This window comes from Peromyscus maniculatus, chromosome 15, assembly GCF_049852395.1.
Source record: "Peromyscus maniculatus bairdii isolate BWxNUB_F1_BW_parent chromosome 15, HU_Pman_BW_mat_3.1, whole genome shotgun sequence".
Taxonomy (NCBI): Eukaryota; Metazoa; Chordata; class Mammalia; order Rodentia; family Cricetidae; genus Peromyscus; species Peromyscus maniculatus.
Window position 1 is genome coordinate 6813522 of NC_134866.1, and position 72089 is coordinate 6885610.

The 72089-nt window shown below is 40.5% G+C and overlaps 1 protein-coding gene, 2 long non-coding RNA genes and 1 pseudogene across 5 annotated transcripts; 2 read left to right on the top strand and 2 right to left on the bottom strand.

Moving 5' to 3' along the window:
- Positions 1–1089: 1089 nt before the first annotated feature.
- LOC102912888 (uncharacterized) lies at positions 1090–9376 on the bottom strand (annotated as a pseudogene). The gene is made up of 4 exons (XR_013044851.1): positions 9257–9376; positions 8283–8409; positions 6971–7066; positions 1090–3983 (listed from the first exon to the last, which is right to left on the bottom strand). The product of XR_013044851.1 is annotated as an uncharacterized LOC102912888 (transcript).
- A 123-nt stretch (positions 9377–9499) lies between these two features.
- LOC143268736 (uncharacterized) lies at positions 9500–32529 on the top strand. The gene is made up of 2 exons (XR_013044855.1): positions 9500–9590; positions 30533–32529. It is a non-coding gene; the product is annotated as an uncharacterized LOC143268736 (long non-coding RNA).
- On the bottom strand, positions 17492–54584 carry LOC102913197 (uncharacterized). Of its 2 annotated transcripts, XM_015998578.3 has the most exons (5): positions 54399–54583; positions 44717–44984; positions 33103–33229; positions 32319–32414; positions 17492–21153 (listed from the first exon to the last, which is right to left on the bottom strand). In XM_015998578.3, the coding sequence occupies exons 2-5, from the start codon at positions 44720–44722 to the stop codon at positions 18863–18865; spliced, it is 2520 nt and encodes an 839-aa protein (XP_015854064.1). In that variant the 5' UTR covers positions 44723–44984; positions 54399–54583; the 3' UTR covers positions 17492–18862. The 2 variants fall into 2 exon arrangements, with proteins under 2 accessions (XP_015854064.1, XP_076408326.1); XM_076552211.1 differs by lacking the exon at positions 44717–44984 and having other exon boundaries at positions 54399–54584.
- On the top strand, positions 44914–55270 carry LOC143268737 (uncharacterized). Its single transcript, XR_013044856.1, has 2 exons — positions 44914–45052; positions 46752–55270. It is a non-coding gene; the product is annotated as an uncharacterized LOC143268737 (long non-coding RNA).
- The last annotated feature ends 16819 nt before the right edge of the window (positions 55271–72089 follow it).

Below are 72089 nucleotides of genomic sequence, written 5' to 3' on the forward strand. Positions count from 1 at the left end.
AAGTTTGCATGAAGATCAGAGTGGGTAGCCAGCCACTGGTAACCATAGAGGCCAGCAGTGGTGGCACACACCTTTAATCCCAGCACTTGGGAAGAAGCAGGAAGACCAGGAGTTCCAGTCTCAAAGAGAAACAGAGCCAGGTGGTAAAAGCTCAGGCCTTCAATCCCAGCACTAGGAAGGTGGAGACAGGAATATAAGGTTGGAGGAGACAGAAGCTCAGCCCCAGTTTTGGTCTGAGGATTTGGTAGAGATAAGAAATCTCTCTAGTGGCTGGCTCTTTTACTTCTTTGATCTTTCAGCATTTACCCTTAGATCTGATTGTAGCAGGAATCTTAAAAGTTCTTATTAATAAAATCAAACCCGAGGCCAGTTATTGGGATGAATACTGGAAGGTCAGAGAGACAGAACAAGCTACAGCTATCTCACCTCACCAGTTCCTCAGCCTGAAAGCTTAACCAGGCCAAATGCTTAACCAGCCAAATGCTTCTAGTTTCTGGTCTTCACGCCTTATATACCTTTCTGCTTTCTACCATCACTCCCTAGGATTAAAGGCTCGCTTTCTGGGATTAAAGGAGTCACCATGCCTGGCTGTTTCCAATGTGGCCTTGAACTCAGAGATCCCAGATGGATTGCTGCCTCTAGAATGCTAGGATTAAAGGTGTGTGCTATCACTGCCTAACTAGTCGCTTTTCTGTTCTCTGACCCCAGATAAGTTTATTAAGGTACACAATATTTTGGGGAACACAATACCACCACATCTGATGCCAGGGTTTTTTAAATTTATTTATTTATTTGGATTCACATTACAAGTGGGGCTGAGGAGCAGGTCACCATCATCTCCAGCACGTGATTGAGAGAGGCTGGTCTGGCTGGACATTCACAGTTCAGGTTTCATTCTCCTCAGGTAGTGCTCTTTTCTTGGCTGTGCATGGTGGATCCTGAAGCTTGATGTTTAAATGAGTGCTCACACGTGATCCTGCTGTACTGACTGGCCTCTTGGCCGACTCTGTCTTATGTTACGTAAAACTTCTTGGGACTCATTACAGAATCATGCATTGACCTGTCATCCTGGAACTGGCTTTGCTAGGAGGAGAAAAACAGAATGTCAGGGTAGGAGCATGGCCAATTCAACTATGATGTAAATTGAATACCATTTGGGTGGCAGGTTAGATACAAAGATTCCCTATTGACAGCATCCTCATTGGTTACAAAGGGAGACAAGGAAGGCAGAATAATTGGTATTTGCCCCTCTGTGGCTTGAGAAATTTAGGATGTGGGTATAAACTCTCTACTTGGCAAGGGAATCCATCTGACTGCCATGTGAGACATGAAGAATAATTCATCTTTTCTAGGAAGTTCTCCTAATCTGGACACATGCCAGAGGGAGACAGGAGCAGCAGACTTCCATCATATCTTCTTTCCTTGTGCATCCTTATCCTGTAATGTGGCTAGCACACAATTTACTCTGATAGGGTCTGTGTCCCATCCAAATGACGCTACTTGGGCCTGGCAGTGAACTGCCATGCATTGGTACTATAAATTTAACACCTTTAGTTTTAGCCCTCTATTTCCCAAAATAGGTTTAAAAAACATAATTACAGTTGATTTTTAATTTCATGATATACTAAATGAAGTTTAAACTAGTTTTGAGGTACATGCTTTGGGATATACTTCAACAGCACATACAGAAGATTATAAAAGGAGAGGTATAAATTGGCCCTCCTTCCCATCTCATCTTGGTAAATAAATTTCACTTGTACTTAGCATGACTAGAAACACAATTTTGGGCACAGTAAAGACTTAATCATTTATAAGTCAGTGATTGTTAATGTTTAGGTGTTAATTACCCTGTATTAACAGTTTACCATAAATTAGTAAACATGAGATTGAGAAGGCATTTTCAGATGTGAATTAACAGTAAAGATCTGCCCCTACAATGTTTTATACTTGATGATCACATATCCACTAATCAAATACATTCTTTCTGCTGAGTGAGTGGAAATGACTCAGGTCCTTATTTCAATATGGTTCCAAGTTTCTGTGACATGACATATGAGAAAAGCTGTTCTGAACTTTAAAAAAAAAGAGAGAGAGAGAAAGAGATTCTTTATTCTGGAATCAACTATGACTGATAATGTGTTCTATGAGCATTTCCTTGGGGAGAAAAACACAAATGCCCATTCACCCCAAATTGGTCCCAATGCAGACCATTCCACCAAAATCCAACATTGTGAGAAATATGAGTCTATGGAGCTTCTTACACACCCAGGGGAGAAGCTATTACAGGAGCTTGGGTGACCGCATAAGAAAAAAAAATAATAGTAACTATGCCACAGCTGAGATATCAGATTCTGGGCATGCAACAAAGTTATGATATGGTAACAGTTTCATGGAACATTTATAGTTCCAGGAGAAAGTGACTCATCAATCAAGGCACGTTTCAAACACATTGAACAAACTGGTGGGGAGGTGACAGCAAAAAGAAGTCTCTACTGTGTTCTGATGACATTCTTACCTTTGTGCTGGTGGAAGTTAGATGATGTTCCTGTTGATATTCTAAGATAATTATGTTAGTATTCTCCACTATGGATTCATTTGATTTGAACAAGGTCTGAATGATTAGCAAAGATTTTACCATAGTCAACAAACTCATGGAATTTGTATTCAGAATAAATTATTTGATGTCTTTTAAGGGCTGAAGAAGTGTAAACTTTTTACAATTGTAGGACTTCTCTCCAATATGAACTGTCTTTTATTCAGTAAAGCTACAATGATTAACAAAGGCCTTTCACATTCCTGAGACTTGTAGGAGTTTTTTTCAGAGTGATTTTTTTTTATGCCTTCGAAGAGATGAAGATGAGGAAAAACATGTGCTACACTCTTCACATTTATAAGGATTGTCTCCAGAGTGAGCTGTTTGAAGTTTTCTAAAGGCTGAAGAAACAGAAAAACATCTGCTACACTCTTCACACTGGTAGGGTTTCTCTTGAATTGTCTTGTTCTTCTAAGGGCTGAGTGATAACGAAAGGCTTTGTGACATTCTTCATACTTGTATGGTTTCTCTCCAGTATGAATTATTTGATGTTCCTGAAGGCTCGGAGCATGGGAAAACATTTTTCCACATTCTTCACACTTGTAGGGATTATCTTCAGAATGAACTGCTAGATGTCTTCTAAGGGCAGAAGAAGAAGAAAAACATTTGATACACTCTTCATGTGTAGGGTTTCTCTCCAGTATGAGCTATCTTGTGTCTCCTAAGGGTTGCATAATTATGAAAGGCTTTATGACATTCTTACACTTGTATGGTTTCTCTCCAGTTTGAATTGTTTGATGTTCCTGAAGGTGTTGAAAACAGTAAAATTGTTTGCTACATTCCTCACACTTGTAGAGATTCTCTCCAGAATGACTTCTGTGTTGCTTTAGGAATGAAGGATAGCAAAAAGATTTGCCACATTCTTCACACTTGTACTTTTTCTGTCCAGAATGAATTGCTTTATGTTGGTTAAGGATTAAAGCAGAGGAAAATGTTTTCCCACATTCTTCACATTTGTACAGTTTCTTTCCACAATGAACTATTTGATGTTGCTTCAGGAATGAACGATCATAGAAAGCTTTGCCACATTCTTCACACTTGTAGGGCTTCTCTCCAGAATGAATTCTTTGATGTTGCTTCAGCATTGAAGGATAGTAAAATAATTTGCCACATTCTTCACACTTGTAGGTTTTCTCATCAGTATGATTTTTCTGGTGTATAAAAAGTGATGAGCGAGTACTGAAGGTCTTATGGCATTCTGTACACATGTAGGGTTTGTCTCCAGTATGAAGTCTCTGGTGTATAGATAGGGCTTTTTGAGAACTAAGGCCCTTACCACATTCTCCACACTTGTAGGGTTTCTCCCCTGTATGAATTCTCTGGCATTGAATATGTAGTGAATTACAATCAGTGGCCTTGCTGTAATTATTACAATCATTGGGTATTGTTCCTGTTGAGCAAAATTCAGATATGAACAAAAGCTAAGCAGTATCTTTTATACTTATAATGCTTACTTTTTAAATGGAGACATTAGCTGATACATATCTAACCATAAATAAACTGCAGTCTATTTCAATACCTCTGTGCACTGAGTATAATTAATAAAATAAAAAGAGTACAACCAAGTAGAACACAGAAATAATGGCGTATTATTCCAAGCTAAATTGCTAAATAAGTTGTAAGGGGATTTTACTAACAGACATAAGCCCATTAAGCAATAAAGATATTCTATGGCTGGACTTCCATCCATGAGATTATAAAGTAGCCAGGCCTGGAACAAAGGAAGCTAACTGTGATTGTGTGAGTTTGGACCAAAATAGAAAAACATAACTTTGATACTAAGTATAGACTTTTAGTTTCAAAGGTACAAAAGATAAGTTGCATCACAAGTACACTGTGTACAAAAAGACTGAATAATATAGTTCAAGGATTCAGGACAGTATTTTATGTTTTCTTTTAATGACAAGAAAATATTTATCTGAAAGTTATCATCATGATAAAATACTTCAGGCTCACGTGTGGATAACAGAAATTATGCAGAGGCAACCTATATGTCAATGCATAGATGACAAACTTACTTATTTCTTTATTTTTTTATTTTTATTTTTTGAGATAGGCTTTCATGGTGTAACCCTGGTTATCTTGGAACTCACTTTGTAGAACAGGCTGGCCTCAAACTCAGAGATTCTCCTGCCTCTACCTCCCAAGTGCTTGGATTAAGGGTGTGTATTACCACTGCCTGGCAAGGTTGAAATGTTTAACAGGAATAAATTATTTTCATTTATTAAATCATACTTTGATGAGAGGTACTAATTTATTAAAACCTGTTACAACAAATATAACAAAGATATAATAGTTAAGGGTAAGTCATCTAATGAGTGATTAAATATATCTGATGTGCCCAAAATTGTGTTTATATTCATGCTAAATACAAATATAATTGATTTACAAAGATAATATTAGAGGGAGAAACACATTCATACCTTCCATAATAGAGTCTTCCGTATATGTTATCAAAGTTGAGCTTAGGAAGGTATCTCAAACAAATTCAAGTTCAACTTAAAGCCTGCTTAATATGTAATAATATTCAAAATAAGATGTACTTTACAAAAACTGGTTATTGAAATCGAATGCTTGAGTAAAAAGTAAAAATCTACACTACACTTGCATGGCAGGACACACCCAGGATCAAACAGCACACTTACCCTCAAGGGGACACAGGCCTATCAGAATAAATGGCATTCTAGTCTCAACACAAGATAAGGATGCATGAGGAATAGGACTTGTCAGTGTCTGCTGCTCCTGTCTCCCTCTGGCCTGTAAGCCAGACCAGAAAATTCTACCCAGTATCTGTAGGGAAGACAAACCACTCCTCATGTGCCACAAGACAGGGGGTGGATTCTCTCATGCTGAGGAGGTCTTAGACTCTGCATGCAAATGTCTCAAGCAATGGACACACTCATTGCAATCACTCTGTACTCAATGTCCTATGAACTGATGCTGAGTATCCTATGTACAGGGGAACCTTGTACCTACACCTGGCACAGCTAATCCCAGAGCTGAGCTGTCAATGTCTGATTGTGTAAGGAGTCCTCAGCAAAGTGGTAGATAATATATGACAGAGGCTCTGCCACGGGTCCACTCAGCACAGCAGGATGAACTATGGCACTCATTTAAACTAAGCTGCTTGTTCCATGTGTGGACCCACACATCAGGAAAAGAAAGCAATATGGCCTGAGGAGGAGGTGAGGTGGACTGTGACAGTTCACCCAGATCACTAATTCTGAGTCACCGTCCAGAGACATCTAGGACCAGCTCCCCTGTCTTGCTCCCATGACAAACCCCAAAGCCAATGGACCTGTACACACAGAAGAAGTTTGTAGAACTCAACAGGAGATTTTTAGATATAGGGACCACAATATCTTCTTCCTCCCACGAGACTCATGGTACTATTAGTCAAAATGCTTCTTATAGAAATGAACCTAATAGCTACCAGTGACCAAACTCTGAAAAAAGACATTTTACTAGCTCCGATATATCTGAGAATATCAGGTGTATAAATGAAAATTTCTGATATCTTTAAAAAATTATGACTGAGTATATATCCAAATAAAAGTTGGTCTTTGTATATGATATAAATATATTTCCTAAAAAAAAAAATGGAGACTTACAACTTAATAAAGGGCCCCAATCCACTAACTGCCATGAAAGAGAGGTGCAAAATCATTGGTTGCAAAACTGGTGTGATGAGGACCCATAGATCAACACCTGAAGGCCCAGCAGGCTCTCTCATCCCTCTCTTCCTACAACTGATCTGGCCCTGGTAATTAACTGTTTGTACAACTTCATGGAAAAAACAAAGGACCCTCTGTTGAATTAGTGTACCTTATGGCCCAATACATCCTCATATAAAATAAGTTAATGCTTTGACTCTTCCCTAAGATCAGTGGGGAATGAACTGTACAGGATGACTTGAATTCATCTGAGTTTTATCCAACCACTTCCCAACCCCAAATTGTCCTAATAAACAGAACTGAACCTCTTGGGCTTTCTGTTCTTGTCTAACTCTCTGTGACGAAACTGTGGGTTTGGCTTCATAAACCAAACCATACTCATTTCAGTATAGAGATCTTTCTGGCATGAGCCTGATTTCAAGCCCAGCAAATGAATGACTCATGTTCACAGAGTGGCATTTCCCTGAGTCTTAGGAGTCATGGTGAATACAAGGACAGCTCACCATTAGGGAAATAGGAAGCTTAGGAGACTTAAACCATCATAAACTTCTGAGACATATCCCTCTTTGAAATCAAAGATAAGAAGAAGAGACCTGAAGAATTGTTTCCATGACAATATCTTACTTCAATACATGAGGGAAAACCTGCCTATCTGTTGAATCTTTAGACTTCAACCCTGTCCCTGACCCCCTTTCCTATCCACCTGGATGCACAGGGGCTGCTGCTTGTATCTTCAGATCCCAAGGCCCTTGTCTTTGTTCCAGAAATGTCACCAGGTATGGCTTAGAGACAGCAAGACCTGTTTGTAGGAAAAGGGAACAAGGTTATTGAAGTGTTCTTCTGCTGGGAATTGACATGTCCCTCCCAGTACACTGTTTATAAGGAAAGATGATGGAATAATTGACTGCAGACCATCAGTTCCTTAAATGTTGTCTCACATGAAATGAAATACAGTATATGAAGGAATGTACAATGTTCAGATTCTGAGTCTCGTTCAAAGGGAAAAGCATTGAAACTGAACTGTGAGCCATCAGGAAAGAGGGTCCTGCACTTCACCTGGACAAGACCGGGGGGGGGGGGGGGGGGGGGGAGGGTGGCTGGTGGGGTGAGTGTGGGGGAGCTGACCCAAGGACCTGAGAGCGGGAGAATTGGTCCTGCTCCTTGCTGCAGGCTGCATTGCGTGGGCTGGCCCAGGCAGTGCTGGAGAGCTCACCTGGGTGCTGACAAAGCAGGCGAGCTGCCCAGCTGACCGGCCCAGAACCAGGGCTATGAGCTGGCCCACTCCAACAGCCACTTCGTCCATGAGCTGAGGGAGCATGTGAAAGGGACAAACTTCAAGAACCCAAACTGCAACTCCATGACAGTGGACAAAAATAGAATACCCAAGAGGAGTCCCAGTGAGAGCCCATTTTAGACGGGACAGCAGAGGCCAGAGGCCTGGACCCAGACCAAAGACTCGTGGTAAGGAATGCCTGCAAGTGAAGATGGATGGACTGAGGGGTGAACTGTGCGACTCACAGGGCCACACCACAGCGTCTACAAGATTCTTCTCCTTTTTAAAAAATTTGGCTTGTTTGTTTTGTTTTTCGTTCTAAATTTTATTTTGTTGTGTGGCGGGGGGGGGGGGGTTTGCAAGGGCAGAGGGTGGAAGCAGGGGGGTAGGAAGATGGGTGGGGAGGGATGCATAATGTGAAATACACAAAGAATCTATAAAAGTTAAAAGAAAAGATAAAAAACTGAACTGTGAAATACTTTAACAAGTGTGCTCCATGTCTCATGCCATTGAATTTCTAAAAGTCGCACTAGAGTGATGAGCACATACTTCTAATTTGGAGAGTTCAAACACATGGAAAGAAAAACAGTGAAATGTTTCTTAGCTATACACCAACCTCCCTAACTTTTCCAAAACGAAGGCTATGAAAACTCAGTTGAAATGCTCCCATGAGATACCATGCAAATCGAGGAAGCTACATGTTGATGTTGAAATAAGAATTCACTATGGATGAGAGCCTCACCCAGGAAATCAAGGTTGCTGTAATTCTCCAACATCACATCCCTGTACAAATTCCAAAGAGCAGGTTCCAGGCATTCCCACTCTTCTGGAGAGAAATCAATGGCCACATCCCAGAAGGACAGCATTTCCTGAAACAAAGATCAATGGAAGAATTGGCCTTGCAACCACACACCTTTCAACTCAAAATATGTTGCTGCATTTGATAATGACTATGGAGGACACTATGGCAGGCACAAATAATAACCAAAAATGACAATGTGATGAAAATCTGGGCTGCTCAGGTTTATTCCTTCCATGTGTTTGACCCTGTTCAAATCTTACAATGTGTCTCCATGGCCTCTGGCATAGTCATATATATAGATCGATGGACGAGCCAGCATGTGGTTGTTGGGAATTGAACTCAGATCCTCTGGAAGAGCAGCCAGTGCTCTGAACCGCTGAGCCATCTCTCCTGCCCCCCTCTTAATTCTATAACTGGTGGAGAAAATGAACACAATCAAGACCTCAAGACCATTACACTAGGCCGGCTACAGAGTTCAGGAAGGACCAGACCCCGTTTGCTCTACAGATTCTGAGAAATCTGACAGCGTCCATGTGAGAACGGCGCAGCTAGAGAAGCATGCTTCCCCACCAAAGCTGCTCACTGAGCTCCCAGCTCCACCTCAGGAGCAGGCAGTCAGCTGAGCATCATTTGTTTGCAATCCTGGACTTTGCACTATCATCTACTCCGTGGTACTCCAGGCAGCTCTCCTGTCCCGGAAGCCCGAGGCGGACTCTGCTGTCAAGTGGCTTCCTAAGGAAACCATCACTCAAGGCACAGCCCCTATTGCCCTCACCCTAGCCCTGACCTGCAACCTAACGTGACCCTGCCAGTTCAGCACAGCGCCTCCAAGGCAGCTTCTTCCGCTCTCTCTCCAAACCCAGGTCCGCTCCCTTCAAGACGGATCCGGGGACCCCGCTGCACCCTGGACCAACCTCCATGTCAGAGACGCAACAGGAATGTACAGCAGGCAGGACTCTCGCCCAACTTTGGGGAAGATTCATGTGTGGAAACCAAAAGCCAAAAGAGAATTTCCTGGAAGTCTCCCTGTGACGTCACAGTCCCATAGACTACATTTCCCAGAAGTCTGTGCACCGAATTCCGGGAACCCAGGTATGTTGGTTTTTTGTTTTTGTTTTGTTTTTCAGTTTCTGGAGTTTCCCTGGCAACCCACTGTAGAGTTTGGTCAGCAGAAACAGAGCCTGTGGAACAGCCCGGCGGAGTGAGGCTGGTGTTCGCCTTGAGATCCAAAACAGGAGATGGGTGAATGTGAGTTGGAGCCTTTGACAGAAGTATTAAGTTTATAGGTCATTTATGGTTCACATGTTCTGATTTTAATCTTCCTACATCCTGAAAATAATCACATTGACTCAGTTTTACTTTAGAATACGAAGCCAGACTCCAATGTGGGAATGAAAAACATCTTAATATAATGTTTGAAACCAGCCTCACTATGTCTGATCTGCTCTTAGCTGCTCAGAGGCTTTTGCCTGACAGATTGGAGAGCTAAGACTGGGCTGGACTGGGCAATTTTTAGAGACCATCTTTGTAAATAAAAAGTAGAAAACAAAGAACAAATAAAATACTAAGGCAAAACAAAACAAAATCAGATATGTATCTAGCCTATGGTGAAGTACTACACTATAATGTAAGCGTTGTCTTAATACTCACAAATGAATAAATAATTCTTGTTTTTATCTATTAACACTTCATGTGAGCCATACTCTTCTTACACATCTACAAGGATTCTGCTGTTCATAAACCATGCCTTAAGGCTTATGGGACAATAATTTTCCATATGAGCCTGCTGTCTGTCCCTTGACATCTTGTCTGAGTCTTAATTCCTCTATGCATTTTATACATTGTTTATCCTGTTACTTATGAATACACCGTTTAGTAGCCTCACTGTTGTCCCCCCTTCCTACAATATCAGTCTGTGTGAAACACTCCTCAGTGTGGTTATTTGTGTATATATCATAGTTATACATAAGGCTGCATCTTGACCGATAGCCCTATAATATCATGTCAGTGTCTGACTCAGCTAAGGACAAAACAATCATTTCCTTATTCATACATAAGAGGCCAGTCTATCAAAAACATAGGGGCACAAATGCATCAATGACAGTCATCCTTCTTCTATTTGTAATGTAACTCAGTAGGTGTGGGGATGCTCAATGTATTCATTAACTTCTTTTAATGCCCAGGGTATTCACAGTGGCACTTGATGCCACTTTACATTTTCATCCTCACTCAGAATGTGCTGCCTCTTCTCTTTCTATAATCTCTCATCTTGAGATGGCACCAAAACTCTGACAAACTTGCAAAATATTTGTCCAGCCCAATACCTAATTGTAACACGAATTCTAATTGGTCTTAATAATAAAAACCCAGAGCAAATATCAGAGTGAAAGCTTAAAAGATCAGAGAAGCAGAGCATCCAGCCACTGGAAGGACTTCTTACCTCTACCAAATCCTCAGACCTAAAGGGGCTGAGCCCTTGTCTCCACCCCGCCTTATCACTTCCTCTCTGTACCCAGCCATATCACTTTCTGTTTCCTCCTCCCAAGTGCTGGGATTAAAGGCTTGTGCCTTCCAAGTCAAAGGTCAAAGGTATGAGATACCAAGTGCTGGGATAAAAAGGTGTGTGCCACCACTGCCTGGCCTCTAGTGTCTAACTCCACACTCTGATCTATTGAGCACAAATAAAATATCACACCCCCCTTTTTATCTAAAATTTAAAAAAGGTTATAACTAATATATGAAAAACTATATACAATAAGTGCAATAACTCTATACAATATATACAAGCAATAATTACATCAACAATGTCTAGTCCATTAACAATTGACAAATTCAGAGAAAATACACCATATCTATCCTGTCCAAATGTTGTCCCTAATTCACTTTCTATTCTAACTTGCATTACCAAAATTATCTTTTAATGCCCCCCAATCTTATACATTTTACACCTCCTTAGTAAATTTCTTTTATGAATCTGGTAACAAGGAAAACTGTAACTACAATTATCTAATCTTCAACTCCCTCAGAGACCTGAGAAAGAAATATTACCTGAGTAGGCAGGAAGGGCAAGTGACTTCCGAAAAATGTGAAAAATGACAGAAACAGCTGGTTGCCTGGACAGTCACCCAAGGTTCCTTTGCAATGCTGGGGCATCCATCTTTGGCCTACAGGCCTAGAATATATGACAGACTTATCTGTGAAGCAGAATTTTCTGAAGGGCTGTCCTACCTTGTCTTGGCAAAGTTCAGCAGTCACTTCCTTTTGTGTCCTGCTTGTCCCATTTTGACAGCATACTGTCAACAGTCGAGGCAAGGGCACTTTCTTGCTCAGTGACTATTGCCACAAAGAAGGTGAACTCCACATGAAGTTTCTTTGATGTATATTATCTTCTCTGAAGTAGATTGGTGCTGCCAGGAGTAGACGTGTCTCATTGTCATAAAAAAGAACCTATGTTATTAAAATGTCTTAAATGCATATTCTGTAGATCTATGGAGTATTTGAAGATGACCTATCTAAAAAATATGTCTGTTTGACCTTGAAAACATACCTTAATGACTACAAATTTTATTGTAATGATCAACTACTAACTTGCATTTCTTTCCTACCCTAAATAGTTTGTGATAATAACTATCAAGGACTAGAAGCTTTCATTATACTGTTAAATGAGATGTATAGGTATACTATTTTGAACAAGATTAGAAATGTATGTACAGTATGTTCTAACAAAAATAATCTCAATTTTGTATCAATATACAATGATCCATATATTAACGTAAAATATTTAAGACTATTATTTTCTTTTTTGGTTTAAAAGTATATTCAATAATCCACTGCTATTCTATCATATCTATACCCCTCCTTTTTTTTCCAGAATAGATTCAATAATCTACCCTTTTATCCTATCATTCCCTTTTTTTTTTGTTGTTTGTTTGTTTTTGAGACAGGTTTCTCTGTGTTGTTTGGTGCCTGTCCTGGATCATGCTCTATAGACCAGGCTGTCAGAGATCTACCTGTCTCTGCCTACCAAGTACTGGGATTAAAGGCATGAGCCACCACTGCCTGGCTTATTCTGTCATTTCTATATTCCCCTGTATTCTTTTTAAAACAAGAACCCTGAATCTAAACTCTTTTGTTCAGCTTTTTTCCTGACCATTACCAATAACAACTTGTAACCAACCCCCTAAACAATGACAAATATCAATAATCCATTGAATGACCAAAAATTACCTACCTCACCTCTTGGGAATGTGGGTGTTGTGTTCTTAAATTTATTTCCTGCTGTCTGTGGATGACAGCATCTTTAGGTGACTTCTGTGGTTTTTTAGGCCACGGCCATATGCCTACACAGTGTTTCCCGATGAGGGATGGCATTTGGGAGTAGAGTCTTGGTTCCACCTCATGCATGGGAGTTGGGGGTCAGTCCTTATGTGGAGGTGACAGGTGAACCGAAAAAGAAAAAAATTGGGCCTAATGGGATGGGCAGACAAATATGACAGACAACACAAAAGAAGGAAAGAAATGGCCATCCTAATGCTTACCTGCTGAAGGGACTGAAAAAGACCGTCCTGGGAGTGCTGTCCAGCACCGAGAGTGAACGGAGGGAGATGGTCAGAATGGGCACAGGAAAGTGGCAGGAACAGAAGCCCCACATTCAGGGGACAGATGCTGCTGGGCCCTAACAGGTCCCTCGGGGGAGGGGGTGAGAAGGCGTGGCATCAGTGACACAGACACTGGAAGTCAGATGAACGGCAAACAGCAGACTCATTTATTCAATAATGGGGGAAGCCTTATATACCCTCCTCCCAGCACCCAGGCTGTGCCCCAATCTGGTGATATTGCATGGTCATCCCTCATTGGCTGGGCACGATCAGCAACTGACAGCAATCTGGTGACATTGTGTTGCCACCCCTCATCAGTTAGGCATGATCAGGACCTCTGACAGCACCTATTGCTAGGCCCTCAAGCAGACTCCCCACAATCAGGAACTCAGTGCCTATTTGTAGGTCCTCAGACAGTCTCCCTATGATCAGGAACTCTGACAGCGCCTGTTGCTAGGCCCTCAGGCAGACTCCCCACAATCAGGAACTCAGTGCCTATTTGTAGGTCCTCAGACAGACTCCCTATGATCAGGAACTCTGACAGCGCCTGTTGCTAGGCCCTCAGGCACACTCCAGGTTGGCTCATAAGGAAGTACATTATGTGCATGCCTTGGCAAATGATCCAATTTCCTCAACCCTATGGACCTGTCCTACTACAACTATGGGTACTGCAATGACCACTGGAACCTCCCAGCACCCCACACCCAAAGTGATCTCATACCACTGGGACCAGGACTCAAGTAACTGCACTGTCCACACAATTTGAGCCCTGGGCTTATGCTCCGGGTTCCTCATGTCTTCGTATAGATTGCCTCATGATGATTGCTTCTTTACTCACGAGAGTAAGGGACTTGAGTCAATATAGGTGTCCATATATATAGTAATGGAAATTAAGTTAAATATAAATTATGCTTATTACACACATACCGAGGGGATGCTACTTAGCTCTAAAAAAGTGTAATCACAAAACTTACAGACATATGGATGGACATCTAATGTATATCAGTTGAGGTACTCAAGAAATAAACTGCATGTTTTCTCTCATATATTTAATATACACAGTAATATATGTACACATGTGAAGAAATATCTATTTGAGTACACTAGGTAAAGTAGAAGAGAGAATAAAGGTTTAAGTATTAGTGGATGAGTAAGGATTTAAAGCAAGTAATGAACATAGGTTGTGAAAGAGGACATAACTGATTTTCAGGTTCCAACCCTGGTGTGGGGCGTTTACCCACCAACCCCACAGCTTCCCAGAGTTTTCTTGAGTGCGGGCAGCAGGAAATATTAGATAGAAGGATTTATAGCGGAGAATCTTGCAGAGATAAACAGATAGAAAATAAAGAATAGCCTCGAGAGGGCCTGGAACCTATTCCAACAGGCCCTGACTGTCTCTGCCCCAGGTTTTTTATAGAGACACCAAGGGGTGGAGCAAAAGACCTCCTCCCCCAGCACAGCCAAGAGCAGACCATCTCAGACACCTGCACTCAGGCCCGTGGTCCTGATCATCCTCTATTCGGACCTGCTGGGTAAAGCCACGAGGAACCAACCCCAGAATGGGCTCCAACACCCTGGCATGGATTTTAGTTTTCATGGTGTATAAGTGCATAAAGTATATTCAGTGTAGACAATGCCAAGTCCAGTGTAAATGCCTGATTCCGTTCTGGATGTGTGTTCTAACTGTACAGAAGTTCATGACCAGTGTAGTGCAATAGGCTTTCTCTTGGGCCACCAAACAGCTCCCAAATCAAGACACAGACATTTAATAGTTATGAATGCTCGGCCTTAACTCAGTCTCATTTTCTCGCTAGCTCTTCATCTATGTTCTGCCTCAAGGCTCTTTACTTTTTTTCTTTTTGTCTGTCTTACTTTTCTGCTGTCTCTAGGACTGTCTGGAGCCTGCCTGGCTTCTGGCCCTGGTGTGTGTCTCTCTCCCTCATCCTGGTCTCCTTTTCCTCCATCCTAGGTTTCTGTTCCCATCTATTCTCTCTGCCTGGGAGCTCCACCTATTCCTCTCCTGCCTAGCTATTGGCCATTCTACTTTTTATGAGACCAATCAGGTGCCTTAGGCAGGCAAGGTGAAACAAATGCAACACATGTTTACACTGTTAACAAAGGCAGCAGAAACTAATGTAACACCTTTCAGTTTAAGTAATGTTCCACAGCATAAACAAATGTAATGCATCTTTGCCTAGTTAAAATAATATTCCACAACACTGCAGTTTTCAAGTCCTGTTAATTTTCACATGCGATTTTTTTTCACTTTCAAAATAATGGGGTTTAAAATTAAAGAGAGAAATGAGAAACACCAGTTGAGATTATGAGTCTCTGCTATATTTAGTCCTGAGAGTATGTTTCTGCTATAGTATTTGCTCCTGAGGGTGTGGGTCTCTGCTATTCTATTTACTCCTGAGTGTATCTGTCCCTGCTATACTATATCCTCTTGATAGTGTGAGCCTTTGCTATATTATTTACTCCTGAGCTTGGGAGTCTCTGGTAAACTGTTTACTCCTGAGTGTGTGTCTGTCATAGTTTTCACATAAGCTGGGCCCTTGAGAAGCTTTCCCCACAAACTGTAGCTTTAAAAATTCATTCTCTTGAGGGAGAAATTTATATTCATTAAGGTCATTTCCATTCATAAGGAAATAGCCCTCTTGTGTTCTGAGGAAATTAATAACTAGGTCTACAGAGACTCTAAGAAGAAAACATGGAGTCACATACACATAGCAAACCTGACCTTTGTTCAAGTTATATTGCTGACCACATCTTAGACATTTAAAAAAACAATGCTTTCCTATACAGCAACCTTTCTTTATTGTTAACTGTGATGGAAATTAAAGCCAGAGGCATAGACTCTCTTTGCCAAGTAATCTAGAGGTTTATTCATTTGTTTTCTCTAATGTGCATATGACATTTACATGCTAACAAACTTTTTAATAAAACTCAATGATAGAAGGGATGTTGTGTTTTAACTTTTCATCCAAGGTAATTTAAATGCTACACTCCTTTCCTAACTTTAGTAATTGGATAACCAGAAACAAAACCATGATCACTATGATCACTATGGATGTAGGAGGGAGGTAAGGGAGGGTGGGGAGACCACTATTCATTGTTCCTCTATTATACTCATGGCAAAGTCAAATAGAACATACAAGGTGAGTCTGATCTCATCTCTGCAAAGCCATCCGTCTCTTATCTGAGGTTAAACTGATGCAGGGCTCCTCATTCCTCAGCATCTGAGCCCTTCTGGGAGTCCACTCACTTGATCCCTCATGATGCCTTCCCAGTAGGATGCAGACCCTCTGTAAACATTATAACACCCGGATTCATGTGCACTAATCATTGCTAAAACCGGTCAAGTTTAGACATATCCAAAACCAACAAGGTTTAAAATTATTTATTTTGGTAGAATTTAATGTATGTATATTGAATGTTTTATTTAAATCTCCACATTCCTTTACCTATTACTTATCCTTAAAAGCACTTTACTCTCTCAACTTGGTGGGCGTTTTGTTATTTCTTCATCCCACTTTTTGTAGGGGTGTAGGACATTTGGCTGGAACCTGGAAGACTCTCAGATTAACTGTCTCCCTTCAGGAGCCATCAATTGCCAAGAGCTCCTCCACTCTGTGAGACATAGTGAGGCCCTACAATATAAATGCTTATTGTATGGGGGGGAGGGAGTTAGCCTGTGTTAAGTGTTCTCCACATAGTAATAGCCATAGTATGTTCAAGCATGAAATGCTACTGACATTTCTCGCAATGTTTCACTCTTGTAGAGATGTTTCAACATCCCTATTGTTTCATCGAAGATATCTACTATATCTGGGTCTGGCAATGCTTATACCTCTTATCCCTAACCTTGGCTTTACATGTGTGTAGGGGACCTCCCTTACAACGTGTGATTTACATGTCACTATTTGATTAGGCCCTCCACAGGCTAATATACTCTACATGCCAACCAATTTGTATTTGTGTATTATTCTCCATCTACCACAAAATTAATACTTTCTGGTGTGTTGAGGTGCCTGACTCTGTGGGTATAAAAATGAGGACTTGGGCCGGGTGGTGGGCGGTGCACACCTTTAATCCCAGCACCTGGGAGGCAGAGCCAGGTGGATCTCTGTGAGTTCAAGGCCAGCCTGGGCTACAGAGTGAGTTCCAGGAAAGGTGCAAAGCTACACAGAGAAACCTTGTCTCGGAAAAACAAAAAACAAACAAAAAAAGGACTTGGGTTCATTTAATTACTATCTACTTGTTAGAATAACAGCATTAAACTCTCCCTAGGGCTTATCACCTAGCCAGGCACAAGTATATCACCAACTGAATATCACATCAGTTATAATTTGTGGAATGGGCTTTAAATCCAATCAGGAAGTGACTGGTTGCTCTCATAACTTCCCTGCCATTATTGCTCTACGTGCACTGTGGTTTACCTGAGGCACAGCAGCTGCATCTGAAACTACTGCTGCCTCAGCTGATGACTGCGCCTCTGCAGCCACTGCTCTAACCTTGCTGCTGAGGCCTTAGAATGCAAGAGCCTTTATGTTGTTTTAAGTAGGTCTTTATTTTACCCATAAGGACACAACTTAGATGCACCGTAACCAAAGAAAGGATAAAGGTTGTACATTTATACAATGGAGTATCACTCAACAGTAAAAAAAACAAAACAAAAAAAAAAAAAACGACCTCATAAAATTTGCAGGCATATGGATGTAATTAGAAAAAAAAAAAATCACCCTGAGTGAGGTAACCCAGGTTATTAGTGAGTACAAACACAAACACTGTATGCACTCACTAATAAGTGAATAGTCGATGTAAAGCAAAGGACATTCAGCTACAATCCACAGCCCTAAAGAAACTAGGTAACAAGAACTGTAAGACGGATGCAAGGACCACTCTGGGAAGAGTAAATAGATGAGATCTCCTGGGTATACTGGGGGTGGGAAGATAGAGGGAAGGGGATGGTGGAGGGGAACATGGGTATTCAGGATGGTTGAGTTGGAGGAGGGACAGAGAGGGAGAGAAACAAGATCTTGATACAGGGGGCCATTATGGGGCTAGGGGAAAAACCTGATGGGGAAAATCCTTAAGGATGATCCCAGCTAAGACTCCTAGCAATAGTGGAGAGGGTGCCCAATCTGGTCTTCTCCTGTAATCAGATGGGTGACTACCCTAATTGTCATCAGAAAACCTTCAGCCAGTAACTGATGGAAACAAATGCAGAGATCCACAGCTAAGCACTGGGCTGAGCTCCTGGAGTCCAGTTGAAGAGAAGGAAGAGGGATTATAACAACCAAGAGGGAGGTCAAGATTAGGAAGGGGAAACCCACAGAAACAGATGATCAGAGCTAGTAGGAGCTCATGGACTCTGGACGCAGAGCTAGGGAGCCTGGATGGGACCGACGTAGGCCCGCTGCAAATGGCTGACAGTTGTGTAGCTTGGTCTGTCTGTGGGGCCCCTAGCTGTGGGACCAGGATCTGTCCCTGGCACGTGAGCTGGCTTTTTGGAACCTACTCCCTACAATGAGCTACCTCTCTCGGTCTTGATGCAGAAGGGGGGGGGGAGGCTTAGTCCTGCCTCAACTTGATATGCCATACTTTGTTGATTCCTAAGGGAGGCCTTTCCCTTTCTGAGGAGTGGATGCGGGGTAGAAAGGAGGTGGGGGAGGGAATGGGAGAAGAGGAAGCATAACTGTGGTGTGAATGTAAAAAAAAATTAATAATAAAAAATATCTGTATTGGTACAAAAGATTTTATCACATTTCACATTCATAGAATGAATCATATGATGTGTTTTAAGGATTGAACAAGTAAACTATTTAAGACATTTGTAGGATTTCTCTCCCATATGAACAATATGATGTGTTGAATAAGGATATAAAGATTAGCAAAGTCTCTGCCACAATCTCCACACTTTTAGGGATTGTCTTCAGAAGGAATTTTCTTTTTTTTATGTCGATTAAGTGCTGAAGATGAGGAAAAACATCTGTCACACTCTTCACATTGGTACGGTTTCTCTCCAGTATGGACTTTCTTGTGTTCCCCAAGGGATGAGTGATAATGAAAAGCTTTGTGACATTCTTCACACTTGTAGGGTTTCTCTCCAGTGTGAATTCCCTTGTGTTTCCAAAGGGATGAGTCATAACAAAAGGTTTTGTGACATTCTTCACACTGGTAGGGTTTCTCTCCAGTATGAATTCCCTTGTGTTTCCAAAGGGATGAGTCATAACAAAAGGTTTTGTGACATTCTTCACACTGGTAGGGTTTCACTCCAGTATGAACTCTCTTGTGTTTCCTAAGGGATGAGTGATAATGAAAGGCTTTGCCACATTCTTCACACTTATATGGTTTCTCTCCAGTATGAATTGTTTGATGTTCCTGTAGACTCCTAGAACAGGAATATCGTTTGCCACATTGTACACATGTATAAGGATTATGTTCAGAATGGATTGTTTGATGTCCTCTAAGGGATAAAGATGAAGAAAAACATCTGCCACACTCTTCACACTTGTAAGGATTGTCTTTACAGTGAATTAATTGATGTCGCCGAAGAGATGAAGAAAAGTAAAAACATTTGTCACACTCTCCACACTTGAATGCTTTCTCCCCAGTATGAGTTTTCTGATGTTCTTGAAGGTATGATAAACAGGAAAACCCTTTGTCACATTCTGTACACATGTAGGGATTATCTTTAGAATGAATTGCTTGATGTCGTCGAAGGGATGAAGATAAGTAAAAACATTTGCCACACTCTTCACACCTGCATGATTTCTCCCCAGTATGAATTGTCTGATGTTCTTGAAGGTTTGTAACAGAGGAAAACCTTTTGCCACACACTTCACACTTGTTGGGATTGTTGTCAGCATGGATTTCTTGATGTCGTCTAAGATATGAAGTTGAGCCAAAACACTTGCCACACTCCTCACACTTGTATGGTTTCTCTCCAGTATGAACCATCTGATGTTGTTGAAGGCGTGCAGAGCAGAAAAACCTTTTGCCACACTCTGCACACGTGTGGGGATTGTTTTCAGAATGAATTGTTTGATGTCGTCTAAGGGCTAAAGGTGAGGAAAAACACTTTTCACACTCTTCACACTTGTAGGCTTTCTCTGCAATATGAGCTGCCTTGTCCTCAATGAGGAAAGCAGTCTTAGTTAATTCTTTTCCACTCAGTTCACTCGTGTGGAGTTTCTCTTGAATATGAACTGCCTTGTGGTTCTCAAGGCCTGATTGATAACGAAAGGCTTTGTGACATTCTTCACACTTGTATGATCTCTCTGCACTATGAGTTGTACGATGTTTCTGAAGCTTTGCAGAATGGGAAAAACTTTTGCCACCCTCTTCACCCTTGCAGGGATTGTCTTTGGAGTGAATTGCTTTATGTTGTCTAAGGTATGAAAATGAGGAAAAACATTTGCCACACTCTTCACACTGGAAGGAGTTCTTCTCTCCAGTATGAACTCTCTTGTGTCTCCTAAGGGATGAGTGATAATGAAACGCTTTGTGACATTCTTCACACTTGTGTGGTTTCTCTCCAGTGTGAACTGTTTGATGTTCCTGAAGGCTTGCAGAACAGGAAAACCTTTTGCCACATTCTACACACTTATAGGGATAGTCTTCAGAATGGAATGTTTGATGTTGTCTAAGGGACGAAGATGAGCAAAAACATCTGCCACACTCTTCACACTTGTAGAGAGAGTCTTCAGAGTGAATTGTTTGATGTCGTCTAAGGCATGAAGATGAAGAAAAACATTTGCCACACTCTTCACATTTGTAGGGTTTCTCTCCACTATGAATTCGTTGATGTTCCCGAAGGACTGAAGGAACATGAAAAGCTTTGCCACACTCTTCACACTTGTAGGGTTTCTCTCCAGAATGAATTCTTTGATGTTGCTTCAGAATTGAAGGATAGTGAAATGATTTGCCACATTCTCCACACTTGTAGGGTTTCTCTCCAGAATGAATTCTTTGATGTTGCTTCATCTTTGAAGGATAGTGAAATGATTTGCCACACTCTTCACACTTGTAGGGTTTCTCTCCAGAATGAATTCTTTGATGTTGCTTCAGCTTTGAAGGATAGTGAAATGATTTGCCACATTCTTCACACTTGTAGGATTTTTCCCTTGTATGAATTCTCTGGTGCTGATTATATAGGGAGTTACAATCAATGGCCTTGCTGTAAACGTTATCATCATTGGGTGTTGTTCCTGTTGAGCAAACATTGAGATATAAACAAGAGATAGGAAATATTCTTCATAATTAGAATGTTCATCTTATTAAAAGGAAGCATTTACTTATACATATTGAAGCATGAGAAACTACAGTATATTTTAAAAAGTATAGGCATTGAGCATAAATGACAAAGAATTGGAGGCAGAAATACTCTATACTTATACTAGAATAGGGCACAACCAAATACAACAGACATAATGGCATATTATTCAAAATGTAATAGCTAAGTAAGTAGTAAGAACATTTTACTAACAGAAATAAGCATATTAAACAATAGAGATATTATATGTAGGGCACTCATGAAATTATAAAGTAGGCAAGCCTGGAAAAGAAAAAGTTAATTGTGATTGTGTAAATTTGAGCCACCATTAAAATACAAAATTTTTATCCTCTACCTAGAGTTTTATGTTGGAAGGCACAAAACATATGCTGCCCAAGAAGATGGCCCATAATAAGAGTAAATAATATAGCTAGAAAATTCAGGACAGTATTTTAGGTTTTATTTTGATGGCAAAATATTTATACCTGAAACATACCAAGTCATGATAAAAGAAAAAAAGCCAACAACTTTAGGTTCACCTGTTCATTAAAGATATTTTGCTAAGACAACATATTTATCAGTGAATAGATGACAAATGTACTGATTTCCCTTTTTGTTTGCTTTTGCTTTTTAAAGACAGGCATTCTCTATGAAGCTCTTGATGTCCTGGAAAACATTATCTGCATCAGGCTGGCTTCAAAGTCAGAGATCCATCTACCTCTGCCTCCCAATTGCTGGGATTAATAGAGTAGGCCACCATGCCTGGGCAATTGTTATTTCTAAGATTTATTTACTGACCAGACTAAGCAGCTATTGAGCACTAAATAGAGAGACAATGAACAACGAATGAAAACAGGAGACTTCTGTTTACTCATGAAGTAGAAATTCAAAGAGCAGAGCTCCTATTTAGTAATTGTACACTGTCCTTATTTACTTTATCAATGTGTTGTATCCATCAACTGAAATATATAGGAATGTATAAGAAATGGTTGTAGTTTATATTCACCTCCAAAATAATACCAAAGAATATCAAATGGCAAAGAAAGTAAACACGTTTTGAATCCACAAAATTTTGAAAGCTCAGTTGCTGCAGGCCACAGGATTATAGCTGTTATATAAAAGGTCATCTCACCAGAAATATAAATATTCTGACGGAGGATAAACAAACATGCAAGGCATTTGGAAATACTGCATTTTGAATAAATTGGTTGTCTCTTGCTGTAGATTTCTTGTGTGAAGCTATAGCTCTTTCTCTCCTATTACAGCTTTGGAATTTATACCAAAATGTTAGCAGTGTACTAATCATTTGTTGGGCATAATTATTTCTTGCTGGTATACTGGATGCCCCGCCACATTGTGTGGGAAGTCACACAGTCAAAACCTTTGTTCTTACAACCAGATCTTTGTTCCCTCCCCCAGTATAAACTTAGAAGTCTGTCTTCCTGCAAATATCTTTATTGGCAGGACAGTTGGACTGAAAAAGTGTCTATGCAAATAGATCATAATTGAAGCCTTCACAAGACAGACTCAAGGACAGCATGTCTGAGCTTGTTGATCCATAGCCTTCAAGATAAGAGGAGCAGCAGAGTGCCCTCATCTCAACTTGCCCCACCAATAACAGGAAGTGCTCGGCTAACCTTGCACTAACGATAAACATGTCTTTAACTCTTTGTATTTACTTTCACCTTGGTTTACCGATGCAAGATTTTAGCTTAGGAGATTTACTGCTTGTGTTTTTTCCAGAGAGATAAGAGGAAAAAGTAATTAACCATTTGCTCATTCCCAGAGAAAGATAATTTTCCCACAGGCACCACTGGGATTTATGCAGCAAATGACCAGAGGGGCTAGGAGGTGTCAGGGTCTGGATTTTGTACAAAATAAGCAAAGCTCCTCTCCTTGCTCTAACCACTTGGGTCAAAAGGTGTAATCTTTAGAACTGAAAGGTTCTTTAAAGCCAGCTAACAATTGGCAAATATTCTAACAAGGACCAAATGTCTCAGGCTTCCCCCTGCTGTTTACACAGGTTGCTATGGGTTACCTACTTCCTCCAAAGCTGAGGAGGAAGTGGTGCTAGAAGAGGAACAGCTCCTGACATGTCTTACAGATTATAGAACTTTTAGCTTACTATCTAGCCACACTTAGGAAAATAGTATAGCACACAAGTCCCTCTCTTCCCTTCTTAGATTTCCCTATGTGATTTAAGGTCTCCCTCCCTCTTATTTGACCCCACTAACAGTTCACCAAGGCTTCCACTAGCCACTCCCCACTGGAGTCATAAGCCTGACAGTTACTGCCTTGTGCAGCTCTTATCTGTTTTTATGTCCCTGAAAAATTCTAGCCTTGTTCCCTGCTAGAGCCAAAGAATTGCTGATTGTAAAGGTAGATAAGCTGGACACTTTGCAGAATGGCAGAACAATAAAGAGATATATTAAGAGGAAAATGTGTGTGAGCTGATCCGTTCACCCCCAGATATCTTAGGCTTCCTTCGCTTCCTGTAGCATCCTGATCTGAACCGTGAAGATAGTCTTCAGAGCTGGACTTTGAAGCTATCAATACTTAGTGGTGAGCTATTAAATGCATACTCCTAGTTATAGACAGTTTTAATCTTTGAGTATATATGCACAAAGGGCATGCATTTTAAATCCTTATTTGTGAGTGTCTGATAAAGAAATTCTTTAGAAGATATCTTCATCAAATACAAAGAACTCAGAAGGGGTCACTTTCCTACACAGGACTGTAAGTAACATGAAATAAATTCATGTGTGAAGTTAGTTTCTTACATTGGGTTCACACTTAGGTATTCAGAAATGTGTGCAATTTTACAGATGTGTACAGTCTATTATTGAACTGTCACAGTGACAGTTTTCCTGAGTTTTACCCAACTGCTGCCCCAACTAAACAACCCTTCTGGGAAAATGTTCTCAGGCAGCCTCATGGGCAGGTTTGGAAGAGACACTGTTTTACAACAAGAAACAAATTGCATCAGTAGAACTAAAAGTTTTGGATTTTTAAGCCCTTGGCCTGCATCTGGTTTGATGAAATTGTGGGTTTGGCTTTATAAACCCAATCAAACAAGGGTTAGAAAGTGCTGGAATGCTCAATGTATTTCCTGACACAAAACCCAACTTTGTCCTTCAATGGGGCAGGTTTGGGTATTTTTAGATGGTCCATATTCTGGTAAAACAGCTGACAGGGCTCCTTCCCTGGGTCTCCTTCTAAGAGCAAAGATGTTGACTGAAGAAGTAAGGGATAAAATTCAGTTAAATCCACACCGTATGTCATTTCTGTGGATGCCGAAGGAGTGACTGTATCGTCCACTCCATCTGTGTTCTCTCTGCTGTTGTTCTGGACCTTACACTTTGTCACCTTTCCTGACCCTCCTTGTGGAACAGAGAGTCAGCCACTCTCTGAGCTCACTGTGGATTCAAGGCTACTGGACACTGTGGGGTTCCTCTGTCCTCCTGCCTGTCCTCCATGGGCAGTGCCAACGTCCTTTCTGAGGCTGTGTTAGTGGGTCTGGAAACTCCATGTCTATTCCTCTTCAACCTGCTCATGCCTGGCACTGAGCTCTCCATTATGGTATTCTCTACGATGATACAAGCTATTGAATGCACGAGTGCAGGACTGATTTAGATTTTATAAAGTACACTATAAAGAGATCAGGAGACTGAAGTTCTCAATTCCTCCATGGACTGTATTTATATTTAAATTTTGTTTGGTTATAAAAGGTTTTAAGTTCAACAATTGTAATTTTAGAGTGTAAAAATTTTAACAGATAAAGTACTTTCATTTATTAAGTACTAATCTGATAAGTCATTTTTGTTGTAAACTGTTAGAACAAAGGTAATTAAGGCATAATAGTTAATGAGTCACCTAATGAATGATGAAAAACACATAGTGTGCCCAAAGGTATGCTTATATTCATGCTAAATACAAATATAATTCATTTATAGACATATTAGAGGGAGACAAAAATTTCTACCTTCCATTATCCAGTCCTCCATACATGTCATCAAAGTTAAGCCTAAAGCAGGCAACTGAACAAACTGAAGCCAAACTTCTTTTTTCATTAACATAGGATAACATGAAAATCAGGTGAACTTAAAGTAACTGGTTATTGGGCCAGGAGTGGTGATATTAGCACACCTTTAATCCCAGCACTCAGGAGCAAAGGCAGAAAGATCTTTTTGAGCTTGGTGCTAGCCTAGTTCACAAAACCAATTCCAGGAAAGTCAGGGCTACACAGACAAACCTTGTCTTGAAAAACAAAAGAAAACAAAACAGAACAACAACAAAAGAAAAAAAAAACATAGAAAACTGGTTATTGAAATTGAATGCTTGAGTAGAAAGAGTTGAATCTACACTACACTTGCATGGCAGAACACAACCAGGATAGGTTAGCATGTTTACCTTCAGATGGGACACAGACCTACTGGAATCAATGGCATTCTAGTTTCAACACAGGTTAAGGATGTGTGGGTGCCGAGGGCCATAGGAATACACAGAAAGTGACAAACATTATTTTTTTTTTTTTTTTGGTTTTTCGAGACAGGGTTTCTCTGTGTAGCTTTGCGCCTTTCCTGGGACTCACTTGGTAGCCCAGGCTGGCCTCGAACTCACAGAAATCCGCCTGGCTCTGCCTCCCGAGTGCTGGGATTAAAGGCGTGCGCCACCACCGCCCGGCGACAAACATTATTTTTGATCCACTCCCCCACCTGATGGGCAGCACCACCAGGCAAGGCCTTGGGGTCACTGGCTGTGGAAACTAGTGGTTTTCTGTCTGTAATTTCTCTCAAGTGCCACTACATTTCTTCCCTAAGAAGTGCTTATGGGTGTTTTCCCACTGCTTGTGTGTTTCTCATGAAAATATTCCATTTGGGGGCACACTTACAGATGTGAATGATCAGGAAGATCGTTTCTGTTTAAGCTGTGTAATTCTGATGAACAGAAATAATACCAGAATACTTTTCTTTACTGACTCAGGAAAGTAACAGTATTCTCAGTCACAAATACAGCTAATTTTAGACTTCAGAACAAATTCAAAATAGACGAAGCTGACCTTGAAGAAAATACACAAAGACAGGATTCCAGGTGTTGTTTGTTGATGAATCGAGGTCAGAATTGAAGCAGCTTTGGTAGACATAACTCCCGGAAGTAATTCTCTTTCTGCATGTACCTGTACCACTCAAGATTCAGCCAAATACTATTTTTGTTAAGTCCTGAATTTCAATGTCGTTCTCCATCTGGCAAAGAGTTACATGCTTGGCCGAGCATCACTGGCCAGTCAACATGACCTTCATAGCCTGACAAAAACTGTGTGACTTATCATGTGTTATGAGAATGGGTCGGACCCTGAAAAGGTAACATAGAACTGTCCAGAGTTTGGCTGTAAGGGCGGCAGCAGCAATGTAGAGGAGGAAGCCATGCAGAATATGAGTGAAGTGTGTGTGTGTGCTGAGTTAGAGAGGAAGAAGCAGCAGCATTGGAGAAGGTGAGCGAAATGTGAAAGAAGGAATGAAGGAGAGTGAGCCAAGAGTGAATGATGTAGAAGAAGTGTGTGTGGGGGTGAGAAGTGAGTGTGTGAGAAAGGTGTGTGAAAGTGCTGCTGCTACTCACAGGAACTGTGTAAAGAGCTGTATGAGTGTGAAGGAACTGTGTAAAGTGTTAGATGGTGAGAGAGCTATGTAAATGAGATGCACAGCTATGGCTGTGTGGAGATTTGTAACCGTGTGGAGGCAAGGAAGAGGAAATTGTATAAAAAGGAGATGTAGAAGAGAAATGTATGTAAAAGAAAGATGTGCAGTCATGTGAAAATAGATGTAACTGTGTATAGAGATGTATGGCTATATGTATGTAAAGAAAGATATGTAGTTGTTTGTATAGAATATGGAAGTATAGAGATATGTAGCTGTGTGGAGACAAAGAGTCAGAGAACACTTTTTAGGTAAAGTAAAAGAGAAAGATACCATCAGAAAGTATGTGTGTTTCCTTATATTCCCTTGAGATAGAAAAAGTTTAGTCCTCAGATAGGTAAGAATTTTCCCTAAGCCCTTCCTACTCAGAGGTCTTAGGGAGCAGTTCTTGGGAGCTGGCCTTCCCTGAACTGTGACACATGGGGAATAGGACTTGTCAGTGTCTGCTGCTCCTGTCTCCCTATGGTCTGTTAGCCAGACCAGGAAATCCTATTTTTATCTGGAGGGAAGATGAATCACACGTTCCACAAAACGGGGTGGATTCTCTCTTGCTGAGAGATTCTTAGATTCTGCACCACATTCTAAATGTGTCAAACAATGGAAAGGCATTGTAATTTCATGGCACTCCAGGTCTTTTGAACTGATAGCTGAGGACACTGAAGGGAACCTTATACTGACGAGGCTTCCAGCACATTTCCTATCAACAATTAATCTATTTCATCATTACATTGTGTTTGATGACCTGGCAGACCCATAAGGGATCAGATGTGTGTTATATATGAGGGATGATTCCCATTTCTGACTATTTCTTATAACTGAATAAATAATGAAGTTAATTCTGACTCATCAGGGATAAATTCAGCTCCCTGTCAAGGTTCACTTTCTGCCCATAATTTGTCAATTTTATCTATAGTTAAGGGTACTACAATTTCTGCTGGGTCTAATTGACAAAGTTTTAATTTTTCTTTTAAAATCAAATCAGAAATCTTTTCCCCATATGTCCTTGATTTCTTATTCTGTTCATGTAGTGGAAATATCCATTCTAGTATCTTCAGTCTGCATTAAAATTCCTGCAGGAGAATGTGTAGATGGTAAAACAGCCAGAATTCAATCAAGCTCTGGATCCAAAGATCCAAATGTGCATCCTGTAATTTCTTTTCTACCAAAGCCAATTCTCTCTCATCTTTAGCTGGTAATTCTCTTGGACTATTTAAGTCCTTGTCACCATCTAAGGTTTTGAACAAATTACTCAGTTCATGATTTTTTTTACCCTAATAGCGGGCTGTAGATTGGGAATGTCTCCTAGGCAATCTTTGAAAGTCATTAAAAGTCCATAATGGATCTCTCCTAATTTGCACCTTTTGGGGTCTAACTTTTTGGAGATCTATTTTATATCCTAACTAATTAATGGAATCTCACTTTTCTATTTCTTCAGGAGCAATTTGTCCCCAACAAGGCAAAATTTATCTTTACTTCTTCAAACATATTTTTCTAAAGTATCTACATTTCAATCAGCTTATGAGATGTTATCCATGTAATGGTAAACTATAGATTTAGGGAATTACTTATATATCATTTCCAGTGGCAGTCATACAAAATATTGGCACAGGGTGGAGCTATTTAATATTCCCTGTTGCAGAAAGTTCCATTGATATCTCTCTCTCTTTTTTTAAAAAAGATTTATTTGTTTATGTATATAGTGTTCTGCTTGCATGTGTCCCTTCAGGCCAGAAGAGGGCACCAGACCTCATTACAGATGGTTGTGAGCCACCATGTGGTTGCTGGGAATTGAACTCAGGACCTCTGGAAGAAGAGCCAGTGCTCTTAACCTCTGAGCCGTCTCTCCAGCCCCATTGATATCTCTTAACAGGCTGAGAATTATAAGTAGGCACCATGAAGGCAAATTTTCCTGTCTTTTTCTTGTAAAGGTATAGTGAAGAAACAGTCTTTTAAGTTGATAACATTAAGAGGTCATGCTTTAGGTAACAGAGAAGGCAAAGGAATTCAAGATTGTAGAGAGCTCACTGGCTGAATCACCTTTTTAACAGCTCTTAGGTGTTACCATTCTCCATTTTCCAGATTTCTTTTTAATAACAAATACAGGAGAATTCCAAGGGCTGGCTGATTCTTCGATATGCTGAGCATTTAGCTGTTCCTGTGCCAGCATTCGAAGTCCTACAATTTCTCTGACGTTAAAGGCGATTGCTCAACCCATACAGGCTTGTCTGTTGACCATTTTAAAGGTAGGGCTGTTGGTGCCTTTGGAAGATCATCAGCTGTTGTGTTCTTGTACAACCTGAATGGTCAGTGACTGTTCTTTATTATACCTTCTAATACTTCCCCCAGAAACATAAGTTAGTTTTGTTTTTTTTTTCTTTTTCTTTTTTTTTCTGAGATTGGAGGAATGTTAATCTGGGTATTCCACTGCTGTAACAAATCATGTTCCCATAAATTCTTTGCTATGTCAGCCACATATGGCTTCAATTTTCCCATCTGTCCTGGCTCTATACATTGAACCCATTTCATGCTCTGTTTTACCTGAGATTATGTCCCAATGCTTAAAAGCTAAACATTTATCTCCTGAAAAGGCCAATTTGGATGCCAAGATTCTGGGGCAATTATTGTTACATCCACACCTGTGTCTATAACTTATTCATCTTTTAAATTTTTGTCTTTGTTCATTTATAGAAGTTTGCCAAAATAGTTGCTTTATTGTTTCTCCCAAATTTTTTGTTCTCTTTTTTATAGCTGTTCTATCACCCAGAGCAGTGTGGTTTTTCTTTTCTTTTCTTTTTTTTTTACAATAGGCATTAGGTTGTTTAATTGCTCTGGGAAGGAGTTTCTTCTACAGTGACAGGAAAAGGACTGAACGGGATTTGACATGGGGGCCTGCCAGAAGCAACTCAAGGCTGCCTCTGCCCTCTGATCTTCAGACAACCTTTGTTAAGAGTACAAATAAAATATCACCACAGAACTACACGCTAGTTCAAACAACCATGACGTCCCTGGCTTTGAATTTCGTCCTCTTAACAAAGCTAATCCCGGAGCTGAGATGTCAATGTCTGATTGTGTAAGGAGTCCTCAGCAAAGTGGTAGATAATATATGACAGAGGCTCTGCCACGGGTCCAGTCAGCACAGCAGGATGAACTATGGCACTCATTTAAACTAAGTTGCTTGTGTGATGTGTGGACCCACACATCAGGTAAAGAAAGCAATATGGCCTGAGGAGGAGGTGAGGTGGACTGTGAAAGTTCGCCCAAAGCAGTCATTCTGAGTTACCTTCCAGAGACATCTGGGACCAGTGCCTATGATGTGGAGCAATCTTTTTGTACAATATGAATATGTATTACTCTAATAGTTAATAAAAAGCTGATTGGCCAATGGCTAGGCAGGATTTTACGGGCAGAGAGAATGCTGGAAAGAAGAGCAGATGAGGAGTTGCCAGCAGCTGCAGAGAGAAACAAGATGAACATGTCGTATCGTAAGACGGTCTCCCCACGTGGCAGAGGGTAGAGAAGAAATATGGGTCCATATAAAATGTAAGAACTAGCTAACAATGAGGCTAAGCTGTTGGCTGAGCACTTATAATTAATATTAAGCCTTCATTTTGGTTATTTTAGAGTGGCTGCCAGGATAAAGACTCTGCCAACAAATGGAAGTCCAATGTGGTGTACCTATATCCACACAAGACCCGAGAAAGCTTGAAAAAGTTTCTAAACACACAAAAATGGAGCTGAACATGGCTTCCTCGTCTTGTGTCTCCAGGTGGGCTGCAGTACAGAGACTCTTCTCCTGGCAAGTGCCTGAACACTTGAGCTGCCAGCCCGAGTCCCACCAGAGCGCTGCGTGGCAGGTTTGGGTTTTTGCTCACACAGACAGAAGAGGTTACAGATGCTCAGTAAAGACAGATCCAGATGGAAAAAAGAAACCACAAGATCTCTTCATCCAACTGGACGCACACACGGTAATATTAGCCATAGTGCTTCCCATAGGGCTAGCACCAGTGGCCAACCTAACTACATCTGAAAGAAAAAATTTCACTAGCTCTGATGTATCTGGGAACATCAGGATTACACATAAAAGTTTATAATTTCTCTAACAAGTTGTACTGGGAATATGTCCAAGTAAGTCCAAATAACAGTTAGGCCCAATATATGCTAAATACATTAACTTGAAAAAAAAAAAAGAACACAAAATAAAACCCAAAAAGCCATGGACCTTACAACACACTGAAAGACCTAAATCTACTAACTGCTATGAGTCACACAATCACTGTAGCCATAACTGGTTTGATAGGCAACCCTGAAGCAACAATGTAAGGCCTTGTAGCTCGATGTCAGGGACCAAACATGGACCATGGAAAAGTACTAGCTAGGCCAGAGAACAAGCCCCTGCCCTAAACCAGATGCCCCCAAAGATCAAGATCAGGTCAGGCAGGTCAGGTAGCATAGCAACAGAACAATGGGCCCTGACCAGTGACCTTACCACCTAGAAGCCTCACGACTTGCACGTAGTCCTTCACCAGCACTCGTGCACCCCTTCCCTCCTTCCTGCCCCCTCTCATGCTATATAAGCCTTGCTTAGGAGAATAAAATTTGCAGCTTGATCAGAACACTGTCTTGCTGTCTTCTCTCGTGTCTCCCCCGTCCCTTTCATTCTCTCCCGCAGGTGGGTCGCCCCCGTTGACACCCCGCTGGCCGGGACAGCTCATCATGTCTTACTCTTCCTAGGTCTAATGGTTGGGCCCTGCTGACCTAACTAATGGTAAAACTGCTGAAAAAAAACAAACAGCATGTGTTAAATCAGTGTACCTAATGGCCCAAGTCAATCCCTTTATACAATATATTAATGCTTTAACTCTTCCCTAACATGAGCGGGAAATGGACTGTCCAAAGGGACTCAGATTGTCTGAGTTTTATCCAGCTGCTCCCCATGGCCTAGCTGTTCTAATCACCAGAACGGAAACTGCATAGCCTCTGCCCCTCCTGCCTCTCTGAGACGGAACTGTGAAGTAGGCTTTATAAACCCAATCACGCTCACTTCGGTGTAGAGATCTTTCTGGCATGAGTCCGCTCACAACCTCTGCAAATAAATGACTCTCAGTCTGACCAGCACTGAGTTCTCTTTCCCTGAGTCTTACTCTACAATGGAGAATGAACAAAGAGAAAAACCTTGGAAGTCACTGTCAATAGAAGCACAGCTAGTGAGTAATACTTGGGGAAATACAAAGCTTAAGAGACATAAACCATCATAAACTTCTGAGAGATGAGCTTCGACAACAAAGACATGAAGGACAGACCTAAAGAATGACTCCCACAGTGTCATGTTCCAGGGTGATGGGAAAGCCTGCCTTTCTGGGGGATATTTGGACCTCAACCCTGTCCCAAACCCCTCATTCCTACACACCTGGCTGCATGTTGGCTGCTGCTTGTCTCTTCACATCTGAAGATTCTTGTCTTTGCTCCAAAAGTGTCACCAGGTGTGGCTTAGACTCAGCAAGACCTGTTTGCAGAAAAAAGGAAACGATTATTTATGTGTTTACTTGGAATTGGCATGCGCCTTCCAGTACATGGCTTATAAGGAAAGAGATGATGAAATAAATGGTTGCAGACAATCAGTTTCTTAAAAGTTTTCTGACAGAATCACTACACTACATAAAGGAATTTACAACATTCAGATTCTGAGTTTCATTTAAAGGAAAAAAACATTAAAAGTGAGTTATGAAACACTTTCATTAACAAGTATACTCCATGTTTCATGCCATTGAATTTCTAACAGTCCCACTAGAGTGAAGGAAACATACATCCAACACAGAAAGGATAAACACAAAAAGAGAAAAACAGTGAAATGATTCTTTTAATAATTTATTTTTATTTTTTAAGTGTATGGGTGTTTTGTATGTATATATGTCTGTGTGAGTGTGTAAGATCTTGAAATTACAGACAGTTGTGAGCTGCCATGTGTGGGTGCTGGGAATTGAACCCTGGTCCTCTAGAAGAGCAGTCAGTGCTGCTAAGTACCCAGACATCTCTCCAGCACCGAAATCATTCTTAATACAGCACTCTCCATAATTCTTCTGAAAACAAAGGATATGAAAATGGTGTTGAAATGCTCCCATGAGATACCATACAAAGTGAGGAAGCTACATGTTGATGGTGAAATAAGAATTCACTATGGATGAGAGCCTCACCAAGGAACACAAGGTTGCTATAATTCTCCAACATCACATCCCTGTACAAATTCCACTGAGCAGGCTCCAGGCATTTCCTCTCTTCTGCAGAGAAATCAATGGCCACATCCCAGAAGGACAGTATTTCCTGAAACAAAGATTAATGAATGACATCACACTTTTAGTTAATTAAAAGCACTAATGATAATATAAATACCATGATGCATTGGGTGGACAGTTCTGTCAACTTGACATTAGCTAGGCTCATTTGAGATGAGAGAAACATAAAAGAGAAAATGCCTCCCTAAGACTGTCCTGTAGCCAAGCCTAATGGGCATTTTCTTAATTACTGATTGATAATGACATAGCACAGCCCGTTATGGGTGGTGCACACCCTGGGGATGCTTTTCTATGTGGTGTAGGAAAGCAGGCTGGGCAAGTCAGTAAGCAGTGTTCTTCTGTGGCCTCTGCTCCAGCTCTTGCCTCAGGTTCCTGCCTTGACTTCCCTCAGTGATGGACTGTGATCTGAAGTTGTAGTCTAAATAAACCCTTTCTTCTCCAAGATGTCTTTCATCATGGTCTTCATCACAGCAATAGAAACCCTAACACAGGCATCATGTGTCTGTGGATACAAATCTACATTTTGCCCAGAATGAAAGAAGCTACAAATGTTTCTTACACAGGTGGGTAATATTCCTCAGACATGTCTGAGGTGGTCATATGATTTCACATTGGACCCATCTTCATGGAAAGACAAGGTAAAAAATCCTATAAGCCCAGTTGGACACAATCCAATTAAGACAGATAAAATGTAAAATAAACACATCCACAGAACATGCATATGTTATATGTATACACACACACACACACACACACACACACACACACACACATTTCTCACAGGGGAAGAAGGAATTTCTCAACAGTTGATAAGCACAGTCACGAATGTGAAGTGAAATGAAAATACAGAGTCTGATGCAGCAGCTCGGGCCATCATCTGGGTTTCAGGATTTCTACAGATTCACTGATGATGCAAATGATGGTGACAAGGGACGTGAGAAGGAGCAGGCAGGGGCAGAACTCACAGACTGAATGTCATTTAAGTATCTGATCATGTGAGAAAACAGGCAAGTACAGGACTAACAACTCTGTTGAGATTTAACATAGAATACACATCACTGGATCTTTTTGTCGTTTTCCCTTGCTGTCTTTTCTCTGACAGGTATTGACTGAAGTGTTTGTGATATTCTTAGAGCATGTTTTGCACATATGACACCTGTGCATCTCTGTGCAGTAGCTGAGAAATACAACTGTTGATGCTATTTATTGTTTAAAAATTTTTTTTCATATTTTATTGAGTAAAGTCCCAGAATGACTTATGAGAATAGTCACAGGGTATTTTTCCTTTTTACCAGTACATGAAATATCAGTAATTTATGTACATGAGGTATTTTGTAATAATTTCCTGGTTAAGCTTTGGATACTCTTTCTTAGTTATGGTATGGTGTTGTGGAATATTATTTTAAGATGGTTACATTTATGCTGTGGAACATTTGTTTAATGATGTAAGGATATATTGTATTCTTTTATGTTTCATTTTTTTAACCCTGTAAAGCTGAGTTCCCTGGCCTGTCTAAAACATCTGATGGTCTAATAAAGAGCTGAATATGGCCAAGGGCAAGGCAGGAAGAGGATAGATATGTGGGGCTGAGAGGCAGAGAGAACAAACAGAAGCAGAAAAAGGAGAAAGACCAAGAGAACAAAGAGAGGAGGAATGCTGGGGCCAGCCCCACAGCCAGCCATGGAGGAAGAGTGAACGTGAGATACCCAGAAGTAAGAGAAAGGGAAAAGCCCAGAGGCAAAAGGTAGATGGGATAATGTAAGTTAAGGAAAGCTGGCTAGGAAAGTGAAGCTAAGCTTAGGCTGAGAAATCATAAGTAACACTAAGCCCGTGTGTGATTTATTTGGGACCTTTGGCAGGCCCCCCAAAAGAGCAAGACTGAAAGAAGCAAAAACATCCAACAGTATGGTCAGCTCCTTAAACATTATCTTCCAGGCTTCTGAAATGTACCCTACATAAAGTTTACAGACACCCAGCATTCAGGACAACAGTACTGGGGGCTTCTCCCTCCTATCACAGTACAGTGTCCCAGAGCATTCACTGTTCGGGAAGTGTAGCTGGTATTTTTCTATGGGACACAAACCAGCTCCCAAATAATGACACTGCGACTTCTTATTAATTATGAAAGCTTGGCCTTCAGCATATGATGGTCCCACTATCTCATAACTTAATTTACCCTATTTCTATCCATTTATATTCTGCCTCAGGGCTTTTACTTTTCTTTCATTCTGTATGTCCTGCTTTCCTGCTTCCTCCATGTCTGTCTGTCTGGCCCTTGACATCTCTTTGTCTCTGTCTCCCAGATTCCTCCTCTTATTTACTGTCTCTGCCTGGAAGTCTCACCTGTATTCCCTGCCTAGCTTTTAACCATTTAGCTTTCTATTAGACTAATCAGGTGCCTTAGGCAGACAAGGTAAACAAATGCAACACATCTTTACATAGCAAAACTAATACTCCACAACAAGGAAGTCCCCAAGTATTGTCTTCCTGAGGTCACTGGTCAATGGAAAAAACTTACATCTCCAACTCCTATGCATCAGGACTTAAAAATCTCTATCTTACATGCGTTACAATTCATTACATTTAACATACTGAGGAGATCATGTGTTATTTACCTTTATCTGCCTGAAATAACTTTCAGTTTCACCAATATTGTCACAATTAGCAAGAATGTACTTTTTCTCTGAAAAATTATTAAATTAAAAGTATGTTATTTTCTCCTCTATCTCCTCATTGCAAGTTCTCTCATGTCCCCCATGATTCCAATTCGAATACATGGTGTATTCTTCCCTGATTATTATTCTTATATACATACACACAGCACACACACACACATATATATGCATAACTGTATAAATATGAATGGCTGATTCTGTTCACTGTTGACTATGTGTATGTTTAAGGACTGACCACTTGTTACTGGATGAACAGTGAGTGCTCTCAACCCTGGGGAAGACTAATTCTCCCTCTCTTTGCAATTCTCAGGTGCCTACATTTTGATGCTTACCCAGCAGACTGCCCCCTGCAGGGGATCTTCTGCCATTGGCATTGTTCAGGGCTTGATCAGGCAGCCATGTTGTTGGGGCATCATGGATGCAGCTTCCCTTCCCTTTCTAGAAGGCACAGCCTCACAGCTGACTTCCTGGACCTCTGGCTCTCATAATCAATATGCCCCCTCTGCAGAGATATTCCCTGAGCCTCATGTGCAGGAACTGTGGTGCAGGTTTTGGGTCACAGCACCTCAGACAGTAGTTCTGTGCACTTTGTAACTTTTAGTTTTCTGGAATGTTCTCTGTGCTGCAGTGAGAAGCACCTTTGAGGAGCAGTGACAGGGACACTCCAGTGTGGGTCTAAGGAGAAGTACTTGGAGTGCAGTTAGGGATTATGACGGTTTGGTGGCCTTAGTATTTTCTCCTCCATGATTTAAGACCTAAGAAGTCATCAGAGGCAGCTCCAAGCATTCTGTAGGTCTCCTGTGCCCTCTATGTCCCACTGACAGCTGCTGCTAATGCAAAGGTGTGAGAGGCGCTGTGGCACCTTTAGGGATATCATGCCACACTGGTCATTGTTGTGGTTCATGGTTGTAACATCTAAGCAGGACTATTTGTTGCTTCTCTCCCTTGGAGCTTGCAAAGCACCTTCCAGCACTGAGCAAACTTAGACAGGAGACCTTCAGGTGAGATCCAGCTCCAATCCCCTCACTCTTGTGTGTGAAAGGCATGAAGTTTTGATCACTGGGAAAGGGGAGTAGCGTATCATCACAAGACTTTAGGGACAACTGAAACATAACCTCCATGAAGAATGACGACTTAGAGAAACGTCTTTAAATAAAGTGCAGAGCTGAAGAGTAATGAGGAGGCCTGCAGATCTTCAAGAAACAGGCAGAATGTAACAATATGGTGAATAGAACACCCAGTAATTTCTCAAGGGAAAAGGAATTGAACTGTATTGGAAGCTTCTTCTCAGCTAGCATAGAATGTTATCACCTTTAGAAGTAAGTGGAAAAAAGAGATCCCATTCTTTTATCACTAGGGCACTGGTTCTCAACATGTGGGTCATGAAACCTTTGGCAAAACTTCATCTCCAAAAGTGTTTATACATTACAATAAATAACCTTTGCAAAATTAGTTATGAAGTAGCAAGAAAAAATAATTTTAAGGTTGAGGGTCACCACAGTATGACAAACTATGTTAAAGGGTCACAGCGTTAGGAAAGGTGAGACTGTAGAACTACACACATCACCAAGAAGAGGGGAAATTACCAGGGTGCAGTAGGGCAAGAGCCCAGAGAATATAAAGATGGAAACATGAACCTCTGAAAGAACTTAAGCAGGTCCTCAAAGCAAAATTAAATGTAAGGATCACTCCCCACATTGCCCAGCACAGCACAGCACCATTCTATATGCAGAAGTGTCTGCTGTCCTGGGACAGCACCTCTGTGATGTGGTGGGCAGTGTGCCTGGAAAGATGATTGTATTTAGGAGGAATTTTACCCAATACTATTAATGGCAAACATTTCAGGGGCATTTGAAACGGGCAAATCTCACTTTTAGTGGAGGAAAAAAAATGCAAATAATGTCTGGCCTGAGGGGCACAATGGCACTCATTAAATATTGTTGCACATTCTTTCTGTATATAATTGGAAGTTAGATATAGTACTCCACTTGAACAGTGGCTGGTCCTAGAAGTGAGCCTAGAACAAAATGGACAAAGTAGATGTCATAAGAACTCTTGCATCTCCTGTCAGTGTCCCAAGGAGATAGGGTTTAGAGAATCAACAAAATGAAGAAGACCAGGAGATTGGTGGGAGGTAAAATGATATGCAAAGAGAGAACTGTATTTCTGGTTAGGATCTAAAATATAGTGACCCTCCATTGGAAATCGCCGATCTACTGATTACATAACATAGTGCTTTAAATACACAGCACACACATCATGAAGTAGCAACTACAGGATCTTTGTCCCAGGGCTTCACTCACACAACTGTGCCATGAAACAGCCACTACTTTTTGCTTAAAGCCAGCAAGTTTTGTCATTTTAAGACTCAGAAAGTGAATTACCATGAAAAAAATAAGGGAGATTGCTGCAGGCTACAGGAATATATCATAAGAACTCAGCTGGTTACGGCAAAGTCACTACCTGGAGGGATCAAGGATTTCCTCCCGAGGAAGCCAAATTCAAGGAGCTTTTGGTGTTATTTGGCTTGTCATATATCAGCAGTCTTCTGTTATGAAAATTATGTGTGCTTTCATAGTTTTCCCAATTGACTTTTCCCTAAGAAGGGCTAACAGTGTGGACTGATCACTCTCTGGACATACACATTCCAGGTATTTGGAGAACAGCCTCAGAAAGGCTTTCTCTGGAATCAGATTCTCCCTTAGCCACTTTCAAGGACTAGCAGTAATAACAGTCCACATGAAAGTCTCCCGATTTGAGGCAAATTCCACAAGGAGACCCCACCTAAGTCAGGAAGACATTAAGTAACAGCCTAAGCAATTTAGCTCTGACCCTCCTTTCTTACAGCCTTACTAACTTTATAGACCTCTAACTCCTTACCTAACCACTTCTAGGAATATTTAGATAACTTTCTGTGCTGACAGCTATGCTCAGCCAGAACCCCAGTTCAAGCCTCCCTATAATTATCGTCATTGGCAGTATCTGGCCAGGTCCATCCCCAGATGGAGGAAAGTACCTTATCAGAGATACCTCTATACTCTCTAAGAACAGACTTAAGCATCCAGGCTACCGGTTTGAGAAGGCCTGGTGGATGTGCCAATTAAGCTTAACTTCCTCCTTTCCCAAAACTTATCTCTAGTTCCAGATCTCTCTTTAACTATCACCAGAGGCATCTAGCTGTGCACAGGTTGCCTAGCGACTGAGCACACTTTCCCCCACCCTGCAGAAAAACGGCAGAAAGCTTGGACAGATAGGAGCCACAGGAAAAAAGAAGGCAGTTTTATTTTCTCCCTTTGACCTAGCAACTTACAGATTATTAACATTTTCTACCAATCACGTTTGAGTTTATAGTTGAGCACATAAGAGCCCTCTTCTTAGATATTACCTGAATTTAGCCTTTAGGTAATTCATTCCCCATTGTTCACTTCCCTTTGGGATTGCAATGATAATAAATGGTTATTGCCCTTCTACATGATTCTTATCATCCCTCTATTTGACCCTGGAAGCCTGGCTTTGCACTGCCAAGGGGATACTGCTTGTAAGTGTATATATACCAGGACGTCCAGGGCACTGGAAGACAGAAAAGAGAAAAGAGAATGGAAGAACTAGATGGGTAAAAATTTGAGAGGAACAAACTGAGATGGGGAAGAACTAGATTGAAGGGCTAGAAGAGAGTACTAGAGGAATGAGATGGAGGATGAGGAAGAACCAGATGGGGAAGTGCTAGCTGGGTAAGAAAAGCTGAAAAGGACGTAGATGAGGCAGAATCAAGACGAGAGAATTAAGATAGAACTTAGAGGGAGCAATAGATAAGTATAGAGAGAAATCATGCAAGAAAGGAGCTAGGCACGAGAACAGAACTGAAGCTGTGTATATAGGATGTTATGCCAGAGGAATTAAAGCAAGTGGACTATAGAGCTCGGTGTGCTCAGATTCTATTTTCCAAAAATAGTCCTCGCCGAGGGTAGTTCTCTCTCCTGAGCCCCCCGGGATGTATAATATCAAGGCTGGTCCCTCTAATATTATACAGAGAAGATCAAATATAGTATCTATGTTGGAAACATAAAAATAACAAAATAAAAAATAATTCATTTTATTTTATTTTTCTTTATTATCAGCTTGATACACTACAAATTCTTATTCTAATAGTGAAATGTTTCACTGAAGCTTGCCCAGTGATTGAGTAAAACCAAAACTTATTATAAACCTGGGGTCCGCCCTGCTTTGTAGCCTCCCTGGTACAGTGGGTTGCAGTCTGATTGTTCTTTGCTCTTTATCTCAAAAATGGCAATCTTACCAAAAGCAATCTACAAATTCAATGCAATCGCCATCAAAATCCCAACACAATTCTTCACAGACTTAGAAAGAACAATACTCAACTTCATATGGAAAAACAAAAAAGACAGGATAGCTAAAAGAATCCTATATAATAAAGCAACCTCTGGAGGCATCCCATTCCCTGACCTCAAGTTCTACTATAGAGCTATACTAATAAAAACAGCTTGGTACTGGCATAAAAACCAACATACAAACCAATCGAATCAAATTGAAGACCATGACATTAATCCAAACACATATGAACACCTGATTTTTGACAAAGCCAAAACTATACAATGGAAGAAAGAATACATCTTCAACAAATGGTACTGGCATAACTGGATGTCAACATGCATTTATTTATTTATTTATTTATTTATTTATTTAGTATATAGAAGAGGGCACCAGATCTCATTACAGATGATTATGAGCCACCATGTGGTTACTGGGAATTGAACTCAGGACCTCTGGAAGAACAGCCAGGGCTCTTAACATCTGAGCCATCTCTCCAGTCCCGGATGTCAACATGTAAAAGATTACAAATAGATCCATATCTGTCACCATGCACAAAACTCAATCCAAGTGGATCAAAGACCTCAACATAGATCTGGTGACACTGAACTTGATAGAAGAGAAAGTAGGAAGTACTCTTGAATGCATTGGCACTGGAGATCACTTCCTAAATATAACATAAGCAGCACAGACCCTGAGCACAACAATTAATAAATGGGACCTCCTGCAACTGAGAAGCTTTTGTATGGCAAAAGACAAGGTCAATAAGACAAAAAGACAGCCTACAGAATGGGAAAAGACCTTCACCAACCCCACATCTGACAGAGGACTGATCTCCAAAGTATATAAAGAACTCAAGAAACTAGACATCAAAATACTGAACAGTCCAATTAAAAAATGGGCTAAAGAGCTAAACAGAGAATTCTCAAAAGAATCTCAAATGGCTGAAAGACATTTAAGGAAATGCTCAACATCCTTAGTCATCAGAAAAATGCAAATCAAAACGACTCTGAGATACCACCTTACACCTGTCAGAATGGCTACGATCAAAAACACCAATGACAGTCAATGTTGGAGAGGATGTGGAGCAAAGGGAACACTCCTCCACTGTTGGTGGGAATGTAAACTTGTACAACCACTGTGGAAATCAGTATGGCGGTTTCTCAGAAAATTGGGAATCAATTTACCTCAAGACCCAGCCATCCCACTCTTGGGCATATACCCAAGGAATGCTCAATCATACCACAAAGATACATGCTCAACTATGTTCATAGCAGCATTATTTGTAATAGCCAGAACCTGGAAACAACCTAGAAGCCCATCAACTGATGAATGGATTAAGAAAATATCGTACATATACACAATGGAGTAGTACTCAGCAGAGAAAAACAATGACAGCATGAAATTTGTAGGCAAATGGATAGAACTAGGAAAATATCATCCTGAGTCAGGGAACCCAAACCCAGAAGGACAAACATGATATGTACTCACTCATAAGTACATACTAGATACGGAAACATGAATTATATAATCATTTTACAAAATAAACATCACATTCTTTACTCTGTACATTAGATGTCTGGATATATTTTTGGATTTTAATAGTCCATATGTTGTTTCTAGTCTTCTTAAGGGAACAGTATGTGGAGTATATCCAATAAGAATTTGGGACATGCATTCTCATAGATCTGACTTAAATTCATACAGATGCTGCTAAGAAGAGAACAATGGAATGCAGATTTGGAAAGAGTTGGTCATTGAACCACATACAACTTTCAACTCAAAATATGTTGCTGCATTTGATAATGACTCTGGAGGACACTATGACAGGCACAAATATAACCAGAGGTGACAGTGTAATGAAAATCTAGGCTGCTCAAGTTTATTCCTTGCATGTGTTTGACCCCTGTTTAAATCTTAGGCATGTCTCTCCATGGACTCTAAATAATCATATAGATGGATCAAGAGAAACTGAATGTCCTCACCCAGCACACCTCCCCTCCAGAGTTTTCCAGAAATGACATGTCTAACACAGCAGGGTTCATTCATGAGTTGTAAACACAAGGAACTCCCTCCCTCACACTGACATTAGAATACAATGAAAGACGCCGGGGAGGAAAGAGACAGGACTGCTCAACAAGGGGAACTGGACTGGACCTGTGAAGAGCAGGAACCAACATGAGCACTTTGCTTTACTGGTTGGACATGGCAGTGCCCATGTGAAGGACAGGGAGGAAGTGGTTTTGTTCTGGCTCACTGTAAGAAGCATCTGCACACAGTGGAACCTCTGGAGTAAGGACAGGGGAAGGCATCCCAGCTGCAACTGCAGAAAAAGACCCAGGAATGTAACCACAGCAGCCAAATCAGTCAAGAACTGCAGAATGGAAATGAAGAAATAATGGAGTCTCAGATTGGATATGAAAGGAGCAAACTGGAAGAAATCAGTGAAACCAGAAGAAATCAGCATCAGGTCATAAAAGTGACAAACACAGATTAATATCCAAAAAGAATGAATAGTCACTACATATAGGGAGGAATATTCTAGGCAGTTAAAGAGAAATTCTTCCTCACAGAGTAAAGAAAACAAGTATGTAATCCCCAAAATTTAATACCGATAACGAAAGCATGTTAGTGAATGAAGAGGCCTAACTTAACATCAGTGCAGCCACGATAGGCTGTAGACTAATGATACAAGGACAAGGCCTCACCCTTACTATAACCAGGAAAAGCAACAGACTGTACCCTGCAGGAGACCAATCAAAATTGAGACAAGTACTAAAAGCTCTAGAACACAAGGAATAGCTTACATAATTTGTATATAGATTCCCAGTTTCCTTGCAGCAACGCCCATACCAATCACTGTTTAACAAAACTTCTGTTAACTCACTCCTGCCCAATCATGAGTTCCACCCTCATCTGAATCTGGAATTCCCCAATCCCCATCCTTTACTCTTTAAAAACCCTGCCTCAACTGAGCTCAAGGCTCTCCCTGATCCAACTGCAGTGCTGGAATGGACAGGGAGCCCAAGCCTGTACTTACAATCAAGTTTCTTTGCTTTTGCATATGAACTTGGACTCCTGGGGATCTCTGGGGGGCTCATGACACATAAGAGTGAAAACACATTTCAATTACACATGGAATAGACCATAGAAATTAAGCACAAGTAAGATAAATGAAATGAACAAAAGAAAGTATTTATCAAGTCCATAAAATATGTTCAAGTGTTTCCTTGTTACAGAAGCAGATAGCATAAGCTGTCCTTGAATTTGTTTTGAAATAGAGGAGGACCAGAGGGTCTGGCCTGCCCTTTACAAACTCAGAGATGACAGGGATGTGCAATAGAGTAGACTGAAGTTTCTTTCCATGCCGGGCGGTGGTGGCGCACGCCTTTAATACCAGCACTCGGGAGGCAGAGGCAGGCGGATCTCTGTGAGTTCGAGGCCAGCCTGGGCTACCAAGTGAGTCCCAGGAAAGGCGCAAAGCTACACAGAGAAACCCTGTTTCGAAAAATCACATTAAAAAAAAAAAAAAAGTTTCTTTCCTATCACAGGTCTGTTTACTTTAAATCACATGAACACACACAGTTATTTGAGCTCTTCCTCACCCTGCTCACCCAACACAAATGCCTGGTACTGGAACCCAAGGCCATGAGAGTTTTTCATCTGTTCCTAGGAACCCTTCTTCTAGACAAACTCAATAATGTCAAGACTAGATGAAGACATGTTGACAAAACCATTTGGGGACTAGCAGACATTTTGACTTTTTTATTTACTCAACTCTAAATCAGTATAAAGGAACTGTCAAAAATTTAAAAAACCCACCCTCAAAGTGAACCTGTGTTGAGCTTCCCTTGTCCCCATTCAGCTTTGCACTGTATCTTTCCCTCCATATGTCTGCAGAATGTGTGTTCTCTCACCCTAGTCAAAGCTTTTCTATAGCAGTGATTCTGGCATCTGTCCGTATTTCAGTTTCCCACCGGTGAACTGTTGGGCCTCAGGTTTTTCCTCCCTTAATTCTCGAACTGGCGCAGAAGATAAACACAATCAAGACCGTTACACTAGGCCGGCTACAGAGTTCTGGAAGGACCAGACCCCGTTTGCTCTACAGATTCTGAGAAATCTGACTGCGTCCATGTGAGAACGGCTCAGCTAGAGAAGCATGCTTCTCCACCAAAGCTGCTCACTGAGCTCCCAGCTCCACCTCAGGAGCAGGCAGTCAGCTGACCATCATTAGTTTGCAGTCCTGGACTTTGCACTATCATCTACTCCGCGCTACCAGGCAGCTCTCCTGTCCCGGAAGCCCAAGGTGGACTCGGGCTGCACGTGGCGTCCTAAGGACACCATCACTCAGGGCACAGTCCCTATCACCCTCTGTCCACACGTGACTCAGCCAGTTCAGCACAGCACCTCCAAGAAAACTTATTCCGACCTCCCATCCAGGTCCGCTCCCTTCGAGTCGGACCCCCCCACCCCGCATAGTGGCTCAGCCTGAGCTGCACCCTGGACCAACCTCCATGTCAGAGATGCAACAGGATTGTAGAGCAGAGCTGGACTCTCGCCCAACGTTGAGAAAGACCCTCCTGAGGTGACCGAAGGCCGGAAAAGGATCTCCTGGGCCGCTTCCTGTGATGTCACAGTCGCATGGACTACATTTACCAGAAGTCTGTGCGAAGGTATTCCTGGACTCCCTGTGTGATAGTTACTCTTCCTAGATTAGTTCTGGCTGCCTGCAGTAGAGATGCGACTGAGAAACCGAGTGGACTGGACAGCTGTTAGGCCTGGGAAAAACCAATGGCACGAACGTCTGATTAAAGCAAGCTTCATTTCACAGGTGCACCAGAAACTGGTCAGTTGGCTTTCTTTCCCAAAGTATTTCAGAGCATCCCCTCATTGCCTTTTGGGGTCCATTCTAGGGAAAGAGTTAAGGTAAATAGAAAATGGATGTCGAGATAATTGGGCCTTAGAAGTGATGAAATTACAAAAAAAAAAAAAAAAAAGCTGATTCAATAATACATCGTATGGCAGGGGAATCATCAAGTTATCTGGAAAAACAGTTTCATAAGGCAAAAGTGCAATCATATCACAGGTTGTTTTTGTAAGGCAAATGGTGAGCATATATCATTGGGTCACAAGTTCAGCATAGGTTGAAACATGTTTTGGAGGGTACATTAGGCTTAGGAAACAGAAACTTATTCTTGTAAGCTATGGAGACTTAAAATCAATGCATAACAATGTGGTTTCTTAACAACAGTTTGGCTACTTTTTGGTTTCAAACAACCATGGGGAGTCAGTCTGGTATTCACATCCTGATCCACAACACCAGATGTGTGAATGTGTACTGCTGGAGATTTTTTTGGCTCTTTTGAGAGCCCACCAACTAGCTCCCAAATAAATTCATTCAGGGAGGCTTTTTCTTATTTATGAATGCTCATCTTTGGTTTGGCTTAGTTTCTTGTCAGCTTTCCTTAACTTATTACTTCTACCTTTTACCTCTGGGCCTTTCCCGTTCTCTTATTTCTGTGTCTTACTCTTACGCTGTGGCTTGCTGTGTGTGTAGCTGACTGGCTGGCTCCTGGAGTCCTCCTCCTCTGGCTGCTGGATCTCTAATCCCTCTTTCAGATTTCTACTTCTATTTATACGCTCTGCCTGCCAGCCCTGCCTATCCTTTCTCCTGCCTTGCTATTGGCTGTTCAGTTCTTTATTAGACCATCAGGTGTTTTACACAGGCACAGTAACACAGCTTCACAGAGTTAAACATATGCAACATAAACAAAAGTAATACACCTTAAAATATTCTATAACAAATGGGGGTCGAGACTTTGACAGAAATATTAGGCTTACAGGTCATTTCTGGTCCATGTGTTCTGATTTTAATCTTATTACAGCATTTAAAAAATCACATTGATCAGTTGTACTTTAAATCGATAAAGCAGTACTGTGCGGGATAATCTTTTTTTTTACCCTGTGAAGATCTGTCTTTGCCAAGGCACCTTCTGATTGGTTTAATAGAGCTGAGTGGCCAATAGCTAGGCAGGAGAGGACAGGCAGGATTCATGGGATAGAGTAGAAGAGATGAATCCAGGTGCAGGGAGACACCAGCTACTGGAGGACCAAGTCAGGCATACAGAATGGTGGAGACATTTAAAGGAAAGGCATGGGGCAGATCGTAGATTAATGAAGGCAGGTTAAATTAAGTTATAAGAGCTAGTTGGGGAAAAGTCTACACTAAAGGGAAAGCTTTCAAAATTACTAAGAAATCTCCCTGAACTTGTTCCCCATGCTGGATATCCTTGCCCAGGTTTAAGCATGGGGAGGAGCTCAGTCCTCCCTCAACTTGATGTGTCATGCTTTGTTCAAGCACATGGGAGGCCTGCTTCTTTCTGAAGGGAGACAGGAGGAGTGGATGAGGAGGGGGATAGATGTGAGTGTGTGTGGGGGAGGGGGGTAGGAGGAGAGGAGGGAGGGGAAACTGTGATTGGTATGTAAAATAAATGAAAAACCATTAATAACATAAAATAAAAGGAGTCACCCTGTCATTATTTCAGACTGTTGGTCCAGACAAGTAAGTAAAACTGCACAATGCAGTAATGTGAATGAAAAGGATCTTTTAGAAGATTCTGAAACCAGCCTTGTTCTCTGTGAATGTGCTAAGTGCTCAGAGGCTTCTGACAAATGGACCCAATCAAACCTGGACTGGAAAATTTAGAGACCTTCTCTGGGGGAAAAATAAAGGGGAAAAAACAGAACAAAACAAGTAAAACAAAAGGAAAGGAACTGAGGGAAAGATGAACAAAAAAGTAGAGGAAATCAATAAAGAAATTGAGAAAACGTCAAACAAAAAATGGGAAGAAATCTATAAAGAAAGAGAGGAAAAGACAAATAAAAACTTGGAAGAAAGCAATAAATCCCTTAAAGTAAACCACGAAAAAGCAATGAAACAGGTGAGGGAAACAGTTCAAGACCTGAAAAGGGAAACAGAAACAATGAAGACACAAACAGAGGGAATGCTGGAAATAGAAAATCTGAGTAAATGAACAGGAAACACAGATGTAAGCATAACCAACAGAATACAAGAGATGGAAGAGAACACCAAACAGACTAGACCCCCAAAAAAGTCCCCTTGCCACATCGTAATTAAACAACTAAACCTACAGAATAAAGGAAGAATATTAAGAGCAGCAAAGGAAAAAGGCCAAGTGACTTATAACGCAAACCCATCAGAATAACACCCGATTTCTCAATGGAGATTCTGAATGCCAGAAGGACCTGGACAGATGTAATGCAGATACTAAGAGACAATGTAGGCCAGCCTAGATTAATATACTCAGAAAAACTTTCAATCACCATAGACGGAGTGAACAAGACATGCCAAGACAAAACCAGATTTAAACAGTACCTATCCACAAATCCAGCCCTACAGAAAGCACTAGAAGGAAAATTCCAACCTAAGGAAGTCAGATACACCCATGAAACAGAATAGATAACCCCACAACAGTAAATCCCAAAGAAGAGAAATACACACACACTACCACCAAAAATAACAGGAATTAACAATCACTGGACATTAATAACCTTTAATATCAATGGACTTAATTCACCTATAAAAAGACACAGGCTAACAAATGGATACAAAAGCAGGACCCATCCTTCTGCTGCATATAAGAAACACATATCAACTTCAAAGATAGACACTACTTAAGAATAAAAGGCTGGGAAAAGTCTTTCCAATCAAATAGTCTTAAGAAGCAAGCTGGTGTAGCTACCTTAATATCCAACAAAATGGACTTCAAACTAAAATCAATCAAAAGAGATCTAGAAGGACATTACATACTCATCACAGAAAAGATTCACCAAGATGCAGTTTCAATTCTGAACATTTATGCCCCAAACACATATGTAAAAGAAACATTACTAAAGCTTAAATCACACATATAACCCCACAAATTAATGGTGGGAGACTTCAACATCCCACTCTCACCACTGGACAGATATGCCGGATCGAAACCTAACAGAGAAATAAGGGACTTAACTGATGTTATGACTCAAATAGACTTAATCGATATCTACAGAACATTCCACCCTAACAAAAAAGAATATACCTTCTTCTCAGCACCCCATGGAACCTTCTCTAAAATCAACCACATAAACAGTCAAAAAGCAAATCTCAACAGATACAAAAAAATTGGAATAACCTGTATTCTATGGTTTAAAGTTAGATTTCAACAACAACAAAAATTACAGGAAGCCTACAATCTCATGAAAACTGAATAATGCTCAACTGAATCACCAATGGGTCCAGGAAGAAATAAAGAAATTTAAGATTTCCTAGAATTCAGTGAAAGTGCATGTACTATATACCCAAACTGATGGGACACTATGACAGCAGTGCTAAGAGGAAAATTCATAGCACTAAATGCCCACATAAAGAAGTTGGAAAAATCTCACACTAGTGACTTAACAGCACACCTGAAAGCTCTAGAACAAGAAGAAGCAAAGTCACCCAGGAGAAATAGATGTCCAGAAATAATCAAATTGAGAGCTAAAATTAATAAAATAGAAACAAAGAACCAATGAAACAAAGAGTTGGTTCTTTGAGAAAAATCAACAAGATAGACAAGCCCCTATCCAGGCTTACCAAAAAGTAGAGCGAGAACTTCCAAATTAAAAAATCAGAAAATAAAAGGGAGACATAACAACAGACAATGAGGCATTCCAGAGAATCATCAGGTCATACTTCAAATACTTGCATGCCACAAATTGGAAAATCTAAAAGAAATAGACAATTTTCTGGATAGGTACCACATACCTAACTTAAATCAAGACCAGATAGATAAACGATTTAAATAGACCAATAACCCCTAAGAAAATAGAAACAGTCATTTCTATTTTCCCAACCAAGACCAAAAGTCTCCCCACCAAAAAAAGCCCAGGACCAGATGGTTTCAATGCAGAATTCTACCAGATCTCAAAGAAGAGAATACCAATACTCTTTAAATTGTTCCACACAATAGAAACAGAAGGAACACTACCAAACTCCTTCTATGAGGCTACAATTACCCTGATTCCTAAGCCAAACAAAGATGCAACAAAGAAAGAAAACTACAGACCAATCTCCCTCATGAACATTGATGCAAAAATACTCAATAAAATACTGGCAAACAGACTCCAAGAACACATCAAAACAATTATCCACCATGATCAAGTAGGCTTCATCCTAGGGATGCAAGGGTGATTCAACATATGAAAGTCTGTCAATGCAATACACGACATAAACAAACTGAAAGAAAAAAAACTACATGATCATTTCATTAGATGCTGAAAAGACCTTTGACAAAATCCAACACCTCTTCATGATAAAGGTCTTGGAGAGATCAGGAATACAGAGAACATACCTAAACACAATAAAGGCAATTTACAGGAAGCCAACAGCCAACATCAAATTAAATGGAGAGAAACTCAAAGTGATTCCACTAAAACCAGGAACAAGACAAGGCTGTCTGCTCTCCCCATACTTATTCAATATAGTACTTGAAGTTCTAGCTACAGCAATAAGACAACAAAATGAGATCAAGGGGGATACAAATTGGAAAGAAAAAAGTCAAGCTTTCAGTATTTGCAGATGACATGATAATATACATTAGTGACCCCAAAAATTTCACCAAGGAACTCCTACAGCTGAATAAACACCTTCAATAATGTGACATGATACAAGATTAACTAAAACAAACAAACAAACAAACAAACAAACAACCCAATAGTCCTCCTATATACAAATGACATACAGGCTGAGAAAAAAAAAATCAGAGAAACATCACCTTTACAATAGCCACAAATAATGAAAATACCTTGTGGTGACTCTAACTATGCAAGTGAAGGACCTGTATGACAAGAACTTTAAATCTCTAAAGAAAGAAATTGAAGATGTCAGAAAAGGGAAAGTTCTCCCATGCTCATGGACACAGGTAGGATTAACATAGTAGAAATGGCAATCTTACCAAAAGCAATTGCTTTTTGCAATTACAGATTCAATGCAATCGCCCAGACCTGGAAAGAACAATACTCAACTTCATATGGAAAAACAAAACACCTAGGATAGCCAAAACAATCCTGTACAATAAAGCAATCTCTGAAGGCATCATGATTCCTGAATTCAAGCTCTACTATAGACCTACAGTAATAAAAACAGCTTGGTACTGGCATAAAAAGTGACATGTGGACCAATGGAATCTAATTAAAGACCCTGACATTAATCCACACAGGCATGAACACCTGATTTTTGACAAAGAAGCCAAAACTTCACAATGGAAAAAAGAAAGCATCTTCAACACATGGTGCTTGAATAACTGGATATCAACATGTAGAAGATTGGAAATATATCCATATCTGTCACTATGCACAAAACTTAAGTCCAAGTGGATCAAATCTCAACATAATTCCAGTTACTCTGAACCTAATAGAAGAGAAAGGAAGAAGTTGTCATGAACACATTGGCACCGGATATCACTTCCTACATACAATACCAGTAGTACAGACACTGAGAGCAACAATTAATAAGTGGGACCTCTTGAAATTCAGCTTTTGTAGGGCAAAGTACATGGTCAATAAGACAAAAAGACAGCCTACAGAATGGGAAAAGACCTTCACCAACCCCACATCTGACAGAGGATTGATCTACAAAGCATATAAAGAACTCAAGAAACTAGACATCAAAATACTAAACAGTCCAATTAAAAAATGGGCTAAAGAGCTAAACAGAGAATTCTCAAAAGAAGAATCTCAAATGGCTGAAAAAAATTTAAGGAAATGCTCAACATCCTTAGTCATCAGAGAAAAGCAAATCAAAATGACTCTGAGATACCACCTTAACACCTGTCAGAATGGCTACGATCAAAAACACCAATGATAGTCAATGTTGGAGAGAATGTGGAGCAAAGGGAACACTCCTCCACTGTTGGTGGGAATGTAAGCTAGTACAACCACTGTAGAAATCAATGGTAGTTTCTCAGAAAAATGGCAATCGATTTACCTCAAGACCCAGCCATCCCACTCTTGGGCATATACCCAAGGAATGCTCAATCATACTACAAAGATACATGCTCAACTATGTTCATAGCAGCATTATTTGTAATAGCCAGAACCTGGAAACAATCTAGATGCCCATCAATTGAAGAATGGATTAAGAAAATGTCATACATATACACAATGGAGTACTACTCAGCAGAGAAAAACAATGACAGCATGAAATTTGCAGGCCAATGGATGGAACTAGAAAAATATCATCCTGAGTCAGGGAACCCAAACCCAGAAGGACAAACATGATATATACTCACTCATAAGTACATACTAGATATGGAAACATGAATTATATAATCATTTTACAAAATAAACATCACATTCTTTACCCTGTACATTAGATATCTGGATATATTTTTGGATTTTAATAGTCCATAAGTTGTTTCTAGTCTTTTTAAGGGAACAGTATGTGGAGTATATCCAATAAGGATTTGGGACATGCATTCTCATAGATCTGACTTAAATTCATACAGATGCTGCTAAGAAGAGAACAATGGAATGCAGATTTTGAAAGAGTTGGCCATTGAACCACACACACCTTTCAATTCAAAATATGTTGCTGCATTTGATAGTGACTCTGGAGGACACTATGACAGGCACAAATATAACCAGAGCTGACAGTGTAATGAAAATCTGGGCTGCTCAGGTTTATTCCTTGAATGTATTTGACCTCTGTTTAAATCTTATGCAATGTCTCTCCATGGACTCTATATAATCATATAGATGGATCAAGAGAAACTGAATGTCCTCACCCAGCACACCTCCCCTCCAGAGTTTTCCAGATATGACATGTCTAACACAGCAAGGCTCATTCATGAGTTGTAAACACAAGGAACTCCCTCCCTCACACTGACATTAGAATACAATGAAAGAAGCCTGGGAAAAAAGAGACAGGACTGCTCAACAAGGGGACCTGGACTGGACCTGTGAAGAGCAGGAACCAACATGAGCACTTTGCTTTACTGGTTGGACATGGCAGTGCCCAGGTGAAGGACAGGGAGGAAGTGGTTTTGTTCTGGCTCACTGTAAGAAGCATCTGCACACAGTGGAACCTCTGGAGTAAGGACAGGGGAAGGCATCCCAGCTGCAACTGCAGAAAAAGACCCAGGAATGTAACCACAGCAGCCACATCAGTCAAGAACTGCAGAATGGAAATGAAGAAATAATGGAGTCTCAGATTAGAACGAAAGGAGCAAACTGGAAGAAATCAGTGAAACCAGAAGAAATCAGCATCAGGTCATAAAAGTGACAAACACAGATTAATATCCAAAAAGAATGAACAATCACTACATATAGGGAGGAATATTCTAGGCAGTTAAAGAGAAATTCTTCCTCACAGAGTAAATGAAAACAAGTATGTAATCCCCAAAATTTAATACCGATAACGAAAGCATGATAGTGAATGAAGAGGCCTAACTTAACATCAGTGCAGCCACGATAGGCTGTAGACTAATGATACAAGGACAAGGCCTCACCCTTACTATAACCAGGAAAAGCAACAGACTGTACCCTGCAGGAGACCAATCAAAATTGAGACAAGTACTAAAAGCTCTAGAACACAAGGAATAGCTTACATAATTTGTATATAGATTCCCAATTTCCTTGCAGCAACGCCCATACCAATCACTGTTTAACAAAACTTCTGTTACCTCACTCCTGCCCAATCATGAGTCCACCCTCATCTGAATCTGGAATTCCCCAATCCCCCATCCTTTACTCCTTAAAAACCCTGCCTCAACTGAGCTCAAGGCTCTCCCTGATCCAACTGTTGTGCTGGAATGGACAGGGAGCCCAAGCCTGTGCTTATAATAAAGTTTCTTTGCTTTTGCATATGAACTTGGACTCCTGAGGATCTCTGGGGGGCTCATGACACATAAGAGTGAAAAAAACGTTTCAATTACACATGGAATAGACCATAGAAATTAAGCACATGTAAGATAAATGAAATGAACAAAAGAAAGTATTTATCAAGTCCATAAAATATGTTCAAGTGTTTCCTTGTTACAGAAGCAGATAGCATAAGCTGTCCTTGAATTTCTTGTGAAATAGAGGAGGACCAGAGGATCTTGCCTGCCCCTCACAAATGCAGAGATGTCAGGGATGTGCAATAGAGTAGACTGAAGTTTCTTTCCTATCACAGGTCTGTTTACTTTAAATCACATGAAAACACACAGCATGTGAGTTCTTCCTCACCCTGCTGACCCGACACAAATGCCTGGCAGTGGAACCCAAAGCCATGAGAGGTTTTCATCTGTTCCTAGGAACCCTGCTTCTAGACAAACTCAATAATGTCAAGGCTAGATGAAGACATGTTGACAAAACCATTTGGGGACTAGCAGACATTCTGCCTTTTTTATTTACTCAACTATAAATCAGGATTAAAGGAACTGTCAACAATTTAAGAAAACCCACCCTCAAAGTGAACCTGGGTTCAGCTTCTCTAGTCTCCATTCAGCTTTGCACTGGGTCTTTCCCTCCATATGACTGCAGAATGTGTGTTCTCTCACCCTAGTCAAAGCTTTTCTATAGCAGCTGAATCTGGCATCTGTCCGTATTTCAGAATTTCCCACCACTGAACTGTTGGGCCTCAGGTTTTTCCTCCCTTAATTCTCGAACTGGCAGAGACAATGAACACAATCAAGACCGTTACACTAGGCCGGCTACAGAGTTCAGGAGGACCAGACCCTGTTTGCTCTACAGATTCTGAGAAATCTGACAGCGTCCATGTGAGAACCGCTCAGCTAGAGAAGCATGCTTCCCCACCAAAGCTGCTCACTGAGCTCCCAGCTCCACCTCAGGAGCAGGCAGTCAGCTGAGCATCATTAGTTTGCAGTCCTGGACTCTGCTCTATCATCTACTCCGCGCTACCAGGCAGCTCTCTTGTCCCGGAAGCCCAAGGTGGACTCGGGCTGCACGTGGCGTCCTAAGGACACCATCACTCAAGGCACAGTCCCTATCACCCTCTCCCCAGCCCTGACCTGCAACCTCACGTGACTCAGCCAGTTCAGCACAGCACCTACAAGAAAACTTATTCCGACCTCTCACCCAGGTCCGCTCCCTTCAAGTCGGATCCCCGCACCCCACATAGTGGCTCAGCCTGAGCTGCACCCTGGACCAACCTCCATGTCAGAGATGCAACAGGATTGTAGAGCAGAGCTGGACTCTCACTCAACTTTGGAAAAGACCCTCCTTTGGCGACCGAAATCCGAAAAGGATTTCCTGGGCCGCTTCCTGTGATGTCACAGTCGCATGGACTACATTTACCAGAAGTCTGTGCGAAGGTATTCCTGGACTCCCTGTGTCATAGTTACTCTTCCTAGATTAGTTCTGGATGCCTGCAGTAGAGATGCAACTGAGAAACAGAGTGAGTGGACTGGACAGCTGTTAGGCCTGGGAAAAACCAATGGCACGAATGTCTGATTAAAGCAAGCTTCATTTCACAGGTGCACCAGAAACTGGTCAGTTGGCTTTCTTTCCCAAAGTATTTCAGAGCAAACCCTCATTGCTTTTTGGGGTCCATTCTAGGGGAAGAGTTAAGGTTAATAGAAAACAGATGTCGAGATAATTGGGTCTTAGAAGTGATGAATTTTTTTTTTAAAGCTGGTTCAATAATACATCATATGGCAGGGGAATCATCAAGTTATCTGGAAAAACAGTTTCATAAGGCAAAAGTACAATCATTTCACAGGTTATTTTTGTAAGGCAAATGATGGGCAAACATCATGGGTCACAAGTTCAGTATAGGTTGAAACATGTTTTGGAGGGTACATTAGGCTTAGGAAACAGAAACTTATTCTTGTAAGCTATGGAGACTTAATATCAATATATATATAAAATGTGGTTTCTTAACAACAGTTTGGCTACTTTTTGGTTTCAAACAGCCATGGGGAGTCAGTCTGGTATTCACATCCTGATCCACAACACCAGATGTGTGAATGTGTGCTCCTGGAGATTTCTTTGGCTCTTTGGGGGAGCCCGCCAACCAGCTCCCCCCTCCCCCCAAAAAAAATTCATTCAGAGAGGCTTTTTCTTATTTATGAATGCTCGGCTTTGGCTTGGATAGTTTCTTGTCAGCTTTCCTTAACTTATTACACCTGGGGCTGAAGAGATGGCTCAGAGATTAAGAGCACCGACTGCTCTTCCAGAGGTCCTGAGTTCAATTATCAGCACCCACATGGTAGCTTACAACCACCTGTAATGAGATTTGGCTCCCTCTTCTATATACATAATAGAACTCATTAAAAAAAAAAACTTATTACATCTACCTTTTACCTCTGGGCTTTTCCGGTTTCTTATTTCTGTGTCTTACTCTTAAGCTGTGGCTTGCTGTGTGTGTAGCTGACTGGCTGGCTCCTGGAGTCCTCCTCCTCTGGCTGCTGGATCTCTAATCCCTCTTTCAGATTTCTACTTCTATTTATACGCTCTGCCTGCCAGCCCTGCCTATCTGTTCTCCTGCTTTGCTATTGGCCAGTTCTTCATTAGACCATCAGGTGTTTTACACATGCACAGTAACACAGTTTCACAGAGTTAAACAAATGCAACCTAAACAAAAGTAAAGCACCTTAAAAAATTCTACTACAAATGTGAGTCAAGACTTTAACAGAAATATTAGGCTTACAGGTCATTTCTGGTCCATATGTTCTGATTTAATCTTACTACAGCATTTAAAAAAATCACATTGACTCAGTTGTACTTTAAAACGATGAAGCAGTACTGTGTGGGATAATCTTTTTTTACCCTGTGAAGATCTGTCTTTGCCAAGGCACCTTCTGATTGGTTTAATAGAGCTGAGTGGCCAATAGCTAGGCAGGAGAGGACAGGCAGGATTCATGGGATGGAGCAGAAGAGATGAATCCAGCTGCAGGGAGACACCAGCTACATGAGGACCAAGACAGGCATCCAGAATGGTGGAGACATTTAAAGGAAAGGCATGGGGGCAGATCATAGATTAATGAAGGCAGGTTAAATTAATTTATAAGAGCTAGTTGGGGAAAAGCCTACACTAAAGGGCAAGCTTTCAAAATTACTAAGAAGTCTCCCTGAACCTGTTCCCCATGCTGGATAACCTTGCCCAGCTTTTATGAAGAGGGAGGAGCTCAATCCTACCTCAACTTGATATGGCATACTTTGTTCAAGCACATGGGAGGCCTGCCCCTTTCTGAATGGTGACAGAGGAGTGGATGAGAAGTGGGAGAGATGTAAGTGTGTGTGTGTGTGTGGGGGGGGGATTGGAGAAGTGGAGGGAGGGGAAACTGTGATTGGTATGTAAAATAAATGAAAAACCATTAATAACATAAAATAAAAGGAGTCACCCTGTCATTATTTCAGACTGTTGGTCCATACAAGTAAGTAAAACTGCACAATGCAGTAATGTGAATGAAAAGTATCTTTTAGAAGATTCTGAAACCATCCTTGTTCTCCGTGAATGTGCTAAGTGCTCAGAGGCTTCTCACAAATGGACCCAATCAAACCTGGACTGGAAATTTTAGAGACCTTCTCTGGGGGAAAAATAATGGGGAAAAAACAGAACAAAACAAATAAAACAAAAGGAAAGAAACTGAGGGAAAGATGAACAAAAAAGTGGAGGAAATCAATAAAGAAATTGAGAAAACATCAAACAAAAAATGGGAAGAAATCTATAAAGAAATAGAGGAAAAGGCAAATGTAGATGTAACCAACCGTCTTATTAAATAAGAAACACAGAACCAATGTAAAGAAGAAAGCCAAGAGGTCAGAGCTCAGAGCTGAAACCTTACCCTTCCTCCTGTGGTTGTCCTACCTCTCCGAAAGAGACCTACTTCCTATGTGTCTGTCTTCAAATAGTCTTTCTGTTCTGCCTTCTCATTGGTTGTAAACTCAAACACATGACTGTCTGTTAGTACAGCCCTCCAGCTCTTAAAGGTGTATGTCTCCAATGCTGGCTGTATCCCTGAACACACAGAGACTTACCTAGCTCTGCCTACCAAGTGCTGGGATTATAAGTGTATGCCACCACCACCCTGCTTTCCTATGGCTTGCTAATAGCTCTGATCCCCGGGGAACTTTATTTATTAACATACAATTAAAATCACATTCCAGTACAAATAAAATACCACCATAGACAAATAAAAAATTGGAAGAAAGCAATAAATCCCTTAAAGTAAACCATGAAAAAGCAATGAAACAGGTGAGGGAAACAGTTCAAGACCTGAAAAGGGAAACAGAAACAATGACGAAGACACAAACAGAGGGAATGCTGAAAATAGAAAATCTGAGTAAATGAACAGGAAACATAGATGCAAGCATAACCAAAAGAAAAAAAGAGATGGAAGAGAGAATCTCTGGTGTAGAGGATACAACACAGCAAATAGATTCATCAGTCAAAGAAAACAACAAAGACAAAAAAGTCATAACACAAAATGCCCAAGAAATCTGGGACACCATGAGAAGACCAAACCTAAGAGTAATAGGGATAGAAGAAGGAGAAGAATACCAACTGAAAGGCACAGAAAATATACTAAACAAGATCATAGAAGAAAACTTTCCCAACTTAAAGAAGGAAATACCTATGAAGATACAAGAAACCTATATAAAAAAAAAACCAAACAGACTAGACCCCCCCAAAAAGTCCCTTCACCACATAGTAATTAAACAACTAAATCTATAGAATAAAGAAAGAATATTAAGAGCAGCAAAGGAAAAAGGCCAAGTGACTTATAAGGCAAACCCATCAGAATTACACCCGATTTCTCAATGGAGATTCTGAAAGCCAGAAAGACCTGGACAGATGTAGTGCAGATATTAAGAGACAATGTAGGCCAGCCTAGACTAATATACTCAGAAAAACTTTCAATCACCGTAGATGGAGTGAACAAGACATTCCAAGAGAAAACCAGATTTAAACAATACCTATCCACAAATCCAGCCCTACAGAAAGCACTAGAAGGAAAATTCCAACCTAAGGAATTCAGATACACCCATGAAACACAGGCAATAGATAATCCCACAGCAGTAATCCCAAAGAAGAGAAATACACACATACACACACTACCACCAAAAAATAACAGGAATTAACAATTACTGGACATTAATATCCCTTAATATCAATGGACTTAATTCACCTATAAAAAGACACAGGCTAACAAATGGATACAAAAGCAGGACCCATCCTTCTGCTGCATACAAGAAACACATATCAACTTAAAAGATAGACACGACTTAAGAATAAAAGGCTGGGAAAAGTCTTTCCAATCAAATAGTCTTTAGAAGCAAGCTGGTGTAGCTACCCTAATATCCAACAAAATGGACTTCAAACTAAAATCAATCAAAAGAGACCTAGAAGGACATTACATACTCATCACAGAAAAGATCCACCAAGATGAAGTTTCAATTCTGAACATTTATGCCCCAAACACAAGGGCACATACATATGTAAAAGAAACATTACTAAAGCTTAAATCACACATATAACCCCACAAATTAATGGTGGGAGACTTCAACACACCACTCTCACCACTGGACAGATATGCCGGATCGAAACCTAACAGAGAAATAAGGGACTTAACTGATGTTATGACTCAAATAGACTTAATCGATATCTACAGAACATTCCACCCTAACAAAAAAGAATATACCTTCTTCTCAGCACCCCATGGAACCTTCTCTAAAATCAACCACATAAACAGTCAAAAAGCAAATCTCAACAGATACAAAAAAATTGGAATAACCTCCTGTATTTTATGGTTTAAAGTTAGGTTTCAACAACAACAAAAATTACAGGAAGCCTACAATCTCATGGAAACTGAATAATGCTCAACTGAATCACCAATGGGTCAAGGAAGAAATAAAGAAAGAAATTTAAGATTTCCTAGAATTCAATGAAAGTGCATGTACTACATACCCAAACTTATGGGACACTATGAAAGCAGTGCTATGAGGAAAATTCATAGCACTAAATGCCCACAAAAAGAAGTTGGAAAAATCTCACACTAGTGACTTAACAGCATACCTGAAAGCTCTAGAACAAGAAGAAGCAAAGTCATCCAGGAGTAAGAGATGCCAGGAAATAATCAAATTGAGAGCTGAAATCAATAAAATAGAAACAAAGAGAACAATACAAAGAACCAATGAAACAAAGAATTGGCTCTTTGAGAAAATCAAGAAGACAGACAAGCCCTTATCCAGACTAACCAAAAGGCAGAGAGAGAGCACCCAAATTAACAAAATCAGAAATGAAATGGGAGACATAACAACAATGAGGAAATCCAGAGAATCATCAGGTCATACTTCAAAAACCTGTATGCCACAAAACTGGAAAATCTAAAAGAAATAGTCAATTTTCTGGATAGGTACCACATACCTAACTTAAACCAAGACCAGATAAACGATTTAAATAGTCCAATAACCCCTAAGAAAATAGAAACAGTCATTAAAACATTAAAAGTCTCCCCACCAAAAAAAGCCCAGGACCAGATGGTTTCAATGCAGAATTCTACCAGATCTTCAAAGAAGAGAATACCAATACTCTTTAAATCTTTAAATTGTTTCACACAATAGAAACAGAAGGAACATTACCAAACTCCTTCTATGAGGCTACAATTACCCTACAGAATGGGAAAAGATCTTTACCAACCCCACATCTGACAGAGGGCTGATATCCAGAATATATAAAGAACTCAAGTAACTAGACATTAAAATACCTAACAGTCCAATTAAAAAATGGGCTAAAGAGCTAAACAGAGAATTCTCAAAAGAAGAATCTCAAATGGCTGAAACATTTAAGGAAATGCTCAACATCTTTAGTCATCAGGGAAATGCAATTCAAAATGACTCTGAGATACCATCTTACAACTTTCAGAATGGCTAAGATCAAAAACATTGAAGATGGGGGTTGGGGATTTAGCTCAGTGGTAGAGAGCTTGCCTAGCAAGCACAAGGCCCTGGGTTTAGTTCTCAGCCCTGAAATAAAATAATAATAATAATAAAAAATGCAACACATGTGGGGGCTGGAGAGATGGCTCAGAGGTTAAGAGCACCAACTGCTCTTCTAGAGGTCCTGATATTCAATTCCCAGCAACCACATGATGACTCACAACCACCTGTAATGAGATCTGGTGCCCTCTTCTGTATACATAATAAATAAATCTTTTTTAAAAAAACATTGAAGACAGTTTATGTTGTAGAGGATGTAGAGCAAGGGGAACACTCCTCCATTGTTGGTGGGAATGCAAACTTGCATAGCCACTTTGGAAATCAGTATGGTGGTTTCTCAGAAAATTAGAATTCAATCTTCTTCAAGACCAAGCTGTACTACTCTTGCGCATATACCCAAGGCATGCTCAATCTTACCACAAGGACACATGCTCAACTATGTTCAGAGCAGCCTTACTTGTAATATCCAGAACCTGGAAAGAACCTAGATGTCCCTCAACTGATGAACAGATAAAGAAAATATGGTATATATACACAATGGAGTACTACTCAGCGGAGAAAAACAATGACATCATGAGAGAGGCAACCTAGACTCAGAAAGACAAACATGGTATGTAGTCACTCATAAGTGGATACTAGATGTAAAGCAATAGATAACCAGAGTGCAACCCATAGCTCCAGGGAGACTAGATAGTAAGGAGGACCCTAGGAAAGACACAGGTATTCCCCAGCAATGGAGACATAGATGAGAGCTACATGAGCAAACTGAGGGTGAGGGGTAGAGGAGAGCAAGGGATGGGGGAACGAGAGCTTAGGGGAGTGGGAGGTTCAAGCTGGATCAGGAATAGAGTGGGAGAACACCATGACAAATGAAGCTACCATGGGAATAGGGAGAAGCAGAGTACTTGGGAGGTCCCCAGGAATCCACAAAGATGACTCTATCATAGACTACTAACAATGGTCGAGAGGGTGTCTGAGCTGACCTACTCTGGTGATCGGATGGCTGAATACCCTGTCATCGTAGAACCCTTATCCAGTGACTCATGGAAGAAGATGCAGAGATCCACAGCCTCCAAGGTAAGCTCCAGGAGTCCAATCAACGAGAGAGAGGAGGGATTCTATGAGGAAGATATATCAAGACCATGATTGGAAAATGTATAGAGACAACTAGCCAAGTAGTGGAAACACATGAACTGTGGACCAATAGCTGAGGAGCCCCCATGGTACTGGACTAGGCCCTCTTGATAAGCAAGACAGTTGTTTAGCTTGAACTGTTTAGGGGGCCCCTAGGCAGTGGGACCAAGACCTGTCCCTAGTGCATGAGCTGGCTTTTTGGAACCTAGTGCTTATGGTGAGATACTTTGTGCAGCCTTGGTGCAGGGAGGAGGGGCTTGGACCTGCCTCAACTGAATGTACCAGGCTCTACTGACTCCCCATAGGAGACCTTGCCTTGAAGGAAGTGGGAATGAGGGGGTGGGTTGAGGGTGATAGGTGGAGGGTGGGACGAGGGAGGACAGGGGAATCTGTGGTTGATATGTAAAATGAATAGAAAATCTCTTAATAAAAAAAGGAAAAATATTGTATTAATAATTCAAAATCCATACTAATGTATTTTGAGATTAACAGTGTTTTATCATTTTTTTTATCATTTCTATATCACATCGCCCTATTTTCTTTAGAATGAGATTGACTATGACCATTAACCATTTATAATAATGTGAAATAATGTGAGAAATCCATGGATGGTTGAAAAGGAGAGTTATTTATTAAGGGATGAAATGGGGATCACACACTCACTCATTCAAAAGAAAGATGGAAATGGCTCCAGACCAGATTGCTGAATTGTGTCAGGAAGCCTTCCATGGCCAAGAGAGCATTCGGCCCTCTCAATTTTCCTTTTAAGAGGTCAGGTAGATAGGCAAGAAGCACTGTCTCTATCAGGCCAGATAACCCAAGGTCATGGGCGGAGTGAATGCTCACAACACTTAACCTTTTTGTCTAAACAAGAAGGTTCTAAACCTAATACAAAACTATATACAATAAGAATGATTATGAAGTATTGTCCAGGAGAAAGAAAGGGTAAGAACATTTTTTAAAATGGCAAGTAAAAGTATATCCCCAGAATAACATCACATCACTTATCGTTTGTGGAATAAGTTTCAAATCTAATTGGAAAATGATTGGTTACCTCCATAACTTTCCTGCCATTTTTGCTCTACTCGCATGTTGTTTTTCATCTGAGGCACAACAGCTGCACATGATACCATCACTGCCTTAGATGATGATGGCACCTCAGCAGCCACCACAGCTGCCTTGACTCTCAGGCCTTAGGCCAGAAGAGCCTTCACATAGTTTTAACTAAATCTCTATCCTTTTATTTTACCAATAAGAATTCAGGAGCCATATGCTGGGTGAAAACTTGCTAGCTCAGAGAGACAGAGTGTGGTGATAACTTGTTTGCCTAAAACAGAAGGCAAAGCCAGCCACTAGACTAACCATAGGGGCAGAGGGATCTCTGTGAGTTCAAGGCCATTCTCGGCTACACGAAATTAAGCCAGTCTAAAAGAGAAACAAATGGCTCACACCCTTAATCGCAGTGCTTAGGAGTCACAAGCCTTTAATCCCAGCACTAGGAATGTTGACACTGGAAGTGATATGGCTGGGCTGAGAAAGGAATATAAGGAGGGAGGAGACAGGATCTCAGAGCCATTCAGTCTGAGGATTCATAGAGACAGGATCACCCCCATGGCCCCTTGTGGCTTGAGGATCCTGCAGTGTAAGAACTTTCTCTTGTGGATTGTTCCTTTGTGTCTCTGATCTTTCAGCACGTACCCCAATATTTGCCTCCAAGTTTTTTATTAAGACCAATTAGGTCTTGTGCTACAACACAGCCTCTTACTCACTGAGGGGAGACATTAGAAGAGCTTGGATGACTTCACTGGAAAGAACAGTAACTATGCCACAGCCCAGATCTCAGATTCCAGGCACCCAATGGACCAAGTTATGACATGGTAAAGGTTTCATGGAATACTTATAGGTACAGAAGAAAGAGCCTCATTAATCAAGTTTCAATCCCATTGTTGAAAACTATTGGGAATAACAGCAAAGAGAAGTCTCTGTGGTTATCTGATGACATTCTTAGCACTTGTGCCCTTGGAAGTTAGATATTCTTGTTGACATTCCAAAAGAATTAACAATATTCTCCACTGTTGATTAATTTGAGTTGGATGAGATGCAAATTGTTAGCAAAGATTTTTACCACACTTCACACACTCATGGAGTTTATAGTCAGAATGAATCATTTGATGTGTTTTAATGGTTAAAGAAGAAAATGTTTTAGGACATTTCTAGAATTCCTCTCCAGTATGGACTATATCTTATGTTGAGTAAAGATATAAAGCTTAACAAAGTCTGTGGCACATTCCCCATACTTTTAGGGATTGTCTTCAGAATGAATTTTCTTTTTTTTAATGTCGCTTAAGTGCTGAAGATGAGGAAAAACATCTGTCAAACTCTTCACACTTGTAGGGTTTCTCTCCAGTATGAACTCTCCTGTTTTTCCTAAGGGATGAGTGATAATGAAAGACTTTGTGACATTCTTCACACTTGTAGGGTTTCTCTCCAGTGTGAATTGTTTGATGTTCCTGAAGACTCTTAGAACAGGAAAACTGTTTCCCACACTCTACACACTTATAGGGACTGACTTCAGAATGGATTGTTTGATGTCGTCTAAGGGAATAAGTTGAGCAAAAACATTTGCCACAGTCCTCACACTTGTGTGATTTCTCTCCAATATGGACCATTTGATGTTGTTGAAGGAATGATAAGGAGGAAAACCTTTTGCCACATTGTGCACACTTGTAGGGATTGTCTTCAGAATGGATTGTTTGATGTCGTCTAAGGAACAAATATCCTGAAATTAAACCCAATTAAACTCGGGTTGGAGAGTGCTGGAATGACCAGTGCATTTCCTGACACAAAACCCAACACTGTCCTTCTGGTCCTCCAATGGGGTAGGTGTGGGTATTTTTTCTGGTCCAAATTCTGGTAAAAAAAAAAAAAAAAACCACCTTAGAGTCCTTCCCTGGGGCTACTTTTGTTGTTTGTTTTGTTTTGTTTTTTTGAGACAGGGTTTCTCTGTGTAGCTTTGGTGCCTGTCCTGGATCTCGTTCTGTAGACCAGGCTGGCCTCGAACTCACAGAGATCCACCTGGCTGTGCCTCCTGAGGGTCTCCTTCTAAGAGTAAAGCTGTTGACTGAAGAAGTAAGGGATAAAATTCAGTTAAATCCACACCTGATGTCATTTCTGTGGATGCTGAAGGAGTGACTGTATCGTCCACTCCATCTGTGTTCTCTCTGCTGTTGTTCTGGACCTTACACTTTGTCACCTTTCCTGACCCTCCTTGTGGAACAGAGTCAGCCACTCTCTGAGCTCACTGTGGATTCAAGGCTACTGGATGCTGTGGGGTTCCTCTGTCCTCCTGCCTGTCCTCCATGGGCAGTGCCAACATCCTCTCTGAGGCTGTGTTAGTGGGTCTGGAAACTCCATGTCTATTCCTCTTCAAACCGCTCATGCCTGGCACTGAGCTCTCCATTATGGTATTCTCTACGATGCTACAAGCTATTGAATGTATGAGTGCAGGACTGATTTAGATTTTATAACATATATAACAAAGGGATTAGGAGACTGAAGTGCCCAGTTCCTTCATGAACTGTATTTATGTCTAAATTTTGTTTTGGTATAAAAGATTTTCAATTCAATAATCATAATGTTAGATTGTGAAACTTTAACAGAGATGAATTACTTTCTTTTATCAAGTCTTTCTGGTGAGGGACACTATTTTATTGTAAGCTGTTACAACAAAGGTAACTAAGACAGAATAGTTAATGATGAGTCACCTAATCAATGGTGAAATATACTTAGTGTGCCCGGAGTTGTGTTCATATTCATGCTAAATACAAATATAATTCATTTACAGACACAATATTAGAGGGAGAGAAAATTTTCTACCTTCCATTATACAGTTCTATATATCTCTGTAGTATAATCAAAGTTGGTCTAAAGTAGGTAACTGAAACAAATTTGAGTTCAACCTTTCTTTTCCTTTATATGGAAGAATACTAAAATCAGATGTACTTAAAGTAACTGGTTATTGGGCCAGGAGTGGTGACACACACCTTTAATGCCAGCACTCTGGAGTAGAGGCAGAGAGATTTTTGTGAGTTTTGTGCCAGCCTGGTGTAAAAAGCCAGCTCCAGGACAGCCAGGGCTACAGAGAAACCCAGTGTTTAAAAAAAAAAAAAAAAAAAAAAAAAAAAAAAAAACACGAATAACAAAACAAAGCAAAAACATAGAAAATGAGTTACTGACAGTGAATGCTAGAATGATTGAGTAAAAAGAGGTAAATCTGCACTACATGTGCATGGCAGGAGATAACTAGGATAGGTTAGCATATTTACCCTCAGCCGGGACACAGACCTGGGGGAATTAGTAGCATTCTAGTTCCAACGCAGGATCAAGACTTATGGGGAAAGGGTGCTGTCAGCATCTGCTGCTCCTGTCTCCCTCTCACCTGTTAGCCAGGACTAACTAAATCCTGTTCTTTGCTGGAGGGAAGATGAACCACTCCTCATGTCCCCCAGGAAAGGGTGTGGATTTTTTCATGCTGAGGAGGATCTTAGATTCTGCACCACATTCTAAATGTGTCAAGCAATGGAGACACTCATTGTATTTTCTTGGCATTCAATGTCTCCTGAACTAAGTGAGGCTACCGAAGGGAACCTGATACCTATGCCTGCCACACAACTGGTATGGGAACTACATGCCAGTTCAAATGGCCATGTGCTGACCCCTGGCGTTGAATTTCCTCCTCTTAACAAAGCTAATCCCGGAGCTGAGATGTCAATGTCTGATTGTGTAAGGAGTCCTCAGCAAAGTGGTAGATAATATATGACAGAGGCTCTGCCACAGGGACAGTCAGCACAGCAGGGTGAACTATGGCACTCATTTAAACTAAGGTGCTTGTGCCACGTGTGGACCCACACATCAGGTAAAGAAAGCAATACACCTAAGGATGTGAAAGTTCACCCAGAATAGTCATTCCGAGTTACCTTTCAGAGACACCTGGGACTAGCTCCTCTGCTATGAGACAATCTTTTTGTACAATATGAATATGTATTACTCTCGTGGTTAATAGAAAACTGATTGGCTGATGACAAGACAGGACTTTCTGGTCAGAGAAAATGTTGGCAGAGTGAGAGGAGTGCCAGCAGATGCAGAGAGAAACAAGATGAACAGACTGTGTGGAAAGAAGATATCTCTACATGGCAGATGGTAGATAAGAAATATGGATTTATTTAAAATGTAAGAGCTAGCTAAAAATGACCTAAACTAATGTCCAACCATTTATAATTATCATTAAGTCACATTTTGGTTATTTTGGAGTAGCTGCTGTGACAGGAAAACTCCACCTACAAATAGTGTTCCAACCTGGTGTACCTACATACACATAAGACCTGTACAAGCTTTATAAATGTTCTAAATACACAAAAATGGAGCCAAACACGACTTCCTAGTTTCATGTCTCTCATGTGGGCTGCAGTATGGAGATGTGACTCCTGGCAGCTGCCTACAGATCTGAGCAGCCAGCATGAGCTCTGCCAGTGCACTGCATGGTCCAACAGCTCATGGCATGACAGGTTTGAGGTTTTGCTCATGCAGACAGAAAGGATTACAGATGCTCAGGAAAGACAGATCCAGACGAGAGAAAAAAAAATCTCTAAATGGGATCCATTATGTTTAAAAATGTACAAAGGCTTGGGAAAGAAGAGAAAAAGGGTACAGTCAGTCATAAAAATATATACAAACTTTTAAAATAATAAAATAATAAAAAAGACACATAAAGATGGAAAATACACAATGTCTGGATTCCGTATGTTATTGTGTTGTCCTTGAATTTTTCTGATTGCTAATAAAGGATCGACAGCTGCTAAGACACATTGGATTATGAAAACTGATGGATTAAACCAACCTGTATATTCTTAAAATGTCTGGACTAAAAAAGAAGCCAAAAATATGTTACTTTGGGAGAGAGGTGATGCTTTTATTTCCACTGAAAATGAGAGGCTCTGGATTCATTCCAGGTTGATATGGATCAGGTTGGATCATGGAAGATGCCCTGAAAATCCTGGCTACAAACATAAAGAAATAAACCTGGGAAAACTACAAACCACATGACGTATATTTTACATGCTCAAACTTAAAACAGAAAATCATCTTTGGCTAACTTGTGTACAACACACAGTCTATACTTGTATTAGTATAGATATGCATGTTACCTTTAAAAGTTTATGTATTTCCAGAACAAGGAGACCAGACACCAATAAAAATGGATGGCCCAGATGATTCAATATCTCGGTGCACCTCTGTTGCAATTTCCTTAAAATTCTACACCCAAAACAGTTTCAAGGCTGCTGGCTGATATGATCCAACCTCACAAACTACTCCAGACAAACCTAACAATCATCCTGACTTTTCTAAAGGTTTCCCTAAAGATATCAGCACCCACAGAAAACAGGGTGTAGTTCAAAAAAAAGAAACCTTAGCCACAAAATATTTTACACTGGTATGGGTTTTAGTTGATTGATAAAAATTTGAAGTTAATTTTCTTATACTGTATGTATGTTTCTACTCTTGTTTGGGGTATTGTGTTTATGAAGCTCATTTAAAAATCTATTGTATAATTAAAAATACAAGATAGTAGTCATCTAAAAATGTCAAATTTATAGTCATGCTAGGTATGTTTTCAAAGTCATAAACAGATATATTTAGATAGAGAGATGGTCTTCAAACACTTCTAAGACCTATAGAATATGGCTTTTAAAATGTTTTAATAACGTAGGCTTTTCTTGATAGCAAAACATATCTGCTCCTGGCAGCACCAATTTATTTCAAAGATGATGGGCATTGAAGAAACTCTGTATGGAGTTTATTTTCTTCATGGCAAAAGCTAGCCATTGACAAAGAAACTACCTTTGACTCAATTGCTGACAGTATACTGCCCAAACTGGACCAGCAGTGACTTCTAAACTTTGCCAAGACAAGATAGAACAGTCCTTTAAAATTTCTTGCTTCTCAAAAAAGTCTGTTAGATATTCTAGGCCTGTAGGCCAAAGATGGATGGCCCAATATTACAGAAGAACTTTGTGTGACTGTCCAGGCAGCCAGATGTTCCAGTCATTAGTTAACATTTCATCCTTCTGGAGTCTTTGATGTAGTTAAAGACTAAATATTTAGACAAAGTTTTTCTTAGTTATAATAAAAAATAAATTAGATATAAAACTTTTTGGACTCACAAAGATAAGATAATAAAAATATTTTCTCTAAATTTATCAAATACAAGTGAACTGGATATTGTAAGTGTAATTCTTACTGGACAACTGCTTTTGATATATATATAGTTTTACTATGTTGAAATTAAAACCTTACTTTTTAATTATAGAAAAAGGGGGAGACATTGTGGAATATGTGAAGCTATATCACTCACATTGTTAATCAAAAGCTGATTGGTCGATGGTTAGGCAGAATTTGGTGACAGAGAATGCTGGGAAGAGGAATGACAGAGCCGGAGGAGTCACCAGGATGCAGAGAAGAGAGAGAGACACACGCCATAGGAGAAAATGTACTGCCACGTGGCAGAGAGTAAATAAGGAATATGGGTTAATTTAAGATGTAAGAGCTAGTTAGTAATAATCCTGAGGTATTGGCTGAGCATTTATAATTAATATTAAGTCTCTGTGTGGTTATTTGCGAGTGGCTGGTGGGACAGAGCCCATTGGGGTCCCAATAAAAAAACTCCACCTACACTTCTCATCCGTGTTCCCGAAGCCAGTGAAATATACACTTGGAGGAAGTTTGAGAATCAAAAGAAGACCTTGAGAAGAAGGGACCACAAGATCTCTTCCTACCATTGGACTCATGGTAATGTTAGCCATATGCTTCCTATAGGGCTAGCCACAGTGGCTATCCTGACTGGATCTGAAACAAAACATTGTACTGGCTCTGATGTATCTGGGAATATCAGGTTCATACAAAAAAGTCCATAATTTCTCTAACCAGTTGTGAATTGGAATATATCCAAATAACAGACCTAATATATGATAAATATGTTAACTTGAAAAAAGTAAAACAAAACAAAACCCCAAAAACCATGGAGCCTTACATCACACTGAAAGGCCTAAATCTACTGACTGCCATGGAGGAGAGGCACACAATCACTGTCCCCAGAACTGTTTGGTCGGCATCCCTGAGTCAACAGTGTCAAGCCCCTGTAGCTCATCCTGTCCTAAACTTCCTAGGTCTAATTGTTGGGCCCTGCTGAACCAACTGGAGGTAAAACAGTTAAACACACCAAACAGCCTCGAATGGCCCAACACAACCCCTGCTACAATACATTAATGCCTTGACTCTTCCATAAGATCAGTGGGGAATGAACTGTCCAAACTGACTCTGGTTTGTATGAGTTTTATCCAACTGCTCCCCACCCCCAAATTGTTTTAATCACCAGAACTAAAACTGTTCTGCCCCTCCTGCCTCTCTGAGATGGAATTGTGGGTTTGGTTTTATAAAGCTAATCATGCTCACTTTGGTGTAGAGATCTTTCTGGCATGAGTCCGCTCACAACCTCTGCAAATAAATGACTCTCAGTCTGACCAGCACTGAGTTCTCTTTCACTGGGTCTTACACTACAATGGAGAATAAACAAAAAGAAAAACCTTAGAAGACACTGTAAATAAAAGCACAGCTCACTGTTGGGGAAATACAAAGTAAGAAACTGAAACTATTAAAAAGTCTGAGAGATGAGCTTTGACAACAAAAACATAAAGAGACCTAAAGAATGATTCCCATAGTGTCATGTTTCAAGGCACATGGAAAAGCCTGCCTTTCTGTTGGATATTTGGCCCTCAACTCTGCCCCAGAACCCCTCATTCCTACACACCTGGCTGCACGTTTGCTGCTGCTTGTCTCTTCAAATCTGAAGGCTCTTGTCTTTGTTCCAGAAGTGTCACCAGGTGTGGCTTAGACACAGCAAGACCTGCTTGTAGAAAAAAGAAGGAACAGATAGTTTATGTGTTCTCCTTAATTTTTCTGAAAACAAAGGATATAAAAATGGCTGTTGAAATGCTCCCATGAGATACCGTACAAAGTGAGGAAGCTACATGTTGATGGTGAAATAAGAATTCACTATGGATGAGAGCCTCACCAAGGAACACAGGGTTGCTGTAATTCTCCAACATCACATCCCTGTACAAATTCCACTGAGCCGGCTCCAGGAATTTCTGCCCTCAAGTCATCCCTTTCTTCCCTAGCTGAGCTAGTTTTACAGAACAGGAGAGGCCTGGATCTCCTCTTTTTACAACAGGGTGGCCTTTGTACTGTGCTCAACGAGGAATGTTGCTTCCTTACAGACCATACCAGGGTAGTCAGGGACAGTATGGTAAAGGTTAGAAAAGGACTAGAAAAAGAGAAAAAGAAAAGGAGAACAAGAGCTTGGGTGGTTCTAGAATTGGTTTTCCAACTCTCCTTGGCTAACGACCCTTCTTTCCTCCCTCCTAGGACCTTTGTAGGCCTGCTCCTGGTCCTTGCCTTTGGGCCATGGGCACTTTCCTGGCTCTCTCGGTTTATCCGAAGCCAAATAACAGACCTACGGGCCAGGCAGATCCAGGTTCATTATCACTGCTTTGATATGCAGGACTCCAGGGTTGAAATTTCCCCTGACTAGAGATGCCCTACACAGACCCCTTCACTCGGGGGAGGCTGCACCTGTGTGGGGAAAAAGGCTCACTCAAGGCATGATTGGAGTGATATGGATATATAGGATATGGAGATGATAAGATAAAAGGGTAGATTAATGAACCTACTTTTAAAGAACAACTTGTTTAAAATGTTTTACATTGGTATAGATTTTAGTTTATGTTTAAAATGTTTTACATTGGTATAAATTTTGGTTTATTGATGCAGGCTTGGGGTTAATTTTGTTATACTGTATATATGTATATTTCTATTCTTGTTTGAGGTGTTGTGTTTATGTAACTCATTTAAAATTGTAATGGATAATTAAAAATAGATTAATAATTAGTCATCTATGATAATCATATTTGTAGCCATGTTAGTTAAGTCTTCTAGGTATACATAGATACATTTCAGATAGATAGGTAATCTTCAAACACTTCATAGACCTAGAGATATGGCATTTAAATAACTTAGAATTCTGTTGACGTGAGACACAATTGCTCCTGGCTGCACCAATTGATCCCGGAGAATGTTGGGCTTCTAAGACATTTCCATTTGGAAGTTTGTCTTTTTGGCACAAAATGGCCTACTGGGCAAAGAACTGCCCTTGCCTTGACGGCTAACAGTATGAATGCAATGCTGTCCTTTCTGGACAAGCGGGACACATGGAAAGCGACCACTGTACTCTGCCAAGACAGGGTAAGATGGTCTTTCAGAAATCCTGCTTCTGAAAATGGTCTGTCAGATACTCTAGGCCTGTAGCCAATTTGAATGCACCAACAATGCTGAGAAACATTTGGTGATTGTCCAGGCTGCCAGCTGTCTTGGTCTACTCTTGCAAGATTCCCAAAAGTTGCTTGCATCCATCTACCATTTCTCAGGTACCATTATGTTCCTTCTCAGGTCTTTGATGTGGTTGAAGACTAGATAGTCGTAATTTCCTCAGTTATGATAAAAGATAAGTTAGCTATAAAACCTTAAACTCACAAATATAAGATAGATAAGACATCTTCTTTAATATTGTAACTATAATTCTTGCTCGATAATTGTTTTGTTATATGTAATTTTACCATGTTAAAGTTAAAACCTTCCTTTTTTAAAAAAAAGAA

Excerpts from the sequence above, each read along its gene's own strand:
- LOC102913197 (XM_076552211.1), bottom strand. Across the intron at positions 32,415-33,102 it reads TAGCAACCTTGTGTTCCTTG|GTCTTGCTGAGTCTAAGCCA; the intron begins GTGAGGCTCTCA and ends TTCTGCAAACAG. Across the intron at positions 21,154-32,318 it reads AGCAGCCAACATGCAGCCAG|GAACAACACCCAATGATGAT; the intron begins GTGTGTAGGAAT and ends TTTGCTCAACAG.